General features: G+C 38.0%; 2 protein-coding genes and 1 pseudogene across 5 annotated transcripts; 1 reads left to right on the top strand and 2 right to left on the bottom strand.

Moving 5' to 3' along the window:
• Positions 1 to 28,076: 28,076 nt before the first annotated feature.
• LOC114221736 (killer cell lectin-like receptor 2) lies at positions 28,077 to 41,225 on the bottom strand. 2 transcript variants are annotated; one of them, XM_028119852.2, is made up of 8 exons: positions 41,049 to 41,225; positions 39,128 to 39,244; positions 37,639 to 37,728; positions 36,532 to 36,744; positions 34,599 to 34,741; positions 32,845 to 32,951; positions 29,906 to 30,064; positions 28,077 to 28,316 (listed from the first exon to the last, which is right to left on the bottom strand). In XM_028119852.2, the coding sequence occupies exons 2-8, from the start codon at positions 39,240 to 39,242 to the stop codon at positions 28,235 to 28,237; spliced, it is 909 nt and encodes a 302-aa protein (XP_027975653.1). In that variant the 5' UTR covers positions 39,243 to 39,244; positions 41,049 to 41,225; the 3' UTR covers positions 28,077 to 28,234. The 2 variants fall into 2 exon arrangements, with proteins under 2 accessions (XP_027975653.1, XP_087882045.1); XM_088025919.1 differs by lacking the exon at positions 37,639 to 37,728.
• Positions 41,226 to 48,392: 7,167 nt separating this feature from the next.
• Positions 48,393 to 56,778, bottom strand: MAGOHB (mago homolog B, exon junction complex subunit). Of its 3 annotated transcripts, none has more exons than XM_028119757.2 (5): positions 56,626 to 56,778; positions 53,766 to 53,824; positions 52,929 to 53,039; positions 50,875 to 50,957; positions 48,393 to 48,740 (listed from the first exon to the last, which is right to left on the bottom strand). In XM_028119757.2, the coding sequence occupies exons 1-5, from the start codon at positions 56,717 to 56,719 to the stop codon at positions 48,641 to 48,643; spliced, it is 447 nt and encodes a 148-aa protein (XP_027975558.1). In that variant the 5' UTR covers positions 56,720 to 56,778; the 3' UTR covers positions 48,393 to 48,640. The 3 variants fall into 3 exon arrangements, with proteins under 3 accessions (XP_027975558.1, XP_087882046.1, XP_027975559.1); XM_088025920.1 differs by having other exon boundaries at positions 53,766 to 53,868; positions 56,626 to 56,708; XM_028119758.2 differs by lacking the exon at positions 56,626 to 56,778 and adding an exon at positions 56,574 to 56,623.
• A 1,713-nt stretch (positions 56,779 to 58,491) lies between these two features.
• LOC114221659 (small ribosomal subunit protein uS10 pseudogene) lies at positions 58,492 to 58,788 on the top strand (annotated as a pseudogene).
• The last annotated feature ends 2,160 nt before the right edge of the window (positions 58,789 to 60,948 follow it).

Below are 60,948 nucleotides of genomic sequence, written 5' to 3' on the forward strand. Positions count from 1 at the left end.
GATCCCTGCGGTGCGCTCCCGTGCTGCTCCTCCCGGGGGAGGAAGGGGAGTCTCCCCAGACCTGCCGCTTGTTTGGTCCCTGCTGGAGGAGCAGTGGCCCGACTGTACCACGGATCACACTTTATGGCAACCCCGAGCTGAGAGCCTGCGCCTCAGCTCTGTCTCTGCAGCCAGCTTCCCCGCTCTGATACCTGAGAGCTCTCTTGCACCCAGGCACCCCCGGTCTTTCTGTGACCCCGAGGGTCCTGAGACCACACTGTCCCGCAAGGGTTCCACCCCCCGCTTAGCCACTGGAGCGATGTCCTTCAGCGGACCCAGCTTCTAAAAGTTCCAATTTTGTGCTCCACGGCTCTATTACTTGCCAGAAGTGGCCGACGGAGGCCCCCTCCCCCGCTGACTATCCTCCTGAATATCACCTCGGATTCACTTCTCCGCACATCCTACCTTCCAGTAAGTGGTCGCTTCTCTGTTCAGAGAGTTGTTGCTACTCTCCTCTTCGTTCTCCTGTTGAGTTCGTAGGTGTTCAGAATGGTTTGATCCCTATTCAGCTGAATTCCTAAGACCAGATGAAATCCAGGTCTCCTCTGCCATCTTGCTCCGCCTGAAAAAAATGTATTTTGACTCTCGGAGATTAGGAGATAAAGAAATGTACATTTGTACCATAGATCATCAATTTTGTATCATTTAATTAGAGCTTAAAAATAAAGCCTATGACACACATATGCTAACATATTTGATAGACATATATTAAAATAGTATACATTTAAATGTATATTTAATTTGCATATAACATTTAATATTTTAATTATATACCATTTTAATTTAATTAGAAAATGATGTATGGGGCCAGGAAATAATTTCTTAAAAAGTGGTGGGTAGTGTTAACTGAAGGCATACAGGACTCATTTGCTAAATGAAGAAAGAATATATGAAGGAACTAAGGTATATGAGTTAATATATAAATACAAAGAGACAGAGTTACAAGGCTATTCCTCTAGCTGTTTTCTCATTCTCTGAGTTCTCTCCCTCTCACTCATACCCTGCAAGGCACTCTTTCTCACCCAGCCTGGGACAAAAATGAAACTAATTTATGAAGAAAGTACTCTAAAAGACTAAAGTAGAAGTGTGCTTGTTGAACCTGATGGTTTCCTCCAGGCCCTGGGGAAGGGAAAGCAGAAAAGCTGAGTACAAGATGATGTGGAGATGGATTCCAACAAGAGACCTTTTGAACATAATGGAACAGAAAACAGGAAATAACCCAGCTGGCATGCGTCATTCATTTTCTACCACCTACCCATTGTCTTTGGGTGATTTAATATCTCAACAGTCCTGAACACTTTTAAGCTCTCCTCCAGAGAACGTAGGGAACTTGGACATCGTATGGGGGGGTTGGAACCACAAAGGGATAATTTTGACCCCTGACCAAGATGGAACTGAACTAACTTGTTCACAAATGGGATTCCCTTGAGAAAAGGCTGCTACATAAGGAAGGAGTGAACCTTAATGAGAGGGGGGAAAAAAGTAAGCCTTCATTCTGAGAGCAGATTCTATTGTGGAAATAGCATTTAATCAGAAAATATGGCTCTGAAATGGAAAGGCTAATTGAGACTTTGAAGAAATGAATAGCAGTTTCTCAGAAAAAGCAATTTCAAGGAAGGAATTCTGAGACTCACCATACCAATACCAAAAGGGTATTGGTAAACATAATTAATGCTTTCACTATGAAATAATTAAAATAAACAAGAGCAGGGGCGCCTGGATGGCTCACTTGGTTAAGCATCTGCCTTCTGCTCAGGTCATGAAGCCTGGGTCCTGGGAGCGAGTCTCACATCTGGCTCCCTGCTCAGCAGGGAACATGCATCTCCCTCTGCCTCTGCCCCTCCCCCCTGCTCATGCACATTCTCTTGCACTCTCTCTCTCTCTCTGTCAAATAAATAAATAGAATCTGAAAAACAAATTAATTAATTAATTAAATAAACAAGAGCAGAAGGTCTAAAATTGTGGTCCTGGAATCAGAAGCATAAGCATCACTTGAGAACTTTTTAAAATGCATTCTTGGGCCCCACTTCAGAATCACGGAACCAGGAACTAAGGTGGTGATCTGTACTTTAACAAGCTTTCCAGATGATTCTGAGGCAAACTAAAGTTTGAAATCTCCTGGTACTGACATCAGAAGCAAGTGAATCATAGCTGAAGAAAGTCCCTGACCTTAAATTAAGCCCATGAATGGGATATATAACAAAGAGAAATTAAAAGTCAAATAACTAGAGGTTGGCCATAGTTGAGAAGTAAAGATGTCTCTGAATATAAAATTCTTCCTCAACAGTATCAAATGGGAGTATGTTGAATCATTTATGTGGCATCTCATTATATTTTTATAGAATAACAACCAGCCTCAATTACACTTCATGTTTCTGCCTCCATGCCCAAATTTTGACAACTGAAAAAGGTCACCTCCCTTGGAAAACGGTCCAAGCTAATAGCACACCATCCCTCACTTGATGATAATATACCAAGAGCAGGCACCATGCTGGGAGTGGTTCAATTCATAGCCTACAGAGATATAGTTCTGAACTCACCTCTCAGTGTTACATTCCAAAGACTTATCCACTGAGTGGATTTACATTTGCATTTTTTCATGCTCACCTGGTTTCCTACCAGCATCTCCCTCTTCTTGGCCTACCTTCACTAATTACCAATAATTGGTTAAAACTCAGAAAATATCATCATTTGGTATTGCTTTGTCAAAGTGTATTCAACCCAATAGTAAAATATAAAATATGAAATTAACACGTAAGTGAGCTTTCGATCACCTGCTGCTTCTCTATGCCAACTCAACCCTCCACCATCATAAGCCTAGCTGAAAGTCCATTATAAAAGACACTATACAATACTCTGTGAAAATAAAACATAAAAATAGACTCAGATACTTCCTGAGAGATTATCAACATATCTAGCCCAGCAGCTGGGGCTACCTCTGGTATTTGAGCTAAAACCACACAGGAAGTCTCAAACTCAAGGGGCTCACTGTGTACCACAAGGCCCAGTGCAGAAATGTTTCAGTGGTGGAGGCATGGTGACCCTGACAAGGGCCTCCTTTCTTCCCTCATTTTCATGCAAGGTCCAAGAACAAGGCAAAAGTTAGGTTTTTAAAATAACATCAATTCAAGATTTACCTTTTAAATCCTTGGCTTACTTTAAATTTGGCCTCTTGGGTATGGATTCTTCCAGTATGGTCAGTAACAAACATCTATATGAGAATCTGAAATTGTATTAAAATGTCTGATGTTTGAAAATGTAGTGTTTGTGCCCAGTACTTGTTTTTACCTTGTATTTTTGGTCTCCTTTCAATCTTGTGGAAATCTATGTTAGAAAAACTGATTCCCGTCTCACAATCCAAATGTTTGTAAACTCAAATCAAGACTTTTTTTTAAGATTTTATTTATTTATTTGACACAGAGAGACACAGTGAGAGAGGGAACACAAGCAGGGGGAGTGGGAGAAGGAGAAGCAGGCTTCCCACGGAGCAGGAAGGCCAATGAGGGCTCGATCCCAGGACCCTGGGATCATGACCTGAGCCCAAGGCAGACGCTTAACGACTGAGCCACCCAGGCGCCCCTGAAATTAAGGCTTTTTAATAACAGTGTTCCGTACTGTAATCTACCTGAATAACAGTGTCAATAAGATTATTCTCACAGGTAGATAATATCTTTTCCAGCAGATAAATACTTTCAAATATTATTTACTTATGTCTGCTCTTCAAAATCTTTAAACAATGAACAATATGTACAAAGTTCAGTATGTCACACTCATAAATAGAATATTGACAGTTCAAATTGGGTGAATTGAAACTATGAAAAATGTATTATACCATTATGTCTTTTGCATCTGTCACCTTACTTTACGTATTTGCTTCTCTCTCTCCCTCTCTCTCTCTCTCTATCTGAGTTGACCATGTGTTCACTAAAGGCAGAAATTGTGTCTTACTCACTTCTGTATAACCAGCATGCAATGCGATGTCTGGCATATAAAAGACACTAGATAATTATTGAATAAGTGAATATTTTTGTGGTTTAACATAGTAGAGGACAAAGAATTTTAAGTTATGGTAAGTGAAAAAAACTTCCATTCCATTGCTCTGTTTGTCCTCACACTTGACTTCTTATTGATAACATGCAATGTATTTCTAGCTAATCATTGTTAAAAATTGGGGCAATAAACCTCAAAAAAAAATTGGGGCAATAAGGAAAACATGAAGAAAAAAACCTTAAAATTGCCTGATAAAATATATTTCTGTATATTTCCTTTCCATATTTCTATCTATTTTTGTACATGATAGAGATCACACATTATTTTGCAATCCATTTTTTTCAATTAACATTATGTCAAAAGCATTTGTCATATCATTGGATACTTCATAAAAATAATTTTAAGGCTTTCATATTTTTCAATTGGATGGTTGTATCATATATATCAACCCTCCCACTATAGTTGAACATGAGATTTTCCATGGTATTTGGCAATTCAAATAATGCTGAGGTAAAAATCTAAGCGTGTAGCATTTGGTTCACATATATCATTTTCTGAAGACAGATTTCTAGAAGTATCATTAGCTCAAAAAGTACTACCATTTTTAACACTAAAGTATATTTTGCTAAGTTTATTTGCAGTAGTGGTCTACTAACATTCCCAATAGCAGTTTATGAAAATAGATAATTACTTTATTCTTAGGTGCAAGACTTTTCTCTAAATTTAAGAGCCTTGATTTTAGAGCTTGGTCTTTGTGGTGATGCCATCTGGTGGTCATAATGCAAAATTACAACATCAGAAATGAAAAATCCTTTGGAAACTATATAGTAAACAGAATTAAATTTATAAAGTGTCAGCAGATATCACAGGTCTTATAAGTTTTCAAAAAGCACTCTTGCTGTTTGGATTTTAATTATCAGTAACCAAATAAAATAAATCTCAAATAAAATTCAGCCAGAATTTCTGGAGCTCCTCTCACATGGTGGTTATTATATCAAATGCTGAAGAAGAGGTGAGTACAGTTCACGACCTCGAGGAGTTTGTAGTATTTTTTTTTTTAAGATTTTATTTATTTATTTGAGACACAGAGATACAGAGAGAAAGAGAAAGAGAGCATGAGCAGGGGGAGAGGCAGAGGGAGAGGGAGAAGCAGGCTCCCTGCTGAGCCAGGAGCCTGATGTGGTGCTTGATCCCAGGACCCTGGAATCATGACCTGAGCCAAAGGCAGACGCTTAACCATCTGAGCCACCCAGGCGCCCCAGGAGTTTATAATTTAATCAAGTTAAAAATCGGGAAGCAAACTGACCATTACAAACCTGACCACAAGCTTTTGCAAATGAAAAATAATATTTACTAATATTTGTAATTTGAATTATTTAAAATGGCCTCCAATTATCTCCCACACCTCTTGGTATTCATGCCATTGCCTAATCCTTTTCTCTGGAGTGTGAACTGATTTCTGTATCTCCCCCCATCCCCACAAAAAACAAACAGCTCTGAAGTGAATAGCCCTATGGAGAGACCCATGGAGCAAGAAATTGAAGTCTGGGGCAACAGCTGGTGAGGTCTAAGGCCAGCCAACATCCACATGAATGAGCTCTGAAGCAGATCCTTCCTCATCAAACCTTGAGTTGAGACCCCAAGTGTAGCCGACGCCCTGAGGGTGGCTTTGTGAGAAACCATGAGTCAGCAACCCAGAGGAGCCATGCCTAGCTGTTGTCGCACAAAAACTGTGAGATTGGTTGCAGGGTAATTCATTACACAGAAATAGCTAAGTCACTAACAAAGGGAATTTGAAACCTGCTTAAACATTTCAACATTAATTTCAACTTAATTGCTCAAGTCCTATACAAAATTTAAAATGCAGAGAGTTTAACTCTTTCGAACACCTCGAATGCCTAAAAGTGGCAAACATACAAAATAAGATTATTTCAAAATTTGTTGCTATTCTTACAATTAAACTCAACCTAAAACATAAGGGTAGTTTTTAACCTTCATTTTGCTTGTTATTCCTATAATTTTTTTTATACTTCTCTGAGGCTATAATTGTGCTTTCCTCTTGGTGCCTTACTATGTCCTTTGTACCTTCTTGGGCTTTACAGTAATGTCCTAGATAAAAAGGCAAAATATTTCCGGAAATGTTTTGTCAAACAATTGATGTTTAGTCAGAGTTTGGGACCTGTTTGCTTTTCCCACTGTGATCTAACTGAAGCTACCATTGAGTTACCTATTGTTTTAGGGTTAAACTTCAGTTGTTACAAAATAGCACATTTTATTTTTTTAAAAAGATTGTATTTATTTATTTGTCAGAGAAAAAGAGAGAGAGCACAAGCAAGGGGAGTGGCAGGCCGAGCAGAGGGAGAAGCAGGCTCCCCAATGAGCAGAGTCTGAGGTGGGGCTGGATCCCAAAGCCCTGGGATCATGACCTGAGATGAAGGCAGACGCCCAACCGACTGAGCCACCCAGGTGTCCCAAAAAGAGCACATTTTAAATTCTTACCTTTCACATAGGTTTTGGATTTTCATAACCTAAAACCTTTACTATAAATAATATCTGTTTTAAATATTATTTAGCCAACATTTCATTATGCATTATCCTATTATTATTATATATTAATATTATGTGTTACACTATTACAAATTATGTACAGACACACTTCAGCGATATTGTGACTTCAATTCCAGACCACCTCAATAACAGCATGAGTAAATGAATATTTGGTTTCCCAGTGCCTAGAAATTCATGTTTACACTATACTGTGATCTTTTAATAATAGCATTATATCTTTTTTAAAAAATGTGCATACCTTAATTTAAAAATACTTTGTTGCTAACCATCATGTGAGTAAACTAGCTGAGGATAAATAATACCAAACAAGTAACACAATAGAAGGTTTTTCTTTATTTCCTATATTCTGTGGTATATAGTTACTAGTTTCTTTTCTGTAAAGGACAAATGCCCTCTGGACCCATTACTTCCACATTTATTTGGGGGGATTAGTAGTAAGCAAATAAAAAATTTGTTGATATCTGGTTAAATCTTGTGTTAGGCTTGGCCTAGGGTGGCAGAGACTGTTGGCCAATCCATGAGCCTTTCCAAATCACCTTTCCTCCTGCCATTCCCACAAGTTACTCCCTTTCCTGGCTCCCCTTGCAGTGAGAGTGGCCACCCAGCCCACCTTTGGCGGTTGAAACTTAAGACAAAGTTCACTAGATTTCTGGAATGGCTTTCATTGCCTCTAGTCTCTTTTTGTTTTCCTGAATACTGACAGTTACCTGGAGCTGTGGCAGTTTTTTTGTTGTTGTTGTTGTTTTTGTTTGTTTGTTTGTTTGTTATGGCAGTGAGGTTGTCAACATGCCCAAGGACAGATTAGGAAGATTTTGAGAGCCAATGACATTGATGATGTTGTCGAGGTGTTGGGCCAGTGCTTAGTCACTTGATCTCTGGGTTTCTTTGTATCTATGTCCAGATATATGTCTAAGAACCATGTCAATTTCAATTGGTTCCTTATCACACAAAAGAGGGAGGTCACACTGAATTAAAAATATAAACTAGGTAATTTGAAAAGTGGGAAAAACAGGATGGAGAAATCAGAAGAATTCTGTATTTACTATTACTGTAGCTATAAACTGTGTTCTTATAATCTGACATTACAATACACGGAGAATGTGCTGTGCTGTAAACCAAGATGGTTTAAGATTAAAAACAAAACAGGGCAACACAAATGGAAAAACTTGTGATTTGTGGCTTAGAAGTAAAAGGGCCTTCAATCTCTCAGGCAGCCAAAGCCACAGCTTCTCCCCCTGCTTTTTCTCTAACAGCTCTGCTCTTATGTATTTTAGTTCCTGGCCTATTATTTTCATTTTTTTCTGATTATAGATCACATTTTGTCTTAACACCTAACGGTTTCACTCTCCTTGGATTAAACTATTTCTCCATCCACAATTGGCACAGCAGTATCCCTCAGATCTACAGAAAATCACAAATGGGAAATCCCAATGTAAGCTTTATTTAGAAAGGCCCTTCAAAGGAACTCTCATACAAAAGGAAGAAAATCTACTCAGACATTATTTTTTATTGTCAACTAAAACCCATATGTCATATGGGATGTAGGAATTGTATGTAATGATTTTTTTTTCTTGAACCATTATGGAGGTTCTTCTTTCCCCATATTTTATCTCAATGTTTCTCTACTCTCCAGAAATGACTGAGGAGGATATTTACACAAGGTGAAATTGCATGACAAAAGGAAAAAATACAATCCAGAACTTCTGACAGGAAATAGGATTATAGTGACCATTTATTTTTTCAGAATCATAATGTTCGGACAGGATCTTATATGCCCAAAAGTCCCTGCTAAGCGGTGATCTGCCCTGTTTGAACACCTCTGGGAAAATCTAACTCATTTTTCCCCAAGGTAGTTAATCACAGATTTTAACTGCTCCTAGAATATTTTTCTTTATTCTGGATCATAATTTTTCTTCTTGCATCTGATCTGCACAAATATGACTCCTGAGCATTTTAATGGCAAAGAAGAAGTAATACTCGTAACATGTTTCATGACTTCTAAGGCTGAGTCCAACATCTCAGAAAATAGGTCATCATCTCTTCCTGGGACCCAAATTCATCACAGTGCAGAAAATACAGGAAAGATCATCTTATTTTATTTGACATAGAGTCAGTGTGTCTTTGCTATTTAAGGGTTTTGGGTCATTTTGGGAGATAAATATTTTTTTTAATTTTTTATTGTTATGTTAATCACCATATATTACATCATTTGTTTTGGTGTAGTGTTCCATGATTCATTGTTTGTTCATAACACCCAGTGCTCCATGCAGAATGTGCCCTCTTTAATACCCATCACCAGGCTAACCCATCCCCCTACCCCCCTCCCCTCTAGAACCCTCAGTTTGTTTTTCAGAGTCCATCATCTCTCCTGGTTCGTCTCCCCCTCTGACTTACTCCCCTTCATTCTTCCTCTCCTGCTATCTTCTTCTTTTTCTTTTTTCTTAAAATATGTTGTGTTATTTGTTTCAGAAGTACAGATCTGTGATTCAACAGTCTTGCACAATTCACAGCGCTCACCGTAGCACATACCCTCCCCAATGTCTACCACCCAGCCACCCCATCCCTCCCACCCCCCCTACCACTCCAGTAACACTCAGTTTGTTCCTGAGATTAAGAATTCCTCCAATCAGTGAGGTCATATGATACATGTCTTTCTCTGATTGACTTATTTCACTCAGCATAACACCCTCCAGTTCCATCCACGTCGTTGCAAATGGCAAGATCTCATTCCTTTTGATGGCTGCATAATATTCCATTGTGTATATATACCACATCTTCTTTATCCATTCATCTGTCGATGGACATCTTGGCTCTTTCCACAGTTTGGCTATTGTGGACATTGCTGCTATAAACATTGGGGTGCACGTACCCCTTCGGGTTTGGGAGATAAATATTAACGTCAGGAACTGTGTTCAAGTGAAAGGAAAAGACAACTGATACAGCAAACTTTATTGTTGTCTTAGTTTTAAGAAACCGACACAGCAGGGGCACCTGGTGGCTCAGTCAGTTAAGCGGCTGCCTTCGGCTCAGGTCATGATCCCAGGGTCCTGGGATCGAGCCCCGCATCGGGCTCCTTGCTCAGCAGAGAGCCTGTTTCTCCCTCTCCCTCTCCTTCTGCCTGCCTGCCACTCGCCCTGCTTGTGCTCTCTCTCTCACTCTCTCTCTCTCTCTGTGTCAAAAAAATAAATAAAATCTTAAAAAACAAAAAAGATAGAAAGAAACTGCCACAGCCACCCCAGCCTTTAGCAACCCCCATCCTGGTCATTCAGCAGCTATGGATGTGGAAACACCCCGCCAGCAAAAAGATGATGACTCACTGAGAGCTCACTTGCCTGTAGCAACCATCAGTAAAAATAAACAAATAAATGAATGAATAAAAGATAAACAAGCCTTAAAAGCAAAGGAATCTAAATCATTGCCTTTGAGGAAATAAACACAATGGAGTTAGAAGGATTCCTCCTGAAGTATGTGTCCAGGGTAGTGGTGATGCTAAAGAATAACACAGGAAGGAAAACCTTTAATAGAAAAGGAAAGAAGGATGAGTTCCCGGACCTGAGTCAAAGAAGAAAAGAGAAACAGTGTGGGCCTCAGCAGGAATCTTCAGATACATTTTGATCTTTCTACAATATCCATTCTCACATCTGTTCTTTAACTAACTGCCCTTTATTTGTCTGCTCTGGCTGAACACCATGCTGGTTTGTCCCTATTCACAGCTCCTGCAGCAATGTCCCGTATCCCACCTTCCGGCAACGCAATGGTCTATGGAGAGTTATGTGCTTGGCCTATAATCGCTCTGAGTGAAATTCATCCTTCCGCCTTTTCCAACTGGCAGAACACATACTCATCCTGTAAATACAATTGAATGGATTTCTTTGCAAAAGTCCTCCCTGTGCCTGAGCAGAGTTAATTCCATCCTTCCTATGGGTTCTCAGATCACCTTAATTATGACCAATTACTTACGCTTTCACATAGCGTTTCAATTATTTGTGGATATTTCTCCACCAGAGGTTTGAGCACTTCAAGGGGAGGCTCTGTGATTTAATTACAGTATCATTTCGGTACTAAGCATAATGCCTTACACATAGTGTTAAACAATTCTTGAACAAGTGTATAAAGGAACAAATGAATGCTTTTTTTTTTTGAGGGAGATAATTATAAACAAAACTAAAAAGAAGGAGCCATTAGTTTTTAAAGTTATCTAAAAAAGAATAATTTGATTCCCTCAAATGGCTTTGTCTCAGCTAATATACAACGTGCTCATGTTCAACAAGTTTTCAACTTATAAGGAAAAAAGGAATCTCATAAAGTTGTTTATCTGTATGCCTCCAGAGAACAAAACATTCCCTATCTGCACTATAGTTTATAATTAAGAATAAAGGCTAACTAAAAAGGATGATACAAAAGCACTCACAAAAATACTATTTCTAAAGAACGAAGTTAGGGCCCCTGGGTGGCTCAGTCGTTAAGCATCTGCCTTCGGCTCAGGTCATGATCCCAGGGTCCTGGGATCGAGCCCCGCATCGGGCTCCCTGCTCTGCAGGAAGCCTGCTTCTCCCTCTCCCACTCCCCCTGCTTCTGTTCCTGCTCTCGCTGTCTCTTTCTGTCAAATAAATAAATAAAATCTTAAAAAAAAAAGAAAAAAGAATGAAGGTAAACTTATGTCTTCACTTTTCTCAGCCTTTGAAATGCACTTCTGAAAGAAAGAAACTCTGGAGGACCCAGCATTCTTCCATCACCAGAATAGAAATTCTTCTACTCAATGACCTCCTTTTAATTTAATAGGATTCTACTTGAAAATATTCTAATCCAGGAGGTTTACTTCCCCTTCCTTAGGTTTTATTTTTCTGAGTTTGTTTTCCTGTTCTTGAATTTCAAATATCAATCCCCATCAGACAGAATTAAGGATGTTTACAGAATCTCTAGAAACAATAGCTGATCATACCTTTGACCTTACTGGAAAGTGCCACACAGAGTTTGGTCAGAAATTGAGGTGAGAGGGGTTCACTTTCCCTCATCCAGGCTGAACAGAAAAAGATCTGATGTGCAGAACAACTGAAAATATCCCCAGCAATAGCACAGGGGATCTTGACCTTTCAGAGACATTCTGAAAGTGTCTGTTCTTGTCATAATTTTTACCTATGTTTACATTTTTCTTTTTTTTAAGATTTATTTATTTGAGAGAGAGAGAGAGAGCCAGAGAGAGCAGGAGCGAGGGGAGGGGCGGAAGCAGAGGGAGAAGCAGGCTCCCTGATGAGCAGGGAGCCCAACATGGGGCTCCAACCTGGGACTCAAGGATCATGACCTGAGATGAAGTCAGGCGCTTAATCAACTGAGCCTCCCAGGCGCCCCATGTTTACATTTTTTTCTTAAAAGACCCTTGCTCCTCTTTTTACCCAGGGCATAGAGCCAAAAACAAGTATCTACTAATAAATATTTTTGACTCATAACCGGAGGAAAAAATAATAATGTAGATGATGAGATAATGAAAGAAAGGAAGGGAAGAAAGAAAGGGGAGAGGAAAAAAAAAAGACAAGACAGGAAAATGGGAAATAATTTGGTCAAAATTGTGACTACTCAGCTAGGAATCTCTGTAATCATTTTGCATGTAGTTTCCAGAGAGAGCTTTTGTCTTTCCCTGATGTTTGCATGATGGCAGAGGAAATCCAAGAAGAATTAAGAGGACACAAGAGTGCTCTGTCTGGTAGCACCTCCCACATCAGACAGACAGTTAAAGAAGAAAATGCACAAGAGAATTCTCTGCTTAGAAAACATTACAAATTCAAACTGTGGGAATAGGGGAGGTAGAAAAATTATCTCTTAATTAGCCAGAGAAAAGATTATAAATCATGAAATACTGTCATCTTATAACTGTTCTTATGTTTTTGTTTGGTTAAATTATTGGGTAGAAAATACACAACTTTCTTTTCTTTCAATGAAAGAATAAAAGAATAATGATCCAATATTTAAATTATATGATAAAATATGTATTATATGTACAACATCGCCACCACTTCTGGAAACATAAACAAACTTATATAATAAGGGTTTGCAGCTATCACTTCAAAATACGACATTACATGATCTGTGCTCTCTGCTATTCCTCATTAGCAGTGTGTTATGCAAAACAGGAATTAATGTCCGACATTAATGTAACATTTACATCAGGCCCTAAACATGTTTCTGTGAAGAGTTGCTTCTCATTATTTTTGTTTCTGATTTTCAGTGTATAAATCTGCACCTTTAGCATACCCTCAAGTAATCAAGAGGGTTAATGTGTAAAAAGTAAAAGAAAATATTACCTATATTTCTAAGCTTTAGCAGCCCTGTATTTGATGTTACTTATATTCTGAACCTCTCCCTAGTTATAATATCCATTTCTCATTAATAAGTTATTTCCTATTGTGGATATTTGTTTGTTAATTAATAACCACTTTGCCATTCAGCCTAGATTAGGCAGTCATGTGCATATTAATTTTAAATATCTTATACTTACCATAGTTTCCTACACACAGTAGTTTGCTTAATTAATATTTCTTGAATAAAAATCAACTCTAAAAATTTATTTATTTTTACCTTTGAAGTACATTTTGCATATATGACACTTTAAGTACACACTCTACAGAGTCTTATGTCTGCTGATGGTTTTACCATAATAAATATTCTGAAAGTTTTTTCAAAAGAAGTCTTGGGGCCGCCAATCCTCTGCTTATACTTTTCGCCACTGGGAAATAGTTTTCTTCATACTCATCCAAAGAAATTTCTTCTTTTTTTAAATGCTCACTGATCTTTTAAGAAATCCCCATAAAAGCCACTGATGTGTTTCGTTTTTGTATTGCTTTAATAACAAAAGCAAACTGCTACTAAGTGAGGAAATAAACCTGTTTTAAATTAACATAAATTATGAAAGAAAGTTAAAAAATACTTCCCAATGCAATTCATATGAACAAACACTTACTTAATATGTTCCAACATGACATAACAGAAGACAAAGGAGTTTCACAGAGTGGTAAAGTGGAAGTTAATGCTGACTGGGCTGGAGTGTGAGCACCTCTACAGAGGTCCCATGTGAGCTGACTCCCCAGAGAAGCTAGAAAGGAAAAAGTACAGCCGGCCAAATGAAACTCATGCTAGAGCACATAAGGGTGAAGCAATCAACATGTAGCACAGAGAATGAATTACATTAGGGATTGTGGTGTAAAATACCTAGATTCTACTTGGAGATGAGAACAAAGACATAGCAAATAAAGTCAAAAGAAGGAGAAAATTGAAGCCAGCTCTCTGCCACAGTTGATCTGCTATATCCTTCTCTTTACGTCAGGAGTTGGCATCTGCCAGGGGAAACTTAGCATCAGGTTCAACTGTTCTTTTTCTTTTGTCATGTTTTGTTTTGTTTTCTTTTAGCAGATTCAGTTTGTATCTATACATGGTCTTACTGCTCCTGTAACAAACTGAAAGGCCTATTGTAAATAATTAGCATAGTAATTTACATGGAAGCATTGCACATACCACTTTTTTAAAAAGATTTTATTTATTTATTTGACAGAGAGATAGCACAAGTAGGCAGAGAGGCAGGCAGAAGGAGAGGGAGAAGCAGGCTCTCCGCTGAGCAGGGAGTTGGAGGAAGCGGGGCTCGATCCCAGGACCCTAGGATCATGACCTGAGCCGAAGGCAGCTGCTTAACCCACTGAGCCACCCAAGTGCCCCAGCACCTACCATTTTTAAACACCTATGCAAACATATACATCTGCCTTGGTACCCAAGGACATATCCATTATTATCACTAATTATTATTATCAATCATTATTCTTAATCTATTAAGACAATGCAAAGGTATCCGAGCTAAAGCTAAAGATCAGAGCTATATATATCATTGTCTGAGGGGAGGCAAACAGCCAGGGCTCAAACCCCAACACCAACGATTAATTAATTGACTCATCTTACTAAACTTTAGTTTCCTTATCCATAAAATGAGGATGATGTATTATCTCACGGGATTGTTACAGTGGTAAAGTGAGAAGATACATGTGTTTCAGTAAGTGTGCACAAGTTAAAAAAATGCCTCTGGGTATTTAAAACAAAGGAAATTTAATTTAGGGAATTAAGAAGGTGACAAAGATGCTCAGAAACCACCCAGGAATCAGTAAGGACACTCAGAGTTTAACAACACCGGGAAGCCTCTGTTACCCCCTATTCTAGAAAGAGGTGGTTTCCCGGAGCCAGGATCACTGGCAGAATCTAGAAGCACAGAAGAGGCATTCAACAAGAGGCAAGAACATAGAAGTAATGGAGCTGTTGCTAGAAATGCAACCTCAAGTCCAGAGGGCCTAAAACTACACTGCCTTCTCCCTCTCTCCCATCCTCCAATTTCCCATCACCCTCTCCTATTGACAAAACCCACCTTGAATCCTGGAGCCTGGTTTTACCAAACACATGTTATGTACCTTCTCAGATTCTCAGCCTCAGCTTCACACATCTCTCGGGGTGTTAACCCCTGGTCTTGCATGGTTGCCCCTGCAATGATCACCTACAAGTAAGGCTATGTGTTTCCCTTGTCTGAAGTCAACAACTGAACAGTTGGGCTCTAAATACCATTTCCAGACTCTCAGAAGCACCACACCACAAGAGATAAGATGGGGATTCACTAGCAGCTGTACACACTACAAGGGCAGGTTACTTGTTTACTCTAGGCATGAACTATAACTAATGAGAGACAAGAGATGGAAAGGAATTGGCACACGGATTACCTCTCCACTCCTCCCTTCCATGGCCTGCTTACACCTAGGATGTTTCTGTGCAGCCACATGCCCCGTGGTAAAGTGACAGCTTCGTTGCTTCATGGAGCTGTGGCCCGCTCAGTTATGTGTCACCTTGTGCTTGTTTCCTGTCCTCTCTCACCCCACTGCTCTTTTCCCTAATTTCCACTGCCCTGGAAAGCATTGTTAGCATGGAAATTTTGCCCTCAGGCTTTGTTTTAAAACACAGGGAAATGCAACCTGGAGGGGTTAGCTGCCCTGCCAGGCAAAGTTGAGGAGGGGAAGAGCAAAGAATAGATCTGAATACAAACAGACCCAGAAGCTACTGTCATCCTTATATTCTTATTTAAATCTTATTTAACAGCTTCAAGCTTCAACCTAGTATGAGGCCACTATCTGCTATACCAAGAAAGAGGCTCTCACCCTCTCCCCAATAAGAAGAGACACAGAGCCCCATCAGGCATTGCATCCACCTCAAACAATGGCCCTCCAGATGATATGGAATCTTCCCCACCAGCTCTAGATGTGGCCCCTCATAATCTGGAAATCTGCCTGCCATTGATAAATTCTATTAACACTTCCTAAACAAAATGGCAATGGAAAAGGAAGAAGAAAAAAATATATAATCACTTATCACATAGACGTAATAAAAACAGTTTCCAATATCCTCTTTCCTGTGAAGGTCATGAAGCCATAGTTGATATTATCACTTTCTCCTCCCACCACTCATTCATTCATTCATTTGCTCTAATGCCTCAACTAGTTGGGATTCTTTATCTAGTGTTATGACCCCTCCTACCTGTTCCTCTCCTACTTTACATACACGTTTTATTTAATTAGACTGTCTCCATTATGTCCTCCTCTGCCTTGGAGTCTCTGGACTATTGTACTATGAAAACCACCTGATAACTAATCCTGCAATACAATAGCTGTCCAGGCAGGTGTGGGATGATCTCTCATTGTGATTTTGATTTGCATCTCCCGGGTGATTAGTTGTGTTGAACATCTTTTCAGCTATCATTGGGTCATTTGTATATCTTCTTGGGAGAAGTGTCTGCTCAGGTCTTTTGTCTATTTTTAATTGGACTTTTATTATTATAATTGAGTTGTAGGAGTCCCTTGTCTATTTTCAATATTAACCCCTTATCAGAAACTTAGTTTATGAATATTCTCTCCCATTCTGTCAGTTGCCTTTTAATTCTGCTGTTTCCTTTGCTGTGCAGAATCTTTTATTTTGATGTAGGCTCCCATTTCTAATTTTTGTTGTTTTTGCCTGTGCTTTTCGTAATAGATACAAAAGCCACTGCTATGATCAATGTCATAAAGCTTTACCCCTATGTTTTCTTGTAGAATATACACAGTTTCAGTTTTTATGTTTAAGGCTTTGATCCATTTTGAATTGATTTTGGAGTATGATGTAGGATAAGCGTCCAGTTTCATTGTTTTGCACATGGATGTCCAGTTTTCCTGACATCATTTGTTGATTTCTCCATTGTGTATTCTTGGCACCCTTGTCGAGGATCAGTTGACTGTATATGCATGTGTTAATTCGGGGGCTCTCTGTTCTGTTCTGTTGGTCTATGTGTCTGTGTTTGTGATAACACCACATTGTTTTGATTACTGTAGTTCTGTACTGTATTTTGAAATGAGGTTATAGGATGCCTCCAGCTTATTCTTATTCTCAGGATTGTTTTGGCTTTCAGGGGTCCTTTGTGAAAGGATATGAATTTTGGGATTGTTTCTCTCTATTCTGCAAAAACTCCGTTGTGAATTTGATAGGGATTTCAATAAATTTGTGGAGAACATTGGGTAGTGTGGACATTTTAACAATACTGAGTCTTTCAATCCACGAATACACAATAACTTTTTTTTTTGTTATCTTCATCACTATACATTACATCATTAGTTTTTGATGTAGTGTTCCAAGATTCATTGTTTGCATATAACACCCAGTGCTCCATTCAGTATGTGTCCTCTTTAATACCCATCACCAGGCTAACCCATCCCCCTACCCTCCTCCCCTCTAGAACCCTCAGTTTGTTTCTCAGAGTCTGTAGTCTCTCATGGTTCATCTCCCCCTCCAATATCCCACCCTTCATTTTTCCCTTCCTGCTATCCTCTTCTTTTTTTTTTCTAACATATAATGTATTACTTCTTTCACGGGTACAGGTCTGTGATTCAGCAGTCTTACACAATTCACAGCTCACCATAGCACATAACCTCCCCAATGTCTATCACCCAGCCACCCCGTCCCTCCCACCCCTCACCACTCCAGCAACTCTCAGTTTGTTTCCTGAGATTAAGAATTCCTCATATCAGTGAGGTCATATGATACATGTCTTTCTCTGACTTATTTTGCTCAGCATAATGCCCTCCACTTCTGTCCACGTCATTGCAAATTGCAAGATTTCATTCCTTTTGATGGGTGCATAATATTCCACTGTATATATACACCACATCTTCTTTATCCATTCATCTGTCGATGGACATTTGGCTCTTTCCATAGTTTGGTATTGTGGACATTGCTGCTATAAACATCAGAGTGCACATGCCCCTTCGGATCCCTACATTTGCATCTTTGACGTAAATACCCAGTAGTACAATAGCTGAGTCGTATGGCAGCTCTATTTTCAACTTTTTGAGGAACCTCCATACTGTTTTCCAGAGGGGTTGCACCAGCTTGCATTCCCACCAACAGTGTAGCAGGGTTCCCCTTTCTCCGCATCCCCACCAACATCTGTCGTTTCCTGACTTGTAAATTTTAGCCATTCTGACTGGTGTGAGGTGGTATCTCATTGAGGTTTTGATTTGGATTTCCCTGATGCCGAGGGAAAACAGTGTCTGTTGGCCATTTGGATGTCTTCTTTGGAAAAATGTCTGTTCATGTTGTCTGCCCATTTCTTGATTGAATTATTTGTTCTTTGGGTGTTGAGTTTGATAAGTTCTTTATAGATTTTGGATAACTAGCCCTTTATCTGATATGTCATTTGCAAATATTTTCTCCCATTCTGTCGGTTGTCTTTTGGTTTTGTGGACTGTTTCTTTTACTGTGCAAAAGCTTTTTATCTTGATGAAATCCCAATAGTTCATTTTTGCCCTTGCTTCCCTTGCCTTTGGCGATCTTTCTAGGAAGAAGTTGTTGCAGCTGAGGTCGAAGAGGTTGCTGCCTGTGTTCTCCTTTAGGATTTTGATGGAATCCGGTCTCACATTTAGGTCTTTCAACCATTTTGAGTCTATTTGTGTGTGTGGTGTAGGGAAATGGTCCACTTTCATTCTTCTGCATGTGGCTGTCCAATTTTCCCAACACCATTTGTTGAAGAGACTGTCTTTTTTCCATTGGACATTCTGTCCTGCTTTGTCAAAGATTAGTTGACCACAGAGTTGAGGGTCCATTTCTGGGCTCTCTATTCTGTTCCATTGATCTATGTGTCTGTTTTTGTGCCAGTACCATACTGTCTTAATGATGACAGGTTTGTAATAGAGCTTGAAGTCTGGAATTGTGATGCCACCAGCTTTGCTTTTCTTTTTCAAAATTCCTCTGGCTATTTGGGGTCTTTTCTGGTTCCATACAAAGTTTAGGATTATTTGTTCCATTTCTTTGAAAAAAGTGGATGGTATTTTGATAGGGATTGCATTGAATGTGTAGATTGCTCTAGGTAGCATTGACATCTTCACAATATTTGTTCTTCCAATCCATGAGCGTGGAACATTTTTTCCATTTCTCTCTGTCTGCCTCAATTTCTTTCATGAGTGTTTTATAGTTTCTGAGTACAGATTCTTTGCCTCTTTGGTTAGATTTATTCCTAGGTATCATAGTTTTCGGTGCAATTGTAAATGGGATCGACTCCTTAATTTCTCTTTCTTCTGTCTTGTTGTTGGTGTATAAGAATGCCACTGATTTCTGTGCATTGATTTTATATTCTGCCACTTTACTGAATTCCTGTATGAGTTCTAGCAGTTTTGGGGTGGAGTCTTTTGGGTTTTCCACATACAGTATCATATCATCTGCAAAGAGTGAGAGTTTGACTTCTTCTTTGCCGATTCGGATGCCTCTTATTTTGTTTTGTTGTCTGATTGCTGTGGCTAGGACTTATAATACTTTGTTGAATAGCAGTGGTGATAGTTGACATCCCTGCCGTGTTCCTGACCTTAGGGGGAAAGCTCTCAGCTTTTCCCCATTGAGAATGATATTCGCTGTGGGTTTTTCATAGATGGCTTTTATGATATTGAGGTATGTACCCTCTATCCCTATACTCTGAAGAGTTTTGATCAAGAAAGGATGCTGTACTTTGTCAAATGCGTTTTCTGCGTCCACTGAGAGGATCATATCGTTCTTGTTCTTTCTTTCATTAATGTATTGTATCACATTGATTGATTTTCAGATGTTGAACCAACCTTGCAGCCCAGGGATAAATCCCACCTGGTCGTGGTGAATAATCCTTTTGATGTACTGTTGGATCCTATTGGCTAGAATTTTGGTGAGAATTTTTGCATCCATGTTCATCAAGGATAGTTTTGATGGGGTCTTTGTCTCATTTTGGGATCAAGGTAATGGTGGCCTCCGAAAACAAGTTTGGAAGTTTTACTTCCATTTCTATTTTTTTGAACAGTTTCAGAAGAATAAGTATTAATTCTTCTTTAAATGTTTGGTAGAATTCCCCTGGGAAGCCATCTGGCCCTGGGCTTTTGTTTGTTGGGAGATATTTTATTACTGCTTCAATTTCCTTAGTGGTTATATGTCTGTTCAGGTTTTCTATTTCTTCCTGGTTCAGTTTTTATAGTTGATACATCTCTAGAAATGCACCCATTTCTTCCAGATTATCTAATTTGCTGGCATAGAGTTGCTCATAATATGTTCTTATAATTGTTTGTATTTCTTTGGTGTTGGTTGTGATCTCTCCTCTTTCATTCATGATTTTATTTATTTGGGTCCTTTCTCTTTCTTTTGGATAAGTCTGGCCAGGGGTTTATCAATCTTATTAATTATTTCAAAGAACCAGCTCCTAGTATCATTGATCTGTTCTACTGTTCTTTTGGTTTCTATTTCATTGATTTCTGCTCTGATCTTTATTATTTCTCTTCTCCTGCTGGGTTAAGGCTTTATTTGCTGTTCTTTCTCCAGCTTCTTTCAGTGTAGGGTTAGGGTGTGTATTTGAGACTTTCTGGTTTCTTGAGAAAGGCTTGTATTGATATATACTTTCCTCTTAGGACTACCTTTGCTGCATCCCAAAGATTTTGAACAGTTGTGTTTTCTTTTTCTTTTTCTTTTAAACATTTTATTTATTTATTTGAGAGAGAGAATGAAAGACAGAGCATGAGAGGGAAGAGGGTCAGAGGGAGAAGCAGATCCCCCACTGAGCAAGAAGCCCAATGCGGGACTCGATCCTGGGACTCCAGGATCATGACCTGAGCCGAAGGCAGCCGCTTAACCAACTGAGCCACCCAGGCGCCCCTGAACAGTTGTGTTTCCATTTTCATTGGTTTCCATTAATTTTTTTAATTCTTCTTTTATTTTTCTTGTTGACCCATTCATTCTTTAGTAGTATGCCCGTTAGCCTCCATGTAGTTGAGTTCTTTCCGACTTTCCTCTTGTGATTGAGTTCTAGTTTCAAAGCACTGTGGTCTGAAAATATGCAGGGAATGATCCCAGTCTTTTGGTACTGGTTGAGACCTGATTTGTGACCTAGGATGTGATCTATTATGCAGAATGTTCCATGGGCACTAGAGAAGGATGTGTATTCTGTTGCTTTGGGATGGAATGTTCTGAATAGATCTGTGAAGTCCATTTGGTCCAGTGTGTCATTTAAAGTCTTTATTTCCCTGTTGATCTTCTGCTTAGATGATCTGTCCATTTCAGGAGGGGGTGTTAAAGTCCCCCACTATTATTTTATTGTTGTCGATGTGTTTCTTTGATTTTGTTATTAATTGTCTGCTCCCATGTTAGAGGCAGAGATACTTACAACTGTTAGATCTTCTTGTTAGATAGACACTTCAAGTAGGATATAGTGTCCTTCCTCATCTCTTATTATAGTCTTTGGTTTAAAATCTAATTTGTCTGATAGAAGGATTGCCACCCCAGCTTTCTTTTGGTGTTCATTAGCATGGTAAATGGTTTTCCACCCACTCACTTTCAATCTGGAGATGTCTTTGGGTCTAAAATGCGTCTCTTGCAGACAGCATATTGATGGGTCTTGTGTTTTTATCCAATCTGATACCCTAGGTCTTTTGATTGGGGCATTAAGCCAATTTACATTCAGGGTGACTATTGAAAGATATGAATTTAGTGCCATTGTATAATCTGTGAGGTAACTGTTACTGTATATTGTTTGTGTTCCTTTCTGGTCTATGTTACTTTTAGGCTCTCTGTTTGCTTAGAGGACCCCTTTCAATATTTCTTGGAGGGTTTCGTGTTTGCAAATTCCTTTAGTTTTTGTTTGTCTTGGAAGCTTTTTATCTCTCCTTCTATTTTCAAAGACAACCTAGCTGGATATAGTATTCTTGGCTGCATATTGTTCTCGTTTAGTGCTCTGAAGATACCATGCCAGTCCTTTCTGGCCTGCCAGGTCTCTGTGGATAGGTCTGTTGCCAATCTAATATTTCTGCCATTGTAGGTTACAGATCTCTTGTCCCGACCTGCTTTCAGGATTTTCTCTTTGTCTCTGAGACTCATAAGTTTTACTACTAGATGTTGGGGTGTTAACCTATTTTTATTGATTTTGAGGGTGGTTCTCTGTGCCTCCTGGATTTTGATGCCTGTTTCCTTCTCCAAGTTAGGGAAGTTCTCTGCTATAATTTGCTCCAATATACCTTCTGCACCTCTCTCTCTTTCTTCTTCTGGGATCCCAATTATTCTAATATTGTTTCATCTTATGGTATCTATTATCTCTCCAATTCTGCCTTTGGGATCCAGTAGTTGTTTATCCCTTTTTCTCAGCTTCTTTATTTTCCACCATTTGGTGTTCTAGATCACTAATTCTCTCTTCTGCCTCATTTATCCTAGCAGTTAGAGCCTCCATTTTTTATTGCACCTCATTAATTGCCTTTTTGATTTCGACTTGGTTAGATTTTAGTTCTTTTATTTCTCCAGCAAGGGTTTCTCTAATATCTTCCATGCTTTTTTCAAGGCCAGCTAGTATCTTTAAAATCATCATTCTGAACTCTAGTTCTGACATCTTACTAACGTCCGTATTGATTAGGTCCCTGGCAGTTGGTACTGCCTCTTGTTTTTTTGTTGAGGTGATTTTTCCCGTCTTGTCATTTTGTCCAGAGGAGAATAGATGAATGAGAGAACAAAATGCTAACAGAGTAACAACGACCCCAGAAGAATATACACTAAACTAATCAGAAGAGACCTCAAACCGGGGGAAAAGTAAGGGAAAGAAAGAAAAAAAGAAAAAGATAAAAACAAACAAACAAAAACATAATATGATCAAATTTGATCATGCTGGTGCATAGATCAGTGCCACACACTAGATTTTGGGTATATTTTGGTCTGTTAGAAGAAAGTGCCTCCCAAAATTTTAGAGAAAGAAAAATTATATATGTATAAAAATAAGGGTAAATATGATGAAGGGATGGAATATGACTGTAAAAATGAAAATTATAAAAGATTTTATAAAAGGAATCGGTAAGAAGTTGGTTGAAAAAAGAAAGAAGAGGATTAAAAGAAGGGGGAGAGAATGTGGTCAGGCAGGAGACTAGAACACAGCCATACACTAGAGATTTAGGGTATATTTTGATCTGTTAGAAGAAACTGTATCCCAAAATTTTAAGGAGAGAGCAACATATATATATACCAAAAATAAGGTTAACTACTATGAAGGGATAGAATATGACTCTAAAAATGAAAAATAAAAAAGATTTTTTAAAAAAGGGATTGATAAGATGTTGGTTGAAAAAGGGAAAAAGAAAAATTCGAAAAAAAGTTAAAAAAAATTAACTTTGGAAGACCAAAGAATCATGGGAAAAAAGCCATGAATTCTATGTGCAGTATTCCCCTAGCTCTGGAGTTCTGCCGTTCTCCTTGATCGGTAAACTTGGTCTTGGCTGGTTGTTCTTGCTGATCTTTTGGGGGAGGGGCCTGTTGCCGTGGTTCCCAAATGTTTTTGCCAGAGGCGGAATTGCCCCACCCTTGCCTGTCCGGGCTAAGTAATCTGCTCGGGTTTGCTCTCGGGAGCTTTTGTTCCCTGCAAGCTTTCTGTACAGCTTTAGAGGACGAGAGTGAAAATGGCGGCCTCCCAATCTCTGGTCCTGGTGGAGCCACGAACTTGGGTTCCCACTCCTCAGTGAGCCCACAGATAAAAGCAGTCAGTCACTCCCGTCTCCCCAGTCTCCGTGCTCACCTGCCCTGCGACCGAGCATTTCTATCTCTGGCACCCAACCCCATGTGGAGTCTCCAAACCCAGCAGATCCCCACAGTGAGCTCCTGCACCGCCCCTCCCTGGGGGAGGAAGGGGAGTCTCCCCAGATCTGCCGCTTGTTGGGTTCTTGCTGGAGGAGCAGTGGCCCGACTGTGCTGCGGATCATGGTTTATGGCAACCCCAAGCTGAGAGCCCGCACCTCAGCTCTGTCTCTGCAGCCAGCTTCCCCGCTCCAATACCTGGGAGCTCTGCCACACTCAGGCACCCCCGGTCTTTCTGTGACCCCGAGTGTCCTGAGACCACACTGTCCCAGAGAGGGTTCAACCCCCAGCTTAGCCACTGGAGCAATGTCCCTCAGCAGAACTGACTTCTAAAAGTTCCGATTTTGTGCTCCGCTGCTCTGTCACTTGCCAGTAGCAGCTGATGGAGGCCCCCTCCCCCACCGTCTATCTTCCCGAATATCACCTCGGATTCACTTCTCCACACGTCCTACCTTCCAGGAAGTGGTCACTTTTCTGTTCAGAGAGTTGTTGCTATTCTTTTCTTCGATCTCCTGTTGAGTTCGTAGGTGTTCAGAATGGTTTGATCCCTATCTAGCTGAATTCCTGGGACCAGACAAAATTTAGGTCTCCTAGTCCTCTGCCATCTTGCTCCTCACTCACAATAACTTTTTTCAATTGGGTTTTTTAAATTTCTTTCATCACTCTATTGAGGTTTTCATGGCACATGTTTTTCACCTCCTTGGTTAAATTTATTCCTAAACATTTTATTCTTTCTGATGCTATCGTAAATGGGATTGTCTCCTAATTCCCATTGTTAGTATGTATAAACACAATTCATTTTCATATGTTTATTTTGTATCCTTTAACCTCATTGAACCTATTTGTTATTTCTAATAAAGAAGGAAAATTCATCCAGATAAGAAAAGAGGAAACTAATCTTGCCATATCAGGCACACTAGGGCGTTAGCCCTCAGCTGCACTGAGGGACATCCCCATTACAGATGTCACATCTCTGTACAACTCCTCCATCGTATGCCCTCTGCACTAGTTAAATTTAGGTCATCTGAGAGACTTAGCCCCTTAGCTTCAGAGAATGATCAGTAACAAAGCATCTGGACTTGGCCTTGCCTTTACCTCTTTTCTTTATATCAAAACCTGGTAGTTTACATCTTCTAGACATCCAATATCTACTCACAGCACAGAAAGTCTGCTTCCTATGTTCATCTGATGGTTACATATTATTAGCATTTCTACATTCTACAGGTTTTTCATAAATAATTTTTGATCATTTGTAATTAAATTTCACCCTCCTAAATCACCTGACAATTCAATGGTAGCAGTACAAATAACTACACATTTTGTGTGGGAGATCTGAGTTCTCATTTCCAAAGCAGGCATGAGACAACATGAGGACAGCTGTCCCTATACCTCCTCTCTAAGTATGGTTTGGATCCTAATGAAGGGATTGAAGATAATATAGAATTCTCCATTCTGTCATACTGTAAACAGTCTAAAATAGTCTTTCCCGCTGGTTAATGGCATGTATACTTACTGAGAGAGGGGTTATATGATGTGAACCAAATCCTCATTGCAAACTCCCTTGGATGGCTACAATCCTGCCTTTCATTAGAGAGCACCACCTTACACCAGGGTCCCTTGAAAATAGAGGCTGAGGCCAACATTACAGGTGATAACACTTAAGGGGGGAAAGGAGTGAAATACAAAGGAAGCAAGCATGAGAGGCAAAAGGAAAGGGAAATCAGTCAGGGAAGGAGGAAAAGGAAGCACAAGATGGTAGGTTTTTAGGCTGGCCACAACTTCACAGGAAAATAGGCTTTTCTCATTCTATGGAACATCTCTGAGGAGCCCTTACAGAAACACCGTATCTCCAAATAGTCCATTACATTGGTGGAGAGGGCTAGCAATTCATTGGCAGCCTCTTCCCTGTCTCCTTTTTCTGTGAAAAATTGCCACATAGGTTCATATATTCTTGCATTTCTGGATTGTGTTACCTGAACCCTTCAGGCAACCTCAGGAAACCCATAGCCTCTGAGGGATCTGGTCAACCTGGGCACTGGATCTGCTGAAGCTCCTGCCAAGGTGGACACAATGAAGGCCATGCCAAAGTCTGGCCACTGTACAGGTTATGATGACCTAGTTTTATAACCATGGGTATATAACATGTGTTGCTGGGGCTGTGCTTCCTGGGAATTGGGCAAGCATCCAGGTGAGTGAGACAGATGGGGCTGAGAGACCAGAGAAAGCACATAAACCAGGTCTAGCACACTGCCCAATGATGCAAGATGCTCAAACCTTTTATTAAAACTTTACAAGCTTTTTAGGTCTCATATAGGTAAAGATCTATGTGTGACAACAGGATTAAAAGTTTTCACTTAAGGGGCACCTGGTGGCTCAGTCAGTAAATGGTCTGACTTTGGCTCGGGTCATAATTACAGGGTCCTGGGATGGAGCCCTGTGTCAAGCTCTGCTCTGAGTGGGGAGTCTGCTTCTCCCTCTCCCTCTGCCCCTCCCCCTGCTCATGCTCTCTCTCTTTCTCTCTCTCAAATAAGTAAATAAATAAAAACACTTTCACTGAAGAAGGCAGGAAAATAAAAGCAGTCATACTCAAAACAAGTAGAAGGGAGAAAATAATAAACATAAAAGATGAAATAAGATAAAAAATGGACAAACATAAACAAATCAATGAGACAAAAATCTGGTTCATTGGCAAGATCAATAAAGTTGATAATCTCTAGCTAGACTCATCAAAACAGAAGAACACAAATACAACAATATCAAAAACATAAACAATATCAGAAAAAAACTAACAGGATCATTGATCCTACACACGGTAAACAGATAATAAGGGAATATTATTGTTATGGGTTGAATTGTATCCTCTGAAAAGATATGCTTAAGTTCTAACCCCTGCACCTATGAATATGACCCTGTTTGGAAATAAGGTCTCTGTGGGTGCAGTCAAGTTGAGATGAGGTCATTAGAGTGGGCTCTAATCCAGTATGGCTGGCCTCCTTATATGAAGAGGAAACTGTACGTAAAGACAGGGATGCACACGGAGAATGCCATGTGATAACAGAGGCAGAAAGTGAGCCATGCAACTGCAAGCCAAGTAATGCCATGAATCAATGGCCACCATGAAAAGCCAGGAAGAAGCAAAGAAAGATTCCACCCAAGTCTCAGAGGAAGCATATTGACACCTTGGTTTGGACCTCTGTCTTCCAGAACAGTGAGAGAAGAAATCGTGATGGCTTTAAGCTGGTGAATTTGTGGTACTTTGTTACAACAGCCCTAGGAAATTAATACAACTATGAAAACACTAAAACTATACATTTGACGATTTAGGCAAAATCAATAAATTCCTCAAAAGATCAAGATTATCAAAATTGACAAGAAACAGGGCCTCTGACAAGGGGCCTGACTTGAAATAGGGCCTCTATTAAAGAAATGATATTCCTAATGAAATATAATCTCTCAAAGAAAATTTCAGACACAGATTATTTCTCTAGTACATTTGAGCAAACACTTAAGGAATAAAAATTCAGATGCTACCCCAAAAAATCGATGGATATTCAGAAACATCCCAGATGAATACATAGGCCAGTATTTCTCCAAAACCATGAACAGAAAAAGATTTTTAAACAAATTAGGGGCACCTGGGTGGCTCAGTTGGTTAAGCATCCAACTCATGATTTCAGCTCAGGACATGATCTCAGGGTCATGAGATGGAGCCCTGCCTTGGGCTGCTGGCTCAGCAGGGAGTCTGCTTCTGTCCATTATCCTCTCCCTTTACCGCTCCCCTGGCTCACACATGCTCCCTCTCTTAAATAAATACATCTTTTTTATAAATAAATAAATAAATACATAAAATAACACACCAATATCCATCATGAATATTAGTACACAATTTTTAAGAAAATATTATCCAAGCAAATCTACCAATATATAAAAAATGATAATAAATACAATATGACCACATGGGAATTACCCAAGAAGTGCAAGTTTTGTTTAACATTGAAAAACCATAGTGCCATCTATCATATTATGAATATAAGAGAATATCTATATAAACATCTCAAGAGATACAAAAATTTATATAACAAAACTCAATTTCCATTCATAGTAAAAGTCTCAATTAACAGGAATAGAAGGGAATTTCCTCAACATGATAAAGAGGATCTCCAAAAACCTGCAGCAGACCTGACATATAAGAGTGAAAAACTAAATACCTTTTTTTGTAACATGGGGAATAAGACAAGCATGACTCCTATCACCACTCTCTTCAACAGTGTACCAGAGGTCCTAAGCAGTACAATAAAGCAAGAGAAAAAAATGAAGGAAAAGAAGAAGTAAACCTTTTTATATTTTTTTTAAAAGATTTTATTTATTTATTTGATAACACTTACAACTTAAGAAAAGATTGAACAGGGGTGCCTGGGTGGCTTAGTTGGTTAAGCGTCTGCCCTCAGCTCAGGTAGGATCCCGGGGTCCCGGGGTCCTGGGATCAAGCCCTGTGTCGGACTCTCTGCCCAGTGGGGAGCCTGCTTCTGCTGCTCCCCCTGCTTGTGCTCTCTTGTGCTTTCTCTCTGTCAAATAAATAAAATCTTTTTTAAAAATAAAAAAAGATTGAATGGACACTTCAATAGGCAAAAAACTAAACAGACACTTCTGAAAAGAAGATATACAAATGGCCAATAAATACACAAGAAGATGCTCAATATTATTACTTTTCAGGAAAAGTAGTTCAGGAATGAATTACTGACACATGAAAGAACATGGATTTCAAAAACATGCTGAGCAAAAGAAGTAAGATACAAAAAAGTACATGATTATGAATTCTAGAAGAGGCAAAACTAATTCATAGTGACAGAAAGTGTAACACTGGTTGTCTGGGACCGGTGGATAGTGAGGGGGAAGAAAGGAGCTTTTGCAGGCAATAGAATTGTTCTATATCTTGACGTGATGGTGTTTAAGATATGTATACATTTGCTAAAAACCCACTGACCTCATGACTTAAAATGGGTGCACTTTACTGCATGAAAGAATAACCAGATAAAGTTGATTTTTAAAATGTCAAGGTCAAGGGGTGCCTGGGTGGCTCAGTCCGTTAAGTGACCAACTCTTGGTTTTGGCTCAGAGTCCCAAGATGAAGCCCTGGATAGGGTTCTGAGCTCAGCATGGAGTCTGCTTGAGATTCTCTCTCTCCTCTCCCTCTGCCCCTCTCACCACTCATACTTTTTCTCTCTAAATAAATAAATAAAATCTTATAAAGTACAATAAAACAAAATGTCAAGGTCAAGAAGACAAAGAAACCTGAGGAATTCTCTGAGATTAAAAGAGACTAAAGTGCCATCACAACTAAATGTATCACATGATCCCACACATGCAGGAAAAATACCTATGCTGACATTATCAGGACAGTTGACAAAATTTGAATATGGGTTATGGATGAAATCACAGTACTCTATCAATGCTAAATATCCTGATTTTTATAATTTTACTATGGTTATACAAGACAAAGTACTTGTTCTTATATAATATTTAGACAAAGGGACATAAGGTCCCCAATTTATTATCAATTAGAACAGCAACGGAGTAGGGGAGAGAGAGAGGAGAACTGTAAAGCACAGATATAACAAAATATGAACAAATGGTAACTACGTGCAAAGGTTACAGGAGAGTTTTTATACTATTGTTTCAACTATGAGGAAGTATGAAATTATAGCAAAGTAAAACCATTTTAATGAAAGGTGATTATCTAGATGGGAGGAGGGGAGGCAAAATAACTATTTTTTAGTTCTTAATTGTGCCACCTCTCAAACCCAGAGGCGACTGGAATGATTTATCCCACTTCTCCTACTAATAAGGAAAAGACCAGGCTATCAGAGTTGTCTAATTGGTTCTATGGGTGGGTCAGGGAAAGAGAAAGGGAATTTCTCAGGACCATTAAAGAAAGGGGAAACTTCTCTCCAAAGACAAAAGCATGCACTCTTCCTCAAGAAGACAGATGGCATCTGATCTCTTAAATCATAGTCCGAAAGAACATTTCCTTCCTTTTCCCACTCATCTCTGTTTCCACAGTAAAGTAACTCCTAGTAGCAGAAACATTAGTTTGTAAGTATTCACAAATTATCACAGGAACAAACAAACAAACAAATATCAGGTTCCATTGCACCTTTTCTTCTTGTATCTATTGAAGCAGGCAGAGAAAATATCATCAATTCTCTCCTCACAGATACAATTGTAGGTCTTAGAGCACTCAATAGTTGTTATTCTTGTTGGGGTTAAAAATGCACATTGTCCTCTTCCAGAAGAACTCATGAATGTATAGTTACTGTAGAATAGAAAACACACATGGTCAACTGTTTAGGGATGTCTGGGTGGCTCGGTCAGTTAAACATCTGCCTTCAGCTCAGGTCATGATCCCAGAGTCCAGGGATCGAGCCTCACATCGGGTTCCCTACTCAGTGGAGAGCCTGTTTCTCTCTCTCTCTCTCTCTCTCTCTCTCATTCGCTCTTGCTCTGTCTCCTAAATAAAATCTTAAAAAAAATTAAAACCTTCTTGAATAAATTTATGAGCTGGCAAGAAGCAAATTCAGGCTCAGGCTGAGGTTAAGTAAAGGTGGGAACCCAGAAAGGTAAGTGAAGGACTGGAGTCATTGTTTCCCTTAATTGATACAGCAGATTAAATATGAATTCCACTCAAGTTTCCATATGGAAGACAACCTACAGAGTTGAGACCCTGAAGATGTATCTTCAATGTAAACTACCCTTGAAAAGTCTTCAACCTTGGACTTAAGCAGAAGAAAAAATGAATAATCCCACCTAAGAATCCAAAATTACCAACTATCCCTCATGCAATTTGTATTTGCTATATTTTTTGAATATCCAAATCTCCTACAGAAAAAAAAACAAAAAACAAAAAGGAAGATAAATGAAACTAAGTAGCTTGGAAGGCGTGGGCAGAAAGCATGAGACATGTTCAATAAGTGCCGACGAGGAAATTAGTAACCTTTGAGACGTGTCAGGTATAGATACTGTAAGTACAGCATGTGCCTGCTGAACATAGGCAAGGAAGAAAGAACCAAGTAGCACTACATGTCTCACTCAAAATATACATTATGCACATAGACACTTACATCCATGAGGTGTTAAATTCACCTCCTACTGGTGACACTCATACTGGCCTTCTGCCTAACAAACTCAAATAAAATCCATAGCTGCTCATCAGGATCACTGGAAAGCTGCAGCTGTCCCCGGGCTTACATGCTCCCCACTAGAGAAAATGTGTATGCTGGCCAAAGAGCCTTCTGTTTGTCGGGCCCCCTTACTCAAAACTCAAGTGAATATGCTAGAAACCACGCCACTATCAGGAAAGGGGGATGCAGAAGAGTCAGGCCATCTGAAGATTATGTAACCGAGGATTCAGGTAACCTTGTACCTACTTGCACCTTGTCCTGAATGTGATAACTGATCCTATCCCATCCCATTGTGATAAGCTATCCCATTTCTTTCCCCTTGCATTGGGCTCTTTGTTCCAAATTGACTTAATTAACTAAATACAATTTGAGCATCTTAATTTGGCCCATGAGCCTTTCTGTTCTGTGCCTCTGAAGTGTTTGCCTGGAAGTGTACTCACAGGCTATGACTGCATCAAGGTAATTTCCTGCCTGACATCTCTTAAGTTTGCAGCCACCTTCATCTCAGTCCTCAAATAATTTCCACAGCATCTCAAAAAGAAAACAAAAATCACTAAACACTACACAGAAAATGACACCATGAAAAAAAATGCCAGCAGAAACTATAGAGTAGACCCACAAAACTTCAAATATTAGAATTATCAGATACCAAATATAAAATAAGTATGTTTGACACATTTTGAGAAAGCTTGAAAATGTAACTAGTAAGATTTAAAAACTTAAACCAGAATCCCTAGAAATAAAAGGTAAAAAGTTAAGATTTTTAAAAAATTATTGAACAGTTTAACAGAAAATTATAACTAAATGGAAACCCAAGACTTTACAAAATACTGCACTTCAAAATAAAACTATGGGGATGCCTGGATGGCTCAGCTGGAAGAGCTTGTGACTCTTGATCTCAAGGACATGAGTTTGAGCCCCACATTGGGTATAGTGATAGTTAAACAAAGAAACAAACAACCCCCCCCAAAAAACCCTAGTGAAGGCATATGTATGCATGCGTGCGTGTGTATACTCTCTTATATTTATATTTATAAATAATATAAACTAATAATATACAGATTGTATGATGATGTTACGTCCTGATAAACCCAACACAAATTGAAAATACCATTAAGTCAAAAATGCACGTGATACACCCACCCTACTAGCTTAGACTAGTGTACCTTAAATATGATCAGAACACTTATGTTAGCCTATAGTTAGGCAAAATCATCTAACACAAAGCCCATTTTATAATAACGTGTTGAGCATCTCATGTGATGTATTGAATACTACACTGAAAGTGAAAACCAGAACGGTTGTATGGGTATAGGATGGTTGTTAAGTGTACTGGGTTGTTGGTCCTTGTGATCAGTCAGGAGGGTCACTGGGAGCTCCAGCTGCCACCACCCAGCACCACAACAGAAGATCACACTGCACATCACCAGCCCAGGGAAAGATCAAATTAAAAATTCAAAGTACAGTTTCTACTGAATGCATATTGCTTTCACACCATTGTAAAGTAGAAAAATTGTAAGTCAAACCATTGTTAGTCAGGGACCATCTAGAAAGAAGTTTCAAATGAACTTTGGGGATCCTCCAAATCCTTAACTTGTGATTGTGGGAGGGATCACTATAGCTGATTCAGGATGGTCCAATTCCTTCCTATCACTTTATGATTTGCGTTTGTTTTGTGTACCTCATAACGCATACTTCTGAGCATGTGTTTAGCATCAAAATTTTGTTAATAATCTGTATGACATTTCTCTTTCTTTTTAATTATACTTCCTAAAACATTTTCTTCATCATTCTACTTGTTCTTACCAATGACCTCCGTGTGAAAACCATGTGAATTAAGAGAAGATTCTTTTTAGATACAGTCCTCCCAACCCCAACACCAATGTTGGAGCTTGAATGCATTCCAGAGACTTACATCCCAAAAGGTGGACCAGTGTCAATCCATTTCCATTTTTGTTCTCTATCATCATATGATAATCCAATCCAGTAGTTATTCCTGTAAGTTTGGGGTTGAATAAAGGCCTGTAAGGAGACAAAACATATCATGTGACTAGCCCTATCTGTTAGATGAATGAAAAGGAGGAAGGTGAAGGTCCCAGCTGTTTCTATGGACAATACTCTGCTACACACCACACCATCTTCATCTCTATTCCTGGAAAACCCTCCCTCCCCTCCATTCTCGTGCTTTTATTTTCCAAAGTAAGTTTTACCTCAAAGACTATTTACCTAATGTTAAAAAATCCTGCCACTCTCATGGATTATTTAAACACGAAAAAAATTCAAATCTAAATATCTAACACTAGACTTGTTAAATAATGTACGTCACTATAAAACTACTCAAAATCATGCTCCAGAAAAATATTTAATGGTGTAGAAAGTGATCATTACTTATTACGAAATGAAAAAAGGAATCTTCACAACAAATTTATTAAAATAACAACTCTATGTGAGAAGTTGTGCATCAAAACCCTCAGCCTCATAAGAGAAAGGTTTGCTGTAGTTTAGTAGTTGGAAGGGGTGAAGGGAAAATGGGCAGTGTTTGGAAATATTTACTATGTCAAAAAATGTAATATGGCAAAGTGACACTTTACATAATGTCTGATTAAATGGCTGAATGTATTTCAAAATATAGGTTTAAATTTAAGTGAGTTTTACTGCAACAAACATTATTTTATGGCTTGATATCATAAATTCTTTTATGTTGTGACTTAAAACATCTATTAGATTTGCATATAAATGTTATGTTGTTTTCCTAAGGGATAAAGAGAGGTTTTAGGCTGATCTTTGAAAATATTTCTCCATAAAAAACATTTTGTGTGTGTGGGTAATTTTTACCAGTAATAAATTAAAAGATAATTTTGATACTGTTGTCACTTTATTTTCTCTTTTTACAATTCCTTTTGAAAGATATACATCATTATATAATATATTAGAATATTGATCAAGAAAATGTTACCTACAGATGCCATGAAAAGCACCATGAGGGTAACTTGTAACAACTGTTATCACTTTTATATTCCTCATTATTATCTCCTTTTTGCAGGTGGAAGAACTGAGATCCAGAGGTTAAGTAATTCACCCAAGGTCACACAAATAATAGGTGGCAGAAGCAGATTTGCCTCATCCCAGGCAATCTGGCTCCTGGATTCCTCATAGCCCCTACTGGATTAGGTTCCTCCAGGTTCTCAGTTGCCATTTTGCAAGGATAAATAACCACTGCTTCCAGGCTGCAAATACCAAAGGGTTAAGGGCTCCATCGAAGGAGAGGCATGCTTCTCAGTGAGCTGTTCTGCGCACACCTTAGAAAAGGAAATGAATGCAAAAACCCAAACTGAATCTTCAAGGGGGTTTCCATTTTGGAAATAATAATGGTCATCATGATCAATAATATATACTGAATGCTTAGAAAGTAGCAAGATCACATATGTGCCTATCCGTAGGCAGGGTCTTCCAGAACCCTTACCTTTCTTACCCACACAAGTTTTGCTCACTCAACAGACACAACACAGAGAATAACTGAAGGTCCCTCTTTCTGGCCTCCCCCTTTCCTCAGTATCTCAACATCTCTCAATATCCTCAACATCCTCAACATCTCAACATCCTCAACATCACTCCAAGCATGACAGACATCATTAGGAAAATAAAAGTGAATGTAACAGTCCATGATACCAGTTCATCTTCATCGTTTATCTTCAAAAGAGATGAATTATAACTTTGGCAAGTCTGTTTACATCCGTTCCAGTTTTTACTTTCAGGAATAAAATAATAACACTTTATTCCACAACAGGACCAGCGGTTTTCATAGAGTTTGCCTACAACATATGAGGTGAAACATTATCTAGTATTCTATTAAGCAGAGCAATATACTTACCAGCCCTCCATAATTAAATAATAAAAATCTTAATAGCTATCAATAATGATAATATTAGGTTCATCAAGATTCTGGAATGCCAAGAGATATCTCTTATATTCATTGCAGCATTATTCACAACAACCAAGACATGGAAACAACCCAAGTATCCATCCATAGAGGAATGGATAAAGAAAATGTGGTATATACATACAATAGAATACTATTCATCCGTAAAAAGAAGCAAATCCTGTCATATGTAACAGCATGGATTAACCTTGAGGATATTAAGCTAAGTGAAATAAGACATTCACAGAAGGACAAATACTACGCGATTCCAGTTATATGAGATACAAAAAATAGTCAACTCAGAAAAACATAAAGTGGAAGGTGGTTGCCAGTGGCTGGGGGAGGTGAAAATGATGAGCTTTTGTTCAATGGGTATATAGCTTCAGTTATGCAAAATGAGTAAGTTCTAAAGATCTGCTGTACAATATAGTACCTATGGTTAACAATACTGAATTGTGCACTTAAAAACTTGTAAAAAGGGGGGTAGATCTTGTGTTAAGTGTTCTTAACCCCCTCCCCAAGAAAATGTGACATGGGAAAGCTTGGAGGTAATGGATATGTCTACTACCCTAATTGTGGATGATTTTACAGATACATGCATATGTCCAAACTTGTCAAATTATACACATTAAATATGTGCATTTTTTGCATATTCATAATACCTAAATAAAGCTATTTTTTAAATAATAAAAGTAATTTTTTAAAAAGATTCTGGAATGCCTTCTAAATAAAAGAAACATGATTCTTTAGAATTTCTTCTTTTCCTCATATATCTTATAATGTACCAAATTTTTAAAATATTATTGATTTTTTTTATTAATTTATTTTTATTAACATATAATGTATCATTTGTTTCAGGGGAACAGGTCTGTGATTCATCAGTCTTATACAATTCACAGCGCTCACCATAGCACATATTGATTCTTTAATAACAGAGAGGATAAATTCCTGGTACCGTATCTAAATGATATTAAATATGCAAAATTGTTTTACAAATTCCAAATCCTAAACAAATATTTTATCACTTATTGATTAACTAGGTTAATTCGTTCCAACCATTTGCATGACAATGGAGTTTCCTGTATGAGATTTAATATCCTTATCTCTTAGATGTTTTAAAGGGTATTATCACCAGAGTTATACAAACTCTGCAAAAGTACTGCAGAAGTACTGCAGAGACTACAGAGAGTGTATATAGACCAAATACCTGAGGTCAAGGCACAATGGAAGCACACACAACAGAATTACCTTTACAAGAGCATCCAAATAAAAGGCCTTGTGCCCATTTAACCTAAGTATATTTTTACTAATAGCCTCCATATTTCATGTCAGCCACAAAGTGGAGTGTCTAATTTGCCCACAGGTCCAAAAGGATCCACGTTTTCAGGGAAGCTGACACACTATTTCACCTCCTTGAAGCAGTCAGAATGCAAGAACTGCCACTGAGTTTGGGGAGATACAGAGCTCTGTTAATCCCAACACAGCTCCTGGGATCTCAGTCTCACATTTGACATAGGCAAACCCAAACACTCATATTGCATCTTGAGGTACAAATGAAAAGGTGTCTAGCAGACCTAGATCACTAGCATATACCATCAGCCTGCCTATCAGGCCTCAAAGCTTCTGGAAGGGGAAGAAACAAAGGCAAATCATGCAATCTTCCATTCAAGATGCCCTTCATACCTTCATTTCCTCTCTGACATCTCCTGTCTGCAAACAGTAAATCCTGTTCCTTTTTCTGCTGAAGCGATTCATTTTTGAGAATGTTATATTCTGAAATCATATTTGTCAAAAGTCGCTCCTTTAAGTAGCTGTCATTTTGCAAAATATGGTGCTCTCGAGTCAAGTTTCCTATCACTTCCCCCAGCTGATGGTTTTCTTGAATATACTGAAAAACTAAAATTAATAGCATAGATATAATACAAGGATACTCATATACTTGAATGTTAAAATTCAAGACAAAAGAAAAAGTCTCACTTTGACAACCAACCCTTCATTACTTTAAATGGTTAATGTGACATTTAGAAAGTAACACCTCAATAAACTGACCATAGAAATGGAAACTTCAAACTTCACACTATTAGCAACTTATGTGTAGAATAAATAAAAGAAGATATCTGAATAAAATTATAATAGTAACATCTTACCACTCAGTTCAGTTTCTTTTTAACAATTAGCATATCATTTATAAATCGGTCTCAGAGTAAAAACCAGTCAATCAACACTGAGCAATACATTTTCTATATATGAAAATCTGCACTAGGAAACATGAAGAAATACCATCATTGTTATTGAAGGTGATCGAATAGAAAAGGGAGGAAGATGTAAATAAGTACACTTATTTGAGTGGCACATGTTAGTGATTTTCTCTAAAGATGTCAAGAAATTCAAATAAAAGATAAGAGTTGAATTCAAGATCATCTAAGGTACTTACAGAATCAATCTTCTTACTAAATTCTATCATTACAGACTTGGAAAAAAAATCAAGAGAAAGTCATAATTTCTTGTAAACAGTTGTTTCTCAAAGAATGTGTATCTAATATTTACAATGATCTAAACTCAGACGACATTATATGACTAAGTCCTGTATCTGAATGAATCCTATTATGCATTCTACAGAATGAGACAGTTCATTAACCTATAGAGTCATTGGAATAGGTGAATAAAATGAAAATGACACTGTGACATGTCTGGGACAGTCCCTCATGATAGCCAGGGAACAGTTAGTATCTGTGCAAATAGTGGTCCCTGCTATTACTCAGACTTGAAAGTTGTATTTTAATTACTCACTCTTTGTCCCCAGTAGGGTGACTGTCCCCAACAGTAGTAAACACAAGATCCCAAGAATCACTGCAATGAGATGACAGGTCACTGAAAACCCTTTAAATAAGGAAGAAAGATAATCAGGAACAAAGCCTTGCTCACTGCTAACCTTAACCTGGGATACCATTCGAAACAGAGATAACCCACTCTAAAAATTTTACAAAAATATATCATACAGGGCGCCTGGGTGGCTCAGTTGGTTAAGCGACTGCCTTCGGCTCAGGTCATGATCCTGGAGTCCCGGGATCAAGTCCCGCATCGGGCTCCCTGTTCAGCGGGGAGTCTGCTTCTCCCTCTGACCCTCCCCTCTCTCATGCTCTCTCTCTCTCATTCTCTCTCTCAAATAAATAAATAAAATCTTTAAAAAAAAATATATCATACAAATTGATTTAAATTTATGACCTAGTAATTACAGTTTTAAAGTCTCAGATTTCTGACTGATATACACTCATTGTAGAAATCCTACACACAAGAACAGTCCTCCGGGATTTTAAAAGTACTTTCCCTACTAAAGCACAGATGGCCTAATGTATAGATTTGTTCAATCACTATGTTGTACACCTGAAACTTATGTACATTGTGCATCAATTATAATTCAATTAAAAAATTCAACAAAGTTTTTTTAAAAAGCACAGATGGCAATAGACATAATACACTTTTATAAGAGTCCACACTGACGTGTATACTCCTTACTCCTTCCTGTGATCACAACTAATCATGAAGAGGAAGGAAAACGCAGTCAGTATTCTTGAGGAATTGGTAGCCAACAGTGGATATTATGAGGCTGGAAATGTGACTGGGGTCCATCCTTAAAAGAGTTTCTACAAATCAACTTTCCTTTCTTTTTCATCAATCCTATTTTTCCCTAGACAATATTTATCCTCTTACTTTTGAGGTCCTGGGTTTGAAAATTGTATCTCTGATTGTCACTAAATTAAAACAATAAAAGTTAATCTCACTTTAGAGTTTGTGACAATATTTAAAGGTAGAGAGCAAGAACAGAAAGAACAGAAAAAAGTGAACACTCTTTTTGCTAATATTCTGTTTCTTCATTGCCAATTAAGGTTTGATAAATATTTAAGTCACCTAAAATATCTTTTGTCTGAATAAAAACATTGTTTCTAACAAATATTCCCATTTTTCAAGCATTCTCTAAGACCTTTGTTTCTCTAGGAGATTCAGTGTTTTCTTGAGACTCTAATTTGTCCTTTACTCTTAAAGGCCTCACAAATTCCTCTTGACCAAGTTTGAATAAAAACACTTTATTAGCTTTGCAAATTTTAAAGAATTCATTAATTTCTCCATTTTCACAAACATAAAAATATAAAACACGGCTTTGCTCTGCTACTCTACACCATCATGGTTTCTTATTACTATTTGAAAACAAAAGGACAAACAGGAACTTTTTTCAAATGTCAAGGTTTGACAATCCATAAGAGATGCTTAAGACATATACCTTTGCCATCATTTTTCCCAGGCCTTTGAGTCCCACGTGGCCTTAATCTATTTGGTGACTCTGAAGAAGACTGAAGAAATCTCAGGGTGGAATAAATCACTTGCTGATTGCTCATATCTACAGTAAGAAGGGAAAGATGCTTTAAATTAAAATCTCACAACAGGATGATTTCTGTCAAAAGAAAAATTCAAATCTCAGGCTGTATAAACATACCAGCGACATACCTAGAGGCTTGTGTGTGTATCTGTATGTGTGAATGTGTGTTTAACTCCTTCAAGTGCATAAAGCATGTGGACTGATCCTGATTTATATAAGAAATGGAAAACCTTTCAATATTTCTGTTAAACTGATTTATACTCCTAGTGATTACTGCCATGATTATTAGAAAATATGGAAAGAATTTTTTTAAATGTCCCAATAGATTGAACAGGCTGGGTCCTATTCAACCAGCCAATTTAGCTCAAAATGTTGAATATACATATATGTATTTTATTCATTTATATGTCAGAGAGAAAAAGAGAGAGTACAAGCAGGGGAGCTTCAGGCAGAGGGAGAAGCAGGCTCCCTGCTCAGCAGGGACTGCTCAACACGGGACTCAGTCCCAGGGCCCCAGGATTATGACCTGAGCCTAAGGCAGATGCTTAACCAACTGAGCCACCCAGGCATCCCTGAACATAGATATATAAATGTTGGACAAATTTGGCACCAGTATAAATTACTGAGACACTTTAAAGACTATCAATTCAAAAAAACGAAAATTCTGTTTTTGAAATTCCAAAAAAATATATATATCTTGGCCTAAAAAGCCTTAATATACATGTTCAGATATACATATAAATATTTAAAAGTTCTTGCATTCTTTCAAATATAACAAGACTCTACCAGAGTATGTCTCCCAAAGTATAACCCATAAACCATCTGCAAAAGAATTATTAATGGTTAACATCGCAGATTGGTCAACAACCCAGACTCCAGTGCCCCATGTAAGATATGCTGAATAAAAATCTCAGTGGAACCCATACGCCTGTATTTTTAATCCCAAATGATTCCATGTATATTTCAATTTTAGAAATAACTTTCTAGTGTGTGATGTTGCCAGAAAATCCTCTCTGAAAATAAAATTTGTCAACAGGCAGTCACTAGTTAATATCCATAAAGGATTCAGTCTACTAATGGATATCAATATAAAAAGAAATTATTAGGGGTGCCTGGGTGGCTCAGTTGGTTAAGTGACTGCCTTCGGCTCAGGTCATGACCTCAGGGTCCTGGGATCAAGCCCCGCATCGGGCTTCCTGCTCAGTGGGAAGGCTGCTTCTCCCTCTCCCACTCCCCCTGCTTGTGTTCCCTCTCTCACTGTCTCTCTCCATCAAATAAATAAATAAAATCTTTTAAAAAAATAAAATAAAGAAAAAGAAATTATTAAATAATAAATCTTTAAAATTTACCCTGATTCTGGTATTAATCAGTGTGAAAAGATGATATCCAAGAAACAGAAAATATGGAAAACAAATTACACATGAAACTATATTCTCCTTAAATTTTTTTATTAATTTACAAAATTTTCTAAACTTATTCACATTTTCTCTAATTTCCTAAGGAACAGGAGTCTTTTCTATTACACAGTCCTTTAGGGTGGATAATATCTACATCATTCGACACAAAGCAAAAGTCACAGTGTATCGAGAAAAAGAAAATAACTTTCCATGAATGTTGCACTACAGTTTTCACATCCTTTAGAGTTAACGCAGTTCTAATGTAATCATTAGAAAATGCTTTTCTATCAATCCCCATATTTATGCCACGCCATTTATAATAAAATGCCACCTTCCTAGAATCTTTTTTTCTCAGAATCTCTTCGTTATTAAGTGGCACTAGTAGGACACAGATAACAAAGATCTGGGGGAACAGAAGCAGACATTACCTGTGTCTATGCCATGCAGGGATGCAGGCAGAGAAAGCTGATCCAGAAAAGAGGTGGAAGAAGTTGGCCTTTCTGATCCTGGATCCCTTGTGTGCGTGAGGGGCTATAAGACAGAAGGCAGAAATGGTTGTCTCTGAATGGTACTCCCACTCAGAAATTCACTGCCCCTCCTCTTGCCCAAAGTGCTGAAAGGAAATTGTATGAAAAGGCTGACGTTGAGGTACATCTTCCTCCATTTCAACTAACCAACCACTTCTTACTCCTTACAAAATAATGTTCAAAATCACTATTTGAGGACTGAAAATGTAAACGAACACAGCTTTGGAAAAAATAAGAACTAATATCTTCAAAAAAACTAGCCTATTTAAAAGAAACTACTAGCAAAAACAAATGATTAAAATGCATAAGTATACATATACCTAAAAAATATTATAACTAAATTCTTTAACTCTTAAAGAGTCTGTCTCTTAGAAACTTTCTCTTACATGTCGCTATTTGAAAAAAAAGATTTTTTTCCATTTATGTGTACTATCGATAAATGTATTTTAGAAATTATTTTAAAACATCCATAATCCCACTACAAAAATGTTGGTGTATATTCTTCCTGTTTCTTATCCACATGCTATGATTACTATGAAAGTTGGCATTATTCATACATAATTTTTTTGATTTATTATTTTCTAATAAATGTTTCCCCACTTAAAAAATATTCATCTAAAATGTGATTTTAAAATCCATATATAATTATCCACACAGATTATGCCACCATCTATTTAGGCAGTCCCCTACTGTTGGACATTTGAGTTGTTTTCCAATTTATTGCTAGTACAAAAAATATTTGGCCTTACATTTGAATGCTGTCTAGAAAAAATGTTTAAACATGAAATTAGGGGGGTCAATACATTAAAGAACTTTGATACATATTGCCCAATGCCTTCCAGTGAAGCTGCTCCCATTTATATACCAAGGTGTGTGAAAATGCTCACATTTTATTTTTTCAAAAGATACTGTTGAATTATTCCTCTACTTGAGTTTTGTGCATGAATCTTACTTCATGAAGAACTACAAACTTCCAGCTAAAAGAAATTCATTTCTATAACTTTCTATGAGCCAGACCTTACCCGAACTTCACTGCAGTTCATTTTCATTTAATACAGGCCCTGTCAATCTTCTGACATACAGCTCTATGAAATCAACTTAAGTTGCTCTTCAAAGGAGATGATTATGGTTAATATGGAGTGTGGAGGAAGACGAGAGAGGTAGGATGAGAAACGGAAATTGGTCATGAAGAGACAGCTCACCCTTACTTCACCAGGCTCCTTACTTATTATTCTCTTTCCTTACCAACCTCCAGCCACAACTAAACCATTGTACTTTAGAAGGATTTCCCATCCTTCAGGTTGTTCATGCTTCCCACCTCTCCTCCAAACTACTTTACAAACACAGCTACTGAATGTTCTGACCAGTAGGACCAATCTAGGTTATGTTGCTGTTCTTTGGCCCTCAGCTGACCCACTTCTGTCCCCAAAGCACTCCTTAATCTCTAATCACCACTTGTCATCACGTGCAAGCACTCAGCTGAAATACCCCCCAGGCACTAATTTAATTCAATAATATAAGTTTCATGGGGAGAGTCTGGACACTTCAAGAATACTGGTTACTGGGGATTTTCATCTCTTTACTCCAATCCTGGATTGGCTTTGTTAATCTCAAAACAGAGAAAGATTCTAGCCCTCTATTCTAAAGCCATAAATAAATAAGCAAACCAACCAACCAACCAACCAACCTCTGCTGAAAGAACATAGGGAGCAAGGGTGGGAGAAGTATTAAAGGTGATCAAAGAGGTGGCAGAGAGAGACACTGTCATTTATTGAAAGACCCACTATATGTATAACCATATCAAACCCTCCCAACGCTGATAGCCATTTAATATTGCCCCCATTTTACACATGAGGAAACTGTTAAGTTAATTGACTTGCCAAAAGATACATTATTGCTAATTCTTGACCCATGTTTAAAATCAGGCTCATTAAATATTGAACATTGTTATTTGAGGTCAAGGTTCAAATCCTCCCTAGATATAAAAATGTCAACAAGCTACTCCCAATCTTCAAAACCTTTTCCTCATGTGTTCAATAAGAATATCACTCACTTCATAGGCTTGGAAGAATTCAGTGAGAGTAGCACTAGATAGGATTTCTCAGACTTCAAAATACATAAATATTCATTTTTTTCCTCTCTCTCTCTCCCAAGGTTCTATAAACAGTGGAAGAGCCAGGACAGCAATGCAGAAATCCTGAGAGGCTGAGCTGGTTTCTCTGTCCTCACCTGTCAGGTTTGGACTGCAGATGCTTGGAAGAGAGGGTGTGGGGAAGGGCAGGGGGCACATTGCTAATATTTAGGAGCTGGAAACATGTGGCAGCATACTGCACCTCCATTCTGTGACCTTGGATCTTGTTATTACCATCTTACCGTCCATGCACTTACTAGTAATGCTGAGCCTTTATTCTGTTTTGATTTACATCCTTAGAGCTGGTGAAAGGTGGTCAGTTCTCATGATGCAGGCTAGACAGGTGCAGAACAGTTTTAAACCACCATAGTTGTCTGTCCTCTCTACATACACTCTGTAAGTTGAGTACCACGTCCGTCTGGTTCCTTATTGTAACTGCAGCACAGACAAGAGACGTGATGCCCACATGTGCACTTGATGAACAAGGTGATTCAAGTTCAGAGGAACTGGTTTCACTCATACATGGAACATAAGGAATAGAGCAGAGGACCACAGGGGAAGGGAGGGAAAACTGAATGGGAAGAAATCAGAGAGGGAGACAAACCATGAGAGACTCTGGACTCCGGGAAACAAACTGAGGGTTACATAAGGGAGGGGGTGGGGGGACAGGGTGACCAGGTGATGCGTATTAAGGAGGGCACGTGTTGGGATGAGCACTGGGTGTTATACCCAACTAATGAATCGTTGAACACTACAACAAAAACCTATGACGTACTATATGCTGGTTAATTGAACATAAAAAAAATAATAAATAAACTAGATTTTCTAAAATAAAAGAGGAATTGACTATAAAATCTAGATTTTTCGGTTTTAGACAAAAGCAATTGAGATGAATGATGGGGAAGCCAAATTGTGTAGAAGCTCCCTCCAAGCTCAAGTTATTTGGTTTGTTACTAAGCTCTAATTTCTGGAAGAGGTAAATTTCTTCTTAAAGGAGAAGACAAGATAATAACAGCACTGACTTCAGGTGGGACTAACTGAAACTCCTAGCATGGGCCTTTGATCAAAGCAGCACAACACTGGAAGCACCAAACTTCATCTGAACAACCACTGGTTCATAAAACAGAAAGATGAAAAATTTGAAGAACTTTGAATGTTCCTATACTTTGTCATCCAAATTCACTTATGTGCAAGACACACATGAATATATAAAGCATTTACTTATTTACTTCCTGGCTGCTTTGCTGTAAAGCCTCTGTTCATTTGGGAAACCACACATTTTACACCAACCATTATTGACCATATTTACTTTGTCAGCTAGCTTAGCTCACAGCTTCTCGTCACACCTTCAAGCTTTCTGGTCACAACTTCAAACCTCAATGGCTTATCATTTCACACCAACATACTGTTCTTCCATTTGTAGGCCAAAGTGAAGGATATCTAGAGGAACCACCAGCTCCCAGAGAAGGATGGTCTGCATCCCTCTGAGAAGAGTACCTCACCTCGCCGGGTTCCCACCTCCACAGTTAGACTTCATGCCTAACCTTTATGACACTGAGCAATACTCATTTTCTGGCTCTTGCTGCAAAAACTGAAAAGACCTCCTTTGAAGTTTCTTGTTCCCCTAACTAGTTACCTCATTTGTCCTTCTTGTCTTTACAATAAAATCTGTTCTAATGCTCTAGAGGTAAAATCCTTTATATGGGTCCAACTGCCTTCCAGCAGTCTATCAAACAGTACCCGTCCTTCCTCCAATTTCTAAGTAACTAAATGAGAAGACCACCTCCATCTCAGGAAATAAGTAAGCTTGAAAAAATTATGGCAAAAAAGGGACTTTAGAGGGCTATTTGGGCTCTCTGCCATTAAAGGTAACCTGTCTATTCACAGGTGGAAAAGGAAAATAGGTCTGCAAAGTAAGGGCATAATTAAGAATTCTGATGTATCAGTTAGTGTTCCCTCCACCATCTCACATAGTTCCAGACTCTGAACTTAACCTCAAATCATTCATTTACCTTTGTTGTTTATTTTTTATTAAATTTTGTGGATGTTCTATTCTAGTGCATTACTATATAATGATAGGAAGCTAATTATTAAAATAACCAACAAACTTGATCACCCAAAAACCTGCACATAGATATTTATAGGAACTTTATTTATAATCGCCAAAACCTGGAAGCAACCAAGGTGTCTTTCACTAGATAAATGGATAAGCTGAGGCCCACCCAAGCAATGGAATATTATTCAGTGCTAAGAAGAAATGAGCTATCAAGTCATGAAAAGACATGAAGGAACCTTAAATATGTAAGTGAAAGAAGTAAAAGAAGTCAATCTAAAAAGGCTACATATTATATAACTCCAACTGTATGACATTATGGAAAGAAAAAACTGTGGAGACAATACAAAGAGTAGTAGTGATGATAAGGGTCAGTGATGAGGGTAGGGAAAACTGGATGGAGCACACAGGAATTTTAGGGTAGTGAAAATACTAGCTGATACTATAATGATGGATATATATCATTATACATTTGCTTAAACCCATAGAATATACACTGCCAAGAGTGAATCCAAAAGGAAACTATGGGCTTTAGGGTGATTATGATGTGTCAGTGGAGGCTCATCAAATATAACAAATGTACTACTCTAGTGGAAAATGTTGGTAACAGGAGGCTATGCATGTGTGCGGGCTGGAGTATATGGGAAATCTCTGTCCCTTCCTCTCCCTTCTCTGTGAACCTAAAATTGCGCCCAAGGAAATCTTTAAAATAAAAAAAAAAAAATCAGGGATCAGTAGTTGAACTTTCAGCACAACCCATGTTCACAGGTCTCACATATTTCAAAAACTCCTTTTCGCTGTGCCATTATCTATTGCTTTGGTTGAGCAAAGTTAAAGTGTCTACTTGAGAAATTAGGATCACAGCTGTGATCCAAAAGACACATCCTTATCCAAAGTGTTTGAATATTCATCTCTGTGGCAGGACTATGTGCATATGCAAAGCTCATGGTAACTGAAAAGTTTTCCATAGTTACAGAAATGAATCTCTTCCCCTTCGGACTAAGTTACAAAGACAAAATAATCTGATGGCAGTTAAGTACAAAAGACAACCACCTCAATAAACTTTTACAAAGCATCTACTCTGTGGAAAATATTGTGCTAGATGCTGGGAAGCAACACTCCATCCCATAAAAGGGCCAAAGGAAGGATGGGGCACAGAACCAATACTTGGAAAATAAGTTTTGATTATTGCAAGAGGACTCTTTATTATGGGGAGGAAGGGAAGGGAACATGTATCTGCTGACCTGAGTGCTATTAACATTCCAGTTTCATATAAAACTAGTATTATACAAAATTTAATTGTTAGTGATCATTGTCCACCAGCAGCTTACAATCTAGGAAGAAGCAGTTCAAACAAGGTATAAGAAAGTATAAACAATATAAAATATTTATCCTAATGATGTAGCCTCCAATCTTGGTTTGAATGTGAGAAACTCAGTAGATGGTGGGGACAGAGCATAACAAGTCAGCACAAGAGGGAAGTCGGAGAATGATGACAAGGAGTTAACATGTTAAATCGAAGAACCATTTCTCCCAACTTTGCTCCATCTTGATCATCTTACTCAATGTCTTACTCAGGAGCCACAGAATATTGAGGAGCAAACAAAAATTGTGGGCCCACAAATTAAAAGAGCAATCATTTCTCCCTTTCTCCTTGAGGTTGACATCTAAGTATAAGAAAATACATGATTTGACAATGCATATCCATCAAGGTCTACAACTTGAACAGAAATGTTTATTATCGTTAAGAGACCTGGAGGTGATAACAGTAGAGTCTTGCACAGTGGAGATCAGGTGACTTTTCAGGACAAACCTGGAGGATGGCCATGGATTATTTATATAATGTGAAAGACCAGACAGGACTCCATGGCAAACACGCTGCCAAGACATGCTCTAGAGCTACAATATCCAAAGGGTAGCTACAAGGCACACTGGCTATCTACATTTAATCAAAATTAAATAGCACTAAAAAAAAAAATGGTTTGTTGACAGCAATATACCATTTTATTCTTACATGAAAAATCAACAGGACATGATTTAGAATAGACTTACTTCCGTAAAAAATTATTCCTTATAGAATCTGAATTGGCAGATGGATATTCATTTTACAATTCTTGTAACAATTTCTATGCTTGAAATTCTTCATAATAAAATTTGAAGAAAGTTTAATAGAACTATAAATTCCGTTATACTAGCCACATCTCAAATACTTAAGTTGCCACGTATAGTACCTAGTGACTACCTTATTGGACTACAGAGATATAACGTCTCTATTATCTCAAAGAAATTTACTGGCCAGAACCACTCTAGAACCAAGCTCAGGAATACTGGCAAACTTCAGAGACCAATTCTTCCCAATAAGGTCAGTTCTGACTGTCCCAAGGGGGAGTGAATTATCACTACCAGGACTGCACACTTTTAAAGAGTGGGGGTTCAGATGGAGGATTAACAATACCAGGGGCATAGTTACTAACAGGGAAGTAATGAAAGATCAAGTATATCAGAAAGAGGTTGCAGGACTGAGAATCATGAGTTAAACCTATGCTCATTAATAGTTAGAATACACACACACGCATTAAAGCCTCAATTTTAAATAACTTGTAATGCTGAGAACTCATTTAGTTCCTACAGAAACACAAAATATATTCTGAAATATCTTATTGACAAAAATCTACTGTGAAATAAGGAGTAAGGGCATAACAGAAGATGTGTTTGACCTGGGGTGCTGACTTGACTCTTGTAACCCTTTAGGCAATTACTGATTACACCAAAAATATTTAAACTTTAATAATTCTGAGGGGTTTGGGATACATGTGAAAAATCCAGAACCTTCTGTAAACAACTTCTATAGGCACCAAAAATTACGTCCCATTAGGTATGGAAGAAATAAGGAGAGATCTGCAATTGCCTTTAATGGATGAAAATCTGGCAGCATTCTTCTGCCTGAAAGAACTTCTGCTACAGGATGTACCTACTAGAACAATTCTTTATTATCTTAAAGTGAATAAAGAGACTTAGCCTTCTGAAAAAAAGAACAAAAACAAAAAACCCACTCTCCATCCAGGCTTTGGTATGTTTTATTAGAGCAAACTCTCAACAAACGATTGCTTTTATTTACATATTTCATGCATGAGGACTGTCCAGACCACTTGGACCCAAGTGAGAATAATCAGTAAGCCTGCTTATGTATTTCCTTATTTTTAGTTGGCATACAAAAAAAAAAAACTTCACATTTATAAAAATCCCAATAGCGTAAATGACAAACCCATCCCTTAATTAAATATAAAAACAGCTTCAAAAACATACAATTTAGATTGGTTTAATCTTGAAATGTAATCCAATAAGACTAAAAACTAAACATTTCAGGTCCTGTACCAAATAGTAAAATACTCGAAGGCCTTCAGGATCCCTAAAATTTAAAAAGGTAAAAGTTACTTTTTTGTTCCTAAGATGAAACACATAATTTTAAAGTTAATTCCCAAAACAAAACAAAACAAAGGAATTCAGGAGAATGGATTTGCTGCAACTAAAGTGAACATACTGATTACCATCTCTGTCTTTTCTACAAAATTCATTTCATATTTAAGGTGTTTATTTTCTTATAAAAGAAATAGCTATACATAATAAGAACATAGAAGGCAGATAAAATTACAAAGACAGAAAAAAATAATACTCCTAATACTATAAAATGTCACTCCTCCCAGGATAACTATAAATATTTTGGTTTCCCTATTTTCGTAACTAAAATCATTCCCTGTGCCCTTTTTAATATTACTTTTTCCTTCATTTGTGAATTATCAAAACTCTCTTTGTTAAACATTTGGATTTCTCGCCAATTATAAGACTTCAATGACCGGGCGCCTGGGTGGCTCAGTCGTTAAGCGTCTGCCTTTGGCTTGGGTCATGATCTCAGGGTCCTGGGATCGAGCCCTGCATCAGGCTCCCTGCTTGGCAGGAGGCCTGCTTCTCCCTCTCCCACTCCCCCTGCTTGTGTTCCCTCTCTCGCTGTATCTCTCTCTCTCAAATAAATAAAAAAATCTTAAAAAAAAAAAGACTTCAATGACCATCTTCATGGATAATACAGCGTTTTCATTATTTGAGAGTATTTCCCTAAAATAGATGCTCAGAAATGAAATCACTAAGTCAAAGATGAATTTGTTTATTTTTATTTTTTAATTTAGTTAATTAACATATAATGTATTATTTGTTTCAGGGGTACAGGACTGATTCATCAATGTTATGTAATATCCAGTGCTCATTACAACCCTCTCTAACGTCCATCACCCAGTTACCCCATCCCCTCAGCCCCCTCCCCTCCAGCAACCATGAATTTAAAATGTTAGTTTCATGATGTAATGAACACTGGGTATTATATAAAACTGATGAATCACTGACCTCTACCTCTGAAACTAACAATATATTATATGTTAACTGATTGAATTTAAATAAAAATAAAAAATTAAAAAAATAAAATGTTAGCAGCTTTTGATGCATAATTATCAAACTGTTTTCCAAAAAACACTGTACCAATTTAAAATCCTACTTAGGGTATGAACGCCACATCCTCATCAACGGTGGAAAAATCAACTTGATAGTTCAAAAGTATCTGATTGGTCTTTATGAATGTAGCCTTTTGTATCCAATAGTTACTATGCATTCATTCCTTTCTCCCTTCCTCTAATAAATATTTACAAAGCACTTCTTGTGTGCCAGGCCACTGTGCTAACTTTGGTGACACAGCAAGATTCTCATGGAGTTCATATTCAAACCAGAAAAGCAAACAAGTTAAGTTCTTACAAGTTAGGGTAATAGAAGAAAAAACACTAAGAAAACATTCTGAGGCATAAGAGAGAAAAGAAGCAGAAGCATGGAAATTTTTTGGACAAAAACAATACTATATCCTACAAAGGCCCAGAGGAGACAAACTTGGGAAGACAGAGGAAGCTAAAGCCATACTTAAGTTATACTGACTTTCTTCAATTTCTTTCAAATATTAAACTCAAGGAGGAGAATGATGTGGTATTAGGCTAATGAGGCTGATATAATCCAATGAGGATTTCTTTTAAGTTTTATGAAACTCTATCCAGATTTTTACCAAAAATAGCTTTTAAAATTTGGTTGCTGTTATGCATATGGTCAGATTAAGATTTGTTTGACAATCAGAAAAATACACTGCTAAATATTTGACAGCAAGTCTTCAATGACATAAAAGTCAGAATTATATCTGCAGAATAAACCAATAAATTGCCGCTGAAATAATCCTAATAAACTGGCGATTGTTCTAAAATGACCCTCTCACATAAATTATGTCAATTTTTTTTAAATTTTTTAGATTTTATTTATTTGTCAGAGAGAGAGTACAGGCAGGCGGAGCAGGAGGTAGAGGGAGAAGCGGGCTCCCCGCTGAGCAGGGAGCCCGATGCAGGACTCAATCCCAGGACCCTGGGATCATGACCTGAGTCGAAGACAGACGCTTAACTGACTGAGCCACCCAGACATCCCTAAACTACGTCAATTTAGTTAAAATACTTCAGCATACTTACTTTGACTGATTTACATCAATAAGAGAACCTATTTTCGATGTTGTAAAAGAAATATGTTCATCTCCAATTACAATTTCAAGCTCCTGAAAAAAATAAAATAGATTAATGTAGTTAATATAAAACTCCGCCTCAGAGGTATTGGTATTCTTGTTACCAAGAGGTCCCAATTTAGCTGCAAGTTTTCTAGCAGTCATAGAGGAGAAGAAGGAAAAAGAAAAAAAGAAAAAAGAAAAGGAAAAGGAAAAGAAAAAGGAAAAGAAACTTGATCTGACAGACATACACTATGTTTGTAAAATAAAAACCTCATCAACTGCTCAGGAGTCCCCAAATTTAGGATCAACCAAGAATTGCTTTCCAGAGATCTCATAAATAAGATACTATAAATATGAACGATATATGTAAGAGTACACATAAACATTTCTTATGTCAGTAAAAACTAAAGACATAACTTTGAAGCACAATGCTATAAATATGGGTATAAACCTATTTTTCATAAATAAATACAAGCACATTTAACCTTTCTACCAGGCTTTATAAGTAAAATGCACAATACTAATAGCACCATTTGGGCATCTACTATGTATGAGGCCCTACTGCTAGGGACTTTACAAACATACTCTGTAATCCCTAAAACACCCTTCTCAGGGTATTTTACAAATACAAAATACAAGACTCATAAAGCATAGGCAAAAAACATTGATGTATATACAATCACAAGAAGTGAAGGTATTGATATTTGAGTCCTCGGCTATTAAGACTGAAAGACTCATTGTGGTTTGACTTCACAAAGCATTGAAAATTAAGACCTACTAAAACAAATACAACATTCTTAGCGTGCCATAATTATTGTAGAAATTGTTCTCTAGATTTTATCTGCAAATCTAAAACCAATAATCACGAGGCTATGTGTGTAGTGATTTATAAGGTTAAATAACAAATGCCATTAAAGATGGTCTTAGCTCTGTATTTCATTATGGGACCTAATTATGCACAGTTTTTGGCACGCACAAAAATGGAGAACTAAGGCTCTCAAACGATCATAAAATCTTTGACTTAAAAGATCCAATAGATGATTTCTGGAATATGCCTACCCCTCCCCACTAACCAAAACATATAAATACATCATCAAGTTGGTAGATGAAAATACTGGGTTCTCCCTGAGTCTAAAAGAGATAAAAGGTTTCCTGTTGTAGTGTCTGTTTTTTAGTACGTAGGTACCTACAGCATAAAACAAACCGAGATTTAAATTTACTTGTTAAAAGTATTTACAATGTGTAACATAAATACTGTTAACTATTACCTTTGCTTTCCTAAATACTTCTTTAAATAGAAGAGTTAAATGACTGCTACAGAATGTCAGCATCTATTTGACTTCTCCACATTTTCTTTTAGTCAAAAAAGGGGATATAAAGTGTAATTCTCAGGAATATACAAAAGTGAAATTAAGTGTTTCTTCCTCCAGGAGTTGTATTTCATTTCTTCAAGAGTTGAAAAAGCCCAAACTGTCTTTCTACAGAGTGAAACTAAGCCTTCAAACTTCTCCAGAAGCCCTTTGAGAAACATTAATTACTCTGAAGGGAATAAGAGGCAAAAGCAATGATCACTTTGAACAAAGAAACCAATCAAATCCCTCTTTTGGGCATAAGGGTGCAAATAAGAGTTCTCAAAGTTATAAAAATGAAGAAAGTGAATTTTACAATCAATAAGAATCTTCTCTTGAATTTCACAAACACTGTACTTATTCTTAACAGAAGTAATTAATATACAACAGCAATTATCCATAACAGTGTGAAAACATCCTAACTTTAACCAGTGAGGCTACAGAGAAGACTGGTCAGAAAGATGTCTAAGTTTAGAGCTCTGCACTGACTCCTTTACTACTCAGAGGTAGAACAGAAAATGAAACTAAGTGAAATAAAATTATTTACCGGGTACCTACTAAATGGAAAACCAAAGAATCGAGGGGGATCTATGCTAAGTAAATATGGAGAAACATAACAATTATATCACCAATTTCTAACAAGTATGCATGTAAAGAACCACTGAATACGAACCTGTCGGCCAACTCTGTCAGGGGGAGGCCACAATGCATCATCTTCTTTTGTAATTTCACTGTCGTCAATAATCCTCTTCAGTTCCTCCATTACACTCTTGTGCACGTAAGCCTGAAAACAAGTTACAATAAAAATTCCACAATGTCTATTACTTCCCACAACTCAGAATGAAATGATAATATGAAGTTACAAACCCTAAATATTCAAAGAGAATATCACAGAAGAATCTAATACTGATCCTAAAAGTACAAGATGGGAGATAATCACTCACCCTTATGATTTTAACTCTCTCGCCCTTTCCTTTAATATGTATTTGTTTCCAAATTAAAAAAAAAAAAAAGATAACTTACACTAGCCCCCTTTTAAAACCCTGGATACTGCCTTTTAACACGGGACTCAAATACCTCTGAGTGGTTAAGAATGATAACAGAAAATCTGTGAGGTGAACAGAGACAAATACAAGTAGACATCACAGTCACTGCTTTGACCTTTTTCTTATCCTTAACTTTTGAGCTTTTCATTTAAAATTCTGTAAAATACTGTATTTAAATCTTGACTATCAATTAGTTTAAATAGGGAATGGGATAAAAAGACAAAACTAATTATGAAATGAATGAAATTATATGTTCAAAGGTGGAACTACAACTTAATATGATCAGATTACTTCTTTGGCTGTTACACATGCTACATTTAAATCTATTTAAATAGACTCCTTTTTCAATCTCTAAATTGGCTTCTTTACAGCAATACTGCCTTAGATGTACTTTTGTAAATTCAAAAAAAGACATGAAGAAAATGGTCTAAATGTAAAAAATTAGACATTTGAAAAGAACTTACCTCCTTTCTGATCATGACATCATTTTTGTAATTGCTGTTGTTGGCATATCTAAGCTTTCCTGTGGGGAGTGGAAAAAAATTCAATCTATAACAGCAAAAACCACTAAAAAAAAAATTAAAAAGAAATGACATTGTAAGCAATTTCAAAGGTACAGACCATTTTATACTACTACTTTTATTAATATTTCCACCCTTTTAGCATAAGATCAATGCTAGACCTGTAAACACTCAAATATTTGTTGGTAAAATTTGGCTAAAGTTGAAGCCAGTCATTTTCAAAACTTTCACACCTTCAATAGTTGAATTTTTATTCAACATAATTTTTAAATATTTCATGTTTTCAATATAATTCAATATAATAGGAGGGTCATTCTTTTTTTTTTTAGGTTATGTTAATTACCATACATTACATCATTAGTTTTGGATGCAGTGTTCCATGATTCATTGTTTGTGCATAACACCCAGTGCTCCACGCAGAACGTGCCCTCTTTAATACCCATCACCAGGCTAACCCATCCTCCCACCCCCCTCCCCTCTAGAACCCTCAGTTTGTTTTTCAGAGTCCATCGTCTCTCATGGTTCATCTCCCCCCTCCGATTTCCCCCCTTCATTCTTCCCCTAGAAGGGTCATTCTTAAGGCTCATTTGCTTAAGCTATGTCATGAACTAGACAGGGAATCTGAAAAAGGAACTAACATTTATTTTTAAAGCCTATGTTATATATCTGTATTGGCCCTAAGTGATTTACCCAGAAAATTTAACCTAATTGGTAAAACAATACTTAATAGGTTTTGTTCTCTCATCTATTTATACTTGAGAGAACAGAGTTAAGTAACTTGCCCAGGGTCAAAAAGATTCATTTCTAGGTCTACCTTCTTCCAATACTCATGCTTTCCCCAATACTCCAAAATGTTCTTTTAATTATTTCCCTCAAATTAATATATGTACACAATATGGCAATGCTACTATTTTAGCACTGTGACTAAGATGCATACAAACTATGTACTGCTTCTAGATAAAAGTTGGTCAGTTTGTTAGCTGACCTATATTTAATTTTAATCCATCATGACTTTTGTACTCCCTGATGCATGCTTCTCATCATGGCTATGGTCAGTTGCTCAGACACAAATGTAATGTGGTCCTGATCTCTGAAATGATAGGTTTTCCTAATGAGGTGACCCCCTCACTACTGAAGGAAATATGTGGAATGGTGTGGTGGCAGATAACCAGATGAGAGTCACTGTTCTAGCATGAACTCTCCATGATAATATCAGACTACTTAATTTATGTGACTGGCTAAACATGATATAGGCAAGCTGAAAGCTGTTCAAAGGCAAAGGCACTAAAAAGAGTATCACCTAAGAAAAGAATAGATGGAAAATTCAGATAAATTTGGCTCCTTAGCTAAATTTAAAAGAGACATGGGGAGAACAAGGGAAAATAAAGTGATTAAGGTTTCTGAACTGCAAGGCTGTAGCTACCTTGAGTTCTTCCTTAAACGTCTGATACTCTTCCTTTTCCTAATATGTGATGCTTCTCCACTTTTTTTTTTCACTCTCACATAACTTTGTCCAAAGCATAATACACCACTTAACATCCACACTGTTTTATGGCTAGTTTCATGTCTGTGTCACCCACCAAGACATAATTCCTTCAGAGAAATTAAAGATACTTACTCATTATTGTACCCTCAATTTTGGTATTTACATGTTGCCTTGCACATAACATGCATTCAAACAAAAGTCTATGCAGGTGGACCATCCTTGTTCTAAGCAGAGTTCAGTATACAGTAACTCTCTGAAGAGAATCAGGACTCTCAAATGATAGAATATGCTGCACCTACAGGGCAGCAGACAGTCCCACCTCACCCTTTGCTCATGCTGTTTTCAGCAGTCTGAATGGTTTTTTTCCCCCTCAGAGGCCAAGAAAATACCTATTCTCATTTCAAGACTCATCTTGAAAGAGAACTTTGGCTACCCACATTATTATGATCTCAAACCCACCTTCGCCCCACATTTTTTTGGCAAGTATTGTTGGCATTTTGGAGACAGTCTTTGAGATGCTAGTCCACTGTCTTCCCGGTGCTGGCCTCTCTGAAATAAATTCCTTTCTTGTCTCACCACCAGTAGATTCTCTGCCTTTGGATTTTGTCATTGGTGAGCCTCCAATCTGGTCTGTTTGGGAAACCCAGAGCAGCCCTGCGCACCAACTACAATTTCAACTGTTACCTTCTCTAGGAAGCTTTCCTTGACTCCTAACCATTCCTCCCTTTTTATTCTTAATGCATCCTATAGGGAACAACAACTATATTTAAGCACCCAAAACACATAATTACTACACCCATTTTCCTACACGTGGAGCTCCCTTCTTCAGTTCAGCGCACCGGAAGCCATCTAGTTCACTTGACGTCATCCTTGAACATTTTAAAGAACATCCCATCACGCGGTTGTCCAATGGATGCTTAAAATCTTCCGGTGACCGGTAATTTTCGCACTCCCCGGTTCAACCATTGTATTCATTTAGGCGCTGTATGTAAGGCCACGTGTCTAGGAAAAGGGATGAGACCTACTCTGAAGATTCTGATTACCCTGTGTTCAAGTTTTCAGTATCTGGCAGGATCAGATTTTCCGAGTTAACTTACACCCATTAATTTTCTTTTATTCACAGATCCACTTTGTGCTTCTGATAGTCGTCGGTTCGGATTTACTTCGACTCCAGCAGTGACCTCAGTCCCCAATATATACTTGCAAGCCCACTGAAGCGGAATCACCCCACTCCGCCTCCTCCGCGTCCTCTCCACCCCGCTTACCCTAGCCGCGCACCGAGCTAAGCTGCGGCGGCGGCGCCGCTCCTCTGCTCACCGTCTGGCCGAAACTCGAACTCCAGAAACTCGTGTCCAAACTTGCCCTTGTGCCCTACGTAGTAGCGCAGGTAGAAATCGCTGGCCATAGCCATTTTTGTCCCCCTGAAGCCAGCCCAAGGCCTGGCCAACGTGCCGCCGGGCGCCTGGTAGCGACGTCATCGCCCGGGATAAATGCGTCACTGCGAGCGCGCCTTTCCGGTCCCAGGTCACCAAAGGAAAGCGGGAAGGCCGACTCTCGTTCCAGAGTCTCAGAGGCGCCGGGGCGAAAGGAACTTTACTAGGGTTGAAGAACATTTTTTTCCCCAAAATTAAGTGGATAAGATTATATTAGCAAAACACAGAAGTGTGGAAAATGTGAACGCATTTTTTATGGGTTTAGAATTAAGGTTTGCAAGTCGCTTTTACTTTTCGGGTCTCTAATTCTCGCGGCATCCTGTCCTCACGAGGTGGGTGTGGTATTATTCCCCTCTGACTGGTGGAATGAGAAAGATAAAGCCCAGAATCAGAATGGTAGAGCGGGCTTACCTCTCTTTGCTCCGGTTAGATTCCTAACCGGAGCTTTGCCCTCTGGACAATGACTGCTGGTTATCCGGCAGCTAGAAGCCCAGAATAGAGACGAAGTAGAAAGAATCCATCAGAAGAGAGGTCTGAAGTTTAAAAAGCACATTGAAACGAAAGATCTCTGATAGTCACGGTAAAACTTTCATCATTCAGTAAGGGTTAATCTTAGTAGCCTATGGAGTTTCGGCAGTTTGACTTAAGATCAAATGGTTTAGCCCACGTTTCTTTTTTTTTTTTTTCTTTTTAAAGATTTTATTTATTTGAGGGAGAGTATGAGCAGAGGGAGGGGCAGAGGGAGAAGCCGACTTCCCGCTGATCAGGGAGCCCTATGTGGGGCTCCATTAGGGACTCCCGGATAATGACCTGAGCGGAAGGGAGAGGCCCAACCGACTGAGCCACTCAGGCGCCCCAGCCCACCTTTCTTATCAGAAAGAATTAAGTTGGGGAGATGAAGGAATGCTGCAATGTGGAATGTTTTTTTTTTTAAAGATTTTATTTATTTATTTGAGAGAGAATGAGAGAGAGAGCACGAGAGGGGGTAAGGTCAGAGGGAGAAGCAGACTCCCCGCTGAGCAGGGAGCCCGATGAGGGACTCGATTCCGGGACTCCAGGATCACGACCTGAGCCGAAAGCAGTCCCTTAACCAACTGAACCACCCAGGCGCCCTGGAATGGGTTTTGAAGGAGGTAGAAGGACAAGGTGAACTTTTATACAAAGTTTACTTTTGAAATATTATTGATCACCCTGTTTTTACCAACAGAGTAATTCTGTTGGGTGACCTTTAACCTTCAGCAGGATTTAGAAGAAAGAGTGGCAGTCAGAAGACCTGGGATTCATTCCCATCACTTACCTCTACTAACCGTGGTTATTTAGTCACTGTCTATGCCTGTTTGTTCACCAGCCAAATGAATATCCTACAATCAACTTTGCGAAGCTCAGGAATTGTTGAGAAGATCAAATGAGATAATAAATGTATAATAAGCTTTAAAATTTATAAAACAATGATTTTAACAGGCGTTATTAAAATTATGTGCCAGAAATGGATGGACACTGGTGATAATTTTAGAGCCCTTTACACTTTTAGTCCAGAGAAGAAAGCAAACAGTAGATAAATATTAACACAAGGAAGCAAACCTTACAAGAAAGAATATTTTTATTCTTTCTTTTTATTCGTTCATTGAGGAAGATGCAGTCACAGCAATAATGGAGCTTTGGATGCCCTGCTTCCGCTCTTGACTCACCAGTGTTCACTCTCGCAGAGGAACAAGTCAGTCAGGAAGCCGCACTGCAGCCATGACTTTTTAAAGACACCAGGAAGACACCCATGGAACCAGCGATTCACCGAACTAGAACCAGCCACAAGGTAAAATCTTTGGAGAAGGTATGTGCTGACTTGATCAGAGGCACAAAGGAAAAGAATCTCAAAGTCAAAGGACTAGTTCAGATGCCTACCAAGGCTTTGAGAATCACTACAAGAAAAACTCCTTGGACCCACAAGCTACTCATTGATTTACACAGTCCTTCTGAAATTGTTAAGCAGATTACTTCCATCACTATTGAGCTAGGAGGTGAGGTTGAAGTCACCATTGCAGATGCTTAAATCAACCTTTTTAATAAATTGATTATCAGTTGTTTAAAAAAAGGGGAAAGAAAATTTTTAAATGCTGGTAGCACAGCAGAAGAAGCAAGTCATTTTACTGGGGAGTAGGGGAAACTGAAGAAAGGGAAGTATCAGGGAAGTATTGTGACAAGAGGTACAATTTGAATCTGATCAAGTTGAGTAAGTTCAGTATATGTTCAGAGGGAGAGAAAGAATTCCAGGCAGAAAACAGCCTGAGCAAAGACACAGTGGTTGGTATGAAAGTATGTGATTTGGGAAAGCGAAGAAATTCACTATAGTTAGAAGATAAGGTTCATGCAAGTAGAATAACTAGAAAGGCAGACTGTGCCAGATTATGTTGAGTCTATATTAACACTTATATAACTGTCAGTATAGATATCTATATTAACCATTGTATAAATGTTAATATAGAAAGATGGTTCAGTTCCTATATATACTGCCATTATGGAAAATATACAAGAGACATAAAGCACTATCCCTTACCACTAAGGTGACTAACTGTTCCAGTTTGAACAGGACTGGGGAGTTTCCTGGGATGTGGAACTTTTGGTTTTAAAGCCTGCAAAGTCCCAGGCAAACAGAGATGAGTTGGTCAGTGTACTTACTACAAGAATAACCCACAGAAATTTGACCACAATATCCCATAGTGGCTCTGAAAATATAAGCAGTAATCCATTTGGTTTGTTTTTTGCAGGGAGCCTCATTCAATATCTTTAGATTCCCTAGTGCACATCCTCTAGATTTTTGGCACACATACCAGTGTTCATCTTCATGCTTACATAAGAGAGCTACAGGTACCAGAATTTAATACAATATAAGTAGTGCATGTGGAATGCATAGTGTTGAGATCTTTATCTATAGGCCAATGATTGTCTTTATTCCCTAAAAAGACTTCTGAGTTAAAGACTAATCCTCTCTAACCCTGTCTTTAAGAGGAAATGTGGAAATATATGTACTTAATCCTTTATATATGAAAAGAGCCTCACTATCTCTTGTATCTGATAAGGATTGCAGAGTGATAAAGCATTTGTGTTTTGTGGTCTTCTTGGATGTTATACAACAGAGATGTGGAAATGTTCTGAACGGCTCTTGAGCACTTGAAATGTGGCTGGCGAGACCAGGAACTGAAGTTTTTCTGTTTAAATATTATTTCATTTGTATGAATTTAAACTAATATTTAAATAGCCACGTGTGTCTATTGGCTACTTGTGTTGGACAGTGAAGTTATATAAGAACCACTTCATACACTTTTACTTGGGCTGGAAATAGTGAAAATATTTTTCAGACACTGAGAAATCTCAATCTCAGTTGCTGTAGAGTTCAAATTAGAGCATACTTCCCAGTATCACCAGTTTATTTATGAAAACAAATGTTTGGGCATCTTAAATGAAGCCAAATAAAGTACTATTTCTGCCTTTGCTAATGCAACCTAATCTGTGTTAGCTTTAAAATATCCTTCTGAAGTAAAGAAATACACGTTTTATTTCCAACTCCAGGCGAAATTAAGACTTAATGATTTAATCAAATACATAATATTCATTGATAAAATAATGATTTTCCCCCTGAGATTTTAAGTTTATTGCTCTCAGCTGCACGGTGATGAATCCAGTCAGAGGGCTATAGTCAGAGATGATTATTTCTTAGAAGTATTAATTTAATCTTTTAAAATGTTCTGATTTTTCCTACATCAAAAATTCTTTCTTCTTTTGGTCTCTCAAGTCTGCTCTGTCCTCACACTTTTCTTTTGCCTTTTACCTCACTATTTAAAATTATCAAATCATTCCTACTTAAAATTTTCAGAAATATGTCCTCAATTTCCTGAGATAAACGCTGGAGAAGATAGGTTTTTGTTGTTGTTTTCATTTGTTTTCTTTATTTTATCAGTAGCTTTTAAATAGTTTGAATTTGTATTTACAGAACAAAAGCTGCCAGGGCTATCTCATTCCATTAAATGGGTCAGAGTAATAAACCAAGAATGTTATATAATCTAAATCAACATTCTAAGGTAATTAAAAAAATTTTAATGTCAGAATGAGATGGTTTGTTTCAGCCTTTATGCCATCCACCCACCTTTCTCTTCTCTCTTCTAAAATAGACTTCTTGGGGCACCTGAGTAGCTCAGTCAGTTAAGCCTCTGAC

The sequence above is a fragment of the Eumetopias jubatus genome, unplaced genomic scaffold, assembly GCF_037043125.1.
Source record: "Eumetopias jubatus isolate StellerSeaLion01/CBP00866 unplaced genomic scaffold, mEumJub1_p1.0 scaffold_8, whole genome shotgun sequence".
Lineage (NCBI taxonomy): Eukaryota > Metazoa > Chordata > Mammalia > Carnivora > Otariidae > Eumetopias > Eumetopias jubatus.

Coding starts and splice junctions, on each gene's coding strand:
- LOC114221736 (XM_028119852.2), bottom strand. CDS start 39,242: ATGAGCAATCAGCAAGTGATTTATTCCACCCTGAGATTTCTTCAGTCT. Junction 32,952..34,598: donor TAAACGATGAAGATGAACTG/GTATCATGGACT, acceptor GTCTCCTTACAG/GCCTTTATTCAACCCCAAAC. Junction 28,317..29,905: donor AATAGATACAAGAAGAAAAG/GTGCAATGGAAC, acceptor TTTATTTGACAG/AGAGAAAGCACAAGAGAGCA.
- MAGOHB (XM_028119757.2), bottom strand. CDS start 56,719: ATGGCTATGGCCAGCGATTTCTACCTGCGCTACTACGTAGGGCACAAG. Junction 53,825..56,625: donor GTTCGAGTTTCGGCCAGACG/GTGAGCAGAGGA, acceptor CACTCCCCACAG/GAAAGCTTAGATATGCCAAC. Junction 50,958..52,928: donor CTGACAGAGTTGGCCGACAG/GTTCGTATTCAG, acceptor TATTTTTTTCAG/GAGCTTGAAATTGTAATTGG.